Genomic DNA, 72,089 nt, shown 5'->3' on the forward strand with positions numbered 1-72,089 from the left:
AATGATGCAACAAAGTTTGACATATCAACCGACAATGAAATCAAATTTTAATCCAAGATAATCACAATTATATCCAACCCAACAACAAGGCAATATCGATCAAACTTTTTATGATGAAACAAGTCTCCAAATACAAAAACTAGAGGAGAAACTAGCTCAAGAAAATGAGATTTTGGAACAAAGAGTGAAAAACATTGAGAAGAATAGATCACAAATGTCCAAAATATTTCGAAAGTTTCCAGGTTGAAATCCAAAGATTGAGCCAATTGATGTAAGATCTCTTCTTGAACGATCAGACATACCAGCTCTCCTCTCCCAAATAGAGATGATGAAACAATTTCAAGAAAAGAGACAACATCAATTTCAACATTATGTGCCTCCACAACAAGAACAAGAAAGTGTTTACTATCAATTAGATTTTCAACCATCACAACCAATGGTTCAACAGTTCCAACATATACAACCAACACAACCAATGGGCCAATTTCAACAATATGTCCAACCAACTATACAATGTCCACAAATAGTTCAACCAATGGTGGAATATCAATGTCAACAACCACAACCAAACATTCAAAAACAAAGGTTGCAGCACACACCAACCTAAGTTCCAAACATGTCAGAACAATTGAACCAAGTCCAATATCGAAACATGACATCAGACCATGACCAAATTCTTGCCAAACAAGTTCAAATTCTAGATACAACTATGTCAAAACCTCAAAAGAAAGGTGGCTTTATTGCAATGATCTTAAGGAAATTACCAAGTGAGTTCTTTGAGGAAGATCAAAATAATACACTTATGTCTAGCAATGCCTCATCTCCCTGCAAACAAATAGACTCTCCAGTGGCATCTATCCCTACACCTCTAGAAGTTTCACAAGAACCTTCCATATTGTCCTCATCAAATAATACACCCAAGGATGCAATTATCCAAGGGCTATCCATAATTGATTGCCAAGATAATCCAATTCATGATGCACATCCTTGTCATGTTTTAGAAATACAAGACCCAATGCCACCATGCACTTTATTGCCATTACCTGTTTTAGAGGACCCCATTCAAAGTCCCTCTTCCTCATGTTCAAGCATTGATTCCTTGCCAAAATCTATCACAAATCTTCAAAGTGCATTTCCTTCATGCCAAAACATTGATTCATTGTCAGAATCCTCCATGCATATCCAAAGTCCAACCTATCAAGAGGATAATTTAGAGCATAAAGAAATGTGTGTTAAAATAGATCAAGATCAAGATCCTGAAACCTTATCATCCCATCCAATTGTTGACCAGGACCCCATGTTCCCAGACACTCACGATGATTTCCCTATTCTTGTCCATCCTATCCAAAGTCCTATTGACTCTCCATTCCCCGAGCAAGATCAAGATATCCCAGTTCATCCAATCCCAAATGATCCCCTTCCATTTCATGAAAAAAATGTCCTTTAAAATCCCATTGACATTCCACTTCCTAAGAAAGATCAAGATATCCCTTCCATCCTTTCTGATGATCCCATTAAATGTCCAGAGCAAAGCACCTTTAAAGAGGATTCCAATGATCTTCCTCCTTGTCAAGATCAAATTATTCCTTCAGATCCTCCACAAGATCCACTTGTTCCTCCATCTCCTTGTCCTAATGCTCCATATACACTCCAAGATCACATTTCTTTTGATGATCCCATTATTTTTCCCATTCCATCTCTTGAAGAGCCTGTCATTGAACCATGTCCACTACATGATCCTAATCACCCTCATGATTCTAACATGTCAGTGCAAGATGTTCATGAACCCTCAACATGCATAATGGGTTCTTCCACTTTGGTGCAATCCGATCCACTTCAAGATCTCATTATTTCTCTCCTATCATATCCACCTCATAATGGACTCGCGTCTTCTTCCCAAAGAAAAGAGTATCCTACAAGTCAAGATATTCATAAAGGCAAAGGAGTAGACCTTCATGAGAAAGAACCCCTCCATATCAAAGAAAATGTTAAGGCTCATGTCTACACAACTCACTCTCAAGACGTTGGTATCCCTCCATCAAAATCAAAACATACACCTTCCCCATCATACTTTCCATCCATCTTAGGTCCTTATATCCCTTTTTCCTCTATGCAAGGTCAGCAAAGGCACACATCCTTGAGTAAATTTCATCAATCCAAAAGAATTCCACTTCATTCCTAGCCATCCATGCATTCCTTTCCCCCTCCAAGCAATTTGGATGCCAAGCATAAAAGTCATAAGTCTAGAAATCCACATGTATTCAAGGATCAACATGTCCAATATAATCGACATGTCAAAACAAAGAACAATTTGATCTATAAAGAAAAAGAAATATCCAAAAGGCCACAAAGGCCCATTGAGCAACATAAAGCAAAGTCAAAATATATATGGGTTCCTAAATCCCTTGTGCAAGCAATGCACTCCAAGGAACCACAAAAGCATGAAAAATAAAAAACCATGTGGATCCCTAAGCGGCTCCTTGAAGCACAAAAGCCTAAAGAAAAATCCAACTTGGCATCCAAAATTGCTGTTCCTCCATCACCTCCTTCCATTTTGGGCCCTTATGTCCCAAAATCCATAGCCTTTCCTTCGTCAAAATCTCAATATCCAAAATACATTTTTCCTCCATCAATCCATCACCCCTCAAGGTGTGTGCCAATGTTGATCTTGCCAACATTTTTGTCCACTGAAGCCCAATTCTTCCAACACCCTATCCATTATCCAATGCATATTTTCCATCCTTCGATCCCTTTGATCCAATCCTTTACATAAATCATTGCCTTAATTTCATCTCTTTTTCCATGTCCTTATCCTACCAACGTCTTTGAGCATACTTTTAAAGGTCATGGTCCATTTTTTTTCAAGGCTACTATCCAAAAAAAAAGACGCTTGAGTCCTTCTTCCATCCCCTATCATGTGTCCATCTTCTATTGAAAAAGTCAAAATACAAAAAAAAGTGAAAAAAAATAAGTAAAGCAAAAATAATTCATCCACTGGTGAAAACCTGGCAAACAGGCGCCTTGGGCAAGTACCGTGATGAAAACCTGGCAAACAAGCATCATGCGTAATTTATGATCTTCTTGCACACCACACTTGGGGGCAGGTTTCCTCCTTCATATCCTATTGCCCTTCATTATCCTATCATACCATGTCATACTCCTTCATGTCCTATTACTCCTCCATTACCCTATTGTCCCTCATGTCCATTTCTTCTTTCCACCTTTGATCTTGACAAGGCTAAGGATCATCATGAGCATCATGCATCTTGTTTGCAGCTTTTAGTCCATTATAGCTTTTGGTCATTTATCCATTTTCTTATTATAACCTTTCATCCATATTCCCTAGCTTATTGCAACTTTCTGCCACTATCCCTTAGCCAATCCCGACCTTCAGTCCATGCCCCTTATCCATTCTTGGTCTTGCTTATCTTATCACTATCCATACACTCTTTCTATCCCTTGATCTTGATCTGACATAAGGATGTGAAATGCAAAACATATTTTTCAAAAACCTCTTGACATGTCCCTCATGCCATGTCACTGCTTTACATTGTCATATCCAGTCTCTTGTCCCATCACGCAATAGCCCTTGAAAATTGCATCCGTATTGTCTCCATGATAACAGGCCTTTGTCTTCCCTCTATCCACCATCATTTCAGCAAGCCTATTTATTCACCTGTCATATTCCTTGCCTTGCTAGACATTGGGGGCAAAATCATAAAAAAATGAAAAATGTCCTGAAATAATCCCTAAAAAGTCAAATAAAGTCCTGAAAAAATGAACACAAAAAAAAACATTATAAAACTTGAAAAACAAAACAAAAACAATATCCCCTTTATGCATCAAAAGATTGTTGAGCATACCTCCAATGACATGCAATCACACATTGTGCTTTAACTCAAATCACGCGTTAACAGATGAACATTTTTGATCAAATTAGACATTCAAACTGATCGACATTGTCATATCAATCAATCAACATCAAAATCATTTATCCTTGTTACTACTATCATGGGTCTTATACAGGGTGTGGTATACTCGAAACTAGACTGTGTCCTATCTTAAACGAGGTACCACATGTCTTGAAACTAGACAACATGATCATCCTATCAACACTTTCAACTTTTGACAATGAAGATCAAGATGTTTGTTTGACTTGTTTGAATTTGTGCATCTTATCTTTTTATTGATTTATCTTCGATCATGTTCCTATGTTGCTCAATGATGTCACTGAGTGATTTACAGTGACCGGGATGGTTCATGGTCCCTTTTATTTCTTTTTGTTGTGATTGTTGTTTGTTTGTGATGTGTTTGTCTTTTGCAAAAAGGGTTGCATTTCAGCTCTGGCCTTCAATGCCATGATGCTACGCATCCATTTTGCTACATTAAAATAAAGGTTCTCATCTACAAAGTGCATTACTGAAAGCAAGTTTTTCTTCGTCTCTAACTGTCCTCTATCTCATTTCTTCTTACTAACACTTCTTCTGTCCGTTCGGATAGTCAGTCTGGTCTAGTGCTCCGATCTCCACACACATATGCTGCATCCTGCATTCATTGGTTAGTACATTTGCATTACATCAAGTATCGTATCAAGCATTTTATCCATTTCATATTATAAATGCATCAAAAATACATAAAAATATATCCATACATGTTCATAAATAGTGCATAAGTCATCCATACATGAAAATAACATAAGTCATAACATATTGCATCCCATCATATCGATGCATATCATATCACATATCACAATAATATCAGAGTACAAAATTGGACTGTCTGTCCTAAGTATGGCCTGCAGGCTGACTACATAATGTCAAACTACATAATATATCCCAAGTCCCGCTAGGATATCTCTGTCCGTGCTCCTGAGTCTATGTCGTAGCATGAAACAGTCTGGTTGGTTCTCCCGCGTGATCAATGGATACTGTCGACTCTGCATCACAATTGGGGCACATTTTGTCAGTATTAGGGTTTGTTCCTACGGGCTGCATTTCCTTGTTTCATGACCAATTCAGGGTGTTCTTTATTTATTTTGCCCTATCCTACCCTTATCCCCCCTTTTCGGATCATTTGCATGCTATTTTGAACCAAAATTGAGTTACTAATGCACAACTGGGCTTGTGTACTAACTCCTGCGTCTGTGTCACATAAACTGCACCTGTGTACCTTTACACAAGCACAGGATTCACCCTACACAAGCGTAGCAGTCAGTTTCTGCATTCCCTGTGGGCCCTGCAATGTCCCGCAAGCGATCAAAATTCATGAAATTGAAAATATGGGTTTTCGAGATACATACCGCTGCTCCTGCATCATCCGATCATTTGTAAGTACGTACACATTCTCTGAGGTGATCCACCATTGGAATGTTCGCCATCTCTCTACAAGTGTCCTTGTCTAGAGCAACAAATCCTCCTCTTTGGCTAGTGCAAATGAGCATTTTTCACTCTCTTGGTCTCATTTATAGATCTTTGTCAGTGCATAGATGGACGTGCACCCTCTCCATCTTATGATTAGTCACGGTCTTTTACACCTTAAATTGCTTGTCCTTTGTGCATCCGATCTCCGATTGTCAGTCCATTCGATCCTATCATTTTTATCAATCAATTGGCCTCTCTTCTACATGTTTCCAGCCAATTCCTCGAGGGGGCATGCATATGTCATTGTCAGTTGTCTCGGGCATTTTCATTATCATTCTTTGAAACAACGCTTAAAATCGCATTGTCTCAAAGAGGGGCAAAATGTAGACACTTAAAAATGGTCAACGCTTGCGGAATCATACTTTAACATTTGCGCATTGCCTCATTTTAGGTTTTTGCATCGCATTAACATTTCTTCCATGTTGCGCACTTGGTTTTTATCATTTGTGAGTTTCGAGTCATTCTTCTACATTCTTCAATCGTCTCGCTTTCGAATTCGGTCTGGTCGACAATAACTTTTAGTCATGGTTTTGATTGATCTTATCCTGTCGCATCAATGTGCGTACTCATTTGTCATCATTTTGGACATCGTCAATCCTAATTAGGGTTTTGTCCTCTTTTCAATTTTGTCTTCTTGTGATTGATTTTGTCATCGATCGTGGTCATTTTTTAGTCTTGTCATTTTGCAATTTATTTTGTCCTCGATCCTTATCCTCTTGTCAATTTTGTCATCTTGCGATCAATTTATCATCAATCGTCATTGTCTTCTCAATCATGTCAATTTGGATCAATTAGTCATTGTTCCTCGTCAATTGGGGCATTTGTCAATCAAATCATTTATCAATTCAAAATCATGATCAAATCAAATCGACATTAATTATCTTTTGTCAAGACCTAATTGTCATCCTTGCATTTCTAATTCATCTTCTAAGGTTTTATGATTTATTCATTTGACCTAATTTGTCATTTCTTCCTCTAGGTTAAATAATTTATTTATTTATCCTAAGTCTTCTTGTTACAATTAAATATTCATTTAATTGGCTAATATATTCCTCTTTTTGGTGAATTAATTAATAAATGACAAATTATTAATTAATTTACCTAATTTTCTAATTTTCCATCATTTCTAATTTTCTAATTTTCTAATTTTCATCATTTCTAATTCCTAATTTCCACCTATTTTCTAATTTGTCAAATTTAATTTCCACCTAATTAAATTGTCTCTAGTTCTCCCTATTTTTGTGCTTCGGTGGAAGCATGAATTTCTCATGCGTCATACTCTTGGCATAGCAAGATGTCATAAGGTTCTAGTTCTCTAACCTTTGCATTGGCAATATGTCATAATTCATGACATAGAAGGTGTCATAACCTTCTTCTTTTCACTCAATTGTGCCATTTTTGAAATCAATTGCTTCTAATATCCATTTCATGCTAATTTGATCTTTTCTCCAATTTGTCTATAAATTGGATGATTTTTCTTCAATCAAGGGTAATCACTTTGTCGAAGTAATCAGATTATCAAATTTCTAATCACTTTGTCAAATCAATCACACTTCGAGTACTCCTACGCCACTATCTACTTGCTTTCATCTCATGTGTATGCATTTGAAGGTGAGATCCACAAACAAAGGCTATTTGGAGAAGAAAGAAGGACAATGGAGCCGCATGAAGGAAGCATTCAGATCTACATTTGGTTTGCTTTGTTTTCAATATTGAATGTTTTGCTTTCATGTCTTTATTGAGTGTGTGTAGGATTGATCATTGCATTTGAGCTTTTGTGATTGAGCTAGATTAGTATTTTGATTTGCGTGTGATGATTTCCAGATTCCTAGCTACAGAGACATTTGCACCAATAGCTAGAATTTAAGTTGTTAGAATATTTATTGCCTATATAGCATACAAGAACTATAAGGTCTATCAAATGGATGTTAAATATGCATTTTTCAATGGTGAATTTGAGGAAGAAGTGTACATTGAGCAACCTGATGGATTTTGACTGACAGATGACAAAGATATGGTTTGCAGGTTAAGGAAAGCATTATATGGATTGAAAAAAGCTCCTAGAGCTTGGTATGCAAGGTTGGATAAATATCTTTTGAAGCTTGGTTTTGCCAAAGGTAGTGCTAAAAATAATTTATATTACAAGATCACTAATGATGATATTTAGATTATTGAAGTATTTGTTGATGATATCATTTTTGGAGGTGAAGATAAATTGTGCATGGAATTCTCTAATAATATGAAGAATGAATTTGAAATGTCTATGACTGGCGAGATGAGATTTTTCTTAGGTTTGCAGATTACTCAAATTGACAAAGGCATTTTTATTTGTCAAACTAAGTATCTAAGGGAATTGTTGAAGAAGTTTGGTATGCATAATTCCAAACCGGTAAGTACTCCTATGGTGACAAGTGAGAAATTATCTATCAAAGACACATCTGCATTGGTAAATTCAACAAGGTATAAGTCTATGATTGGTGGCTTGTTATATCTAACTCAAACTAGACTAGATATTATGAATGCAGTAAGTATTGTTTCAAGATATCAAAGTAATCCTAAAGAAAATCATGAATGTGCACTAAAGAGGATATTCTAATATTTGCAAGGAACAATAGAATATGGCTTATGGTATTCTAGAGATGATAACTTCACTTTATGTGCATATACAAATGTAGATTGGGTAGGAGATACTGATGATAGGAAGAGCACTTCTAGTGGATCTTTCTTTCTTGGAAAGAAATTGGTTTCATGGATTAGAAAAAAATAGTCATGCATTTCTTTATTTACTGCAGAAGCTAAATATGTTGTAGCAACAACTAATTGCACTCAAGTCTTGTGGATGAAGCAAATGTTGAAGAATACCAAGGTAAATTGCAGTGAACTGGTAGTTATCTATTGTGATAACTCTGCAGCTATTGAGATATCTAAGAATCTGGTATTTCACTCTAAGACTAAGCACATTTCAATAAAATATAACTTTCTAAAGGAAAAGGTAGAAGAAAAGGAAGTCAAATTGGTTTATGTGAACACTAAAGAGTAGATTGTAGATATATTCACTAAACTGCTATCTAAGGAATCATTTGAATATTTGAGAGACAGGTTAGGGGTATGTACCCCTCCAAAAGAAACATAATTGATGGAGCAGAGCATCAGTCTGGTATGCATCATCAGTGTTATCCTTTTCTTTGGATTGATGTAGTGGTGCTACTACTCAGGGGGAGTAGTCAACTTTGAGATTCACATGATTTTGATATCTATGTCATATCTTTGGCATTGATGTCAAAGGGGGAGAGTTATATGTGAAAAATAATGTCTTAATATGACATATGGGAGAGAGATTTAGATTGGATTGCACTCCTTAGGGGGAGTTGGTGGGATTTTTCAGTTTTTAATTGTTATATCTTCTATGAGAAATTTTTGGCATTTCTTGGGATTTACATGTTTTCTATTTCACATCTAGTGTTGCCATCAATGCCAAAGGGGTAGATTGTTGGAAATATGAAGGAAATTATTATGTGTTGCATTGATGTTTTGTCATTGATGTCAACACTAGCTGTTATGATTGGTTACCGACAGACAAATTTTGGTTATCGGTAGAAGAACTAGTGTTATCGACAGAAGGGACTTTCAGTTGGATACTACCAACATGTTTGGATCAATGGAATATGTTTGGTTTGATGTTTTTGGAGTATGTTTTGGTCAGTTGGTATTGACTTGATGATAGGATGCTATCATACACTCTAGTAAGCCTATACTGGTAAAGGTTTAAGGTTTTACTGACAAATACTTTACTGAGAATCTTTGATAGGATGCATAAGTGGTGTTGGTGCAGCTTCTAGATGGAATTTAGGATGTAGAAAGTGATCTTTGTTCATGCCTCGACTGATTGGAGATATCACTTTGGCATGGTGAATCTATTTCGGTCCACTTTATGGACCGGTATCATGTTACGTGTTCCCTACACGTTACTGGGATGATTTATGGATTGGTTAATGTTGTTTTTGTCTAAAGTTGACATGGAATATCAGTGTAATGTGGATGTATGTAATGATCTTATTGTAATATCTTTTAGGTGGCTGACCTAATTGGTTTATACTTTAGGGTTTGTATAAATTGATGTAAGATCTCATTCTAGATCATGGTCGTGGTCATGGAATGAAATATCATATGCGAAGGAGATTTGGTCGATCATAGGTGATCGAATTGGGTTTATGTAAGAGGTCAAAGACCTCTGGTATTGAGCTTAATCGGGACTATATTCAGGCATGGTAGATTATATCATTAGCAGTTCATTCTTCTGGATTATTGTCCAATTATATTGAGGTGGTTATAGTCTCTTTGTAGTCAGTAAGACTCCTTTGTAATGAGAAGTACACTCTAGGAAATGTTCCTTCCTGCATGTGTAGGCCCCTTATTGTATCACATACTTTCTACAAAAGTATTATCTGAATATGGGTAGGCTTCCCACCATGGTTATTCCCTTTACCTAGTGTTCCATGTAAAAATTATGATGTTATGTGGTATGGTTGCATTGTTAATTCTTTGTTTCATTCATAAGTTTTATTACTTACCGGTATCTATTTTTGATATTCTGGTATTCAATGTTTATATGCTATGGTTAAAGGTTATAAAGTGGTTTGATTAATATAATCTATTGACAACTGATTCAACCCCCCCTCTTAGTTGTCCACCGGTTATTCTAACACTGCCAACATGGCTATCTTTGCTGAACAAATGATCAACTAGAGAGGTGAGTTGGATCTTCCTCATGAGGCTCGTGCCATCCTCATTTATGATAGAGTGCATGGAAAAGATGGAGTGATAAGTGATGATTACAACGTACTTATCAATAAAATTTACCATAATGAGTTGGAAAGAGCGGCACTCGAAGGTTGAGCTAGCATTTAATGTAGACAGGACTTCGCACGCTTTCTGGGTGCCCATTTCTATTTCGAGAGTTTCTGTGCTATGCACTTTGGTGTTTGTTTTTTCCCTATTATGCACTATGAAGGGATGAAGAAATTCTGTTGTTGACGCTATGGGAGGCAACAAGAAAATGATTGAGTCTCTTCCCTATGATGAATGGAAGAAGAAGCTAAAAGCATGGGCTATTTTGGAGACTACTAAGATGATAGGGTATATGGAAAGAATCCTAGGTAAAAACTCTACCATTACCAGATTATTCAAAAAACATTGGAAGAAGGGCAAAATAACCATAGGTGGAAGAAAGGTGGAAATTGATGAAGGGATGATTGCTAAAGTCACTGGGTTGCCAATGGAGGGCAGCAATTTCTACAGGGACAGAAAGCTCACTGAGGTAGTTATCAAGCAATTCTCAAAGGAAGAATTTGAGAAAGCCAAATTTGTGAAATCCAACAAGACCTACTACTCGCCGAAGGTGATTAAAAAGGTATGGAGATGGGTTCTGTTTGCTATGATGCCATATGTCACTCTTGATGTTAGATATTCTCATGTTTATGGATATCATTTTGTGCTTTTGAATCACTTATGACATAAAGATTTGGTGTCTATTCCCTTCTACCTGTTTAGCTCCTTAAATAGAAGCATAAAGGATTTTAGGGATAACCCGGATAGCAACCCTCCCATGCATGAAGGGTTAATGTTTCTCTTATACAACCATGTCAAGGCCTCCTTTGTGCAACATTCTATCATTGAGATTTCAAAATTGGAAGTTGAGTCTGAAAACTTAGATTATAGTGAAGATGAGGGGTGTCATATAGAGTTGGAAGACTATTTCAATAGGGTACCCTCGCTAAAGGTATTGGTAAGGTGAAGGATAAATATATGGCATATGGGTTGGACAAAAAGACAGCTAGAAAAGGGATTAAAATAAATAGGAGTAAGGTACAAGAGGAGGACAATTGGTTTGAAGAGGATGATAAGGATGATGAGGGGATGGAGACTGAAAGTGAATATGCTACCCCTCCACCCAAGAAGAAAACTAAGTGGAGTCCTTTCATTACTGGTATGAGCCCAGAGAAGGAGAACGATACCTCTAAGATCCACTCTGCTCCTCAGGACCCTAATGAACTGACTTGTGATGTTGAGAAAGAAGGGAAGATGGTGATGGAAAGTGAGACTCTACCTTCCAATGACAAAGCTTACTGCTGCTAATGTGGAGACCTTGGAAAATATTGTTGTATTTCCATAGTTCAACAAAGGTAGCAATGATTCTCCTATGACCATGCTTCACCACACAAAATGGGATGATGGAGTTTTACAAGGTTATTGAATAGTTATATTTGGAGATGGATAGATTGAATACCAAATAGGAAGAATCTTCTAGGAAAGTGGATACTTTAGAAGCTATTGGGATAGGTAATCTCAGTTCCCTGCCTAATTACCTGAATGAATTAACAAAATCCATCAGCAATGCAAAGGCTATCACTGGAGCATATGGCTCTCAATTCAAGGTTGTGGAAGCTAGGTTCAATGATTTGGAGAAGTCGATTCTCAGCCATGAGAATACCTTGAAGAAAATTGGAGAACAAAGCCAAAAAATTACGAAAGCCTCTATTGATAGCTTCAGGGTAATGATTAGCAAACTGGAACAAATCCAACAGGAAAAGAACACAATAGATATTACTGAGGATAAGGTTCCAACCCTTGAGGGTGGGGCTATTGGACATGGGAAAAGAACCCGAGCAAGTACAAGGAAGATGGCTCAACAAGCCAAGAGGTTGGAGGATCTGAAGAGTGATGGTGCCTCTATGGTCCAACCAGAGCAAGAAGCTATGGAGCTTCTCAAAATCATTTCTTAGGTCATTTTCTTTTTTTTGGGTTGTCCCTTAGGTGGTTTTGTGTTGTCACTCTGTTTCATTTGGTGCTCTTGCTAGAATTTTGTCTTTGCCAATTGTTTCCCTTTTGTGTTTTGTTCTATCTAGACGGGCTTTCAATGTTTTATCTATTTTACAAATTTTTGTAAAAGGTTTCGGGAGCTCTTCAAAACCTACTTTTCAAATTTATTGAGAAATATATACTTATAAAAAATAGTAAAAAAAAAATTACTAAATAAAGTGTGGTGCCTAGTGTAAAGTTTCAATTTCAACATTTTATCAACAACTAAAATATAGTGTTTACTTTATAAAAAACTATGTTCAAATAATATTTTATTTATTTTTTAAATTACAAACATAAAATACTAAAAATAATATACATTTTATTAGGTTACATTATTTAAAAATTCAAAACATATATTTCACTTTCTATTGATCCAATTTAAAATGTTTAATCAAAATTGGTCATTTCCTTTATAAAAGTGTGACACAACTTTGTACTTTTACTCATCTATATTTTTGATTTGATCTTATTTTGGGTGCCAACTACATATAATCAATGACAACCATATAACTATCATCATTTATATTTTTAGTTAATTTAGATGAAAATCATATAAAATTAGATAGAAACTTAAATTAATAAAAAAATATTTTTTTGAATTGTACAATATTGTTATTTTCTATCTTATAAAATCAATTGTAAAATATGTTTATGTAACCATTCAATCATTTAATGATCATGCATTTCTCTTTTTATTTCTTTTAATTTCAAAAAGATTAAAATTATTAGTGCAACTTTGAAATTTTTTATATTTTTTACAGGATTTTTTGAAGAAGGGTTGTTACAAAATTACATTACAATAGTCATTAGAATAATAAAATTAAATAAAAAATATTAAAGACACCATTACAAATATATATAAACTAATATATAAAAAAAAAAAAAGACAAGAGAATGCCCACGTTCAAACCAATCTTAATTTACTAAGCAAAAATTGATGTCCATCATAGAATATTAGGATTGACTACTAAAACAATATATTTTTGTCCAAGATTTTGCAAGTTTACAAACAATTGATGGTTAAAACATTTAGAAAAGATTGAAAATGATAGATTATATTTTTAAAAAATTATGATTATCTAATTTTATCGACATTCCAAAGACTTTAAAAAATAATCTCTTTATATTTCATACATACCAACAATAATTCAAAAATTATGATTTTAACAAAGTTTAATACATCTCCACAATGTTAAGACTTTTTCAGGATCTGGATTGTGAAGAAATGAGCTCTATTTATAGGTAAAATGGAGCAATGGAGGGTTGAGATTGAACAATCTCAACAAGGGTCAGGATTGAAGGGCTTAAGATCCATGTGAGGACTTTCAATCCAATCCCAGGATGACAAATGTCAACAAGAGATGGGTTGAGAGGAGAGGGAATAAGCATTAAATGCTTGACATGACTTAAGGGTTAACTTGGGAGGTAAGGTTAATGTTAAGTTGAAAGAATAAATCCATTATCCAATAAATAATGTCTCTATCCAATGGAAAACTCTTGTGCAAGAGTTAGTGAGGATAACCATGGTGAAAGCAATAAATGCTTGAAGAGACCCATGGGTTAAATGAGGGTTGAGTTAGAGGTAAAGTCTCTAACCATGGGAGCAAGTGGATTTAACCATAAATGGTTATGTAAGAGCCATTAATGGTCATGTAAGAGCCATTAGTGGTTTGGAAGACTTTAAAGGTTAGCTTGTTGAACACATAAAGCTTTAAATGCTTTTCAAAGACTTTGGAGTCTTTGAGAAGTGACTCCAAGTTGTTTAGGAATGTGACAATATTTAGGGGATGGATTAGGCTAATTAGGAATGATTAGAAAGTGGTTAGAAGGGTCTAGAAGGGGATTTAGGATTGCAAGTGGATTTGGTGGGTAAGGGAAAATAGGATTAAAATTAAAATAAAATTAATTTATTTCAACTTGTAGTTGCAGCTTGCATTTGTAGGAGAATGCAAGGGGAAAGGGGAAAGGGGAAAGGGGAAAGGGATTTAATGATTTAAATAAATGTTTTATTTATTTATTTAAAAGAGGAAAGGGGATTTAATTAAATAAATAGAATTTATTCATTTAATTGATTGTGAATTTGTTTTAATGAATTAATTAAAATAAATTAAATAATTTATTTAATTAATAGGAGAATGATTGAAGATGAATTAATTAAATGTTAATTTAATTAACTCTTGGCTAGTGGATTTATTAATCAAATAAATAGTAAATATTCATTTAATTAGATGGACAGATTTATGTGACTACAATTATAAATGTGGTAAGAGAGATTACACTTATGTCACATATGGACAAGTAATATCCAAGATAAAAAGAGGGAATTGTATCTAATCTAGTAGTATCTCAAGATTTTTAGAATCAAAAACCTTGTTAGAACAATAGTCTCGCCTATAATCCTAGGTAGGAACAAATAGTACCAATCAATATGATTTGATATGAAACTTTATTTAAAAAAAATAAATTTTGTAGATATTAGTTATCTTAATGAATTTAAACACTTTAAACTTTTAAAAATATAGACATTATAAATTTGTATGTGTGATTTTGCTAAAAGATATTAAATTAATAAAAATATAACTTTCTTAAATTATAGTTTTCTTATTTTCTACTTTAAAATAGTAATTGTAAAATATATTATATCTAACCATTAATCAACACAGTTATTGATGTGGTTTTGAAAATTCTCAATTAATAATCATGCACTTGTATTTTATTTCTTACATTTAAAACGATTAGAACTATTAATGTGGATTTGAAAATTCTAGTTTGCTCTAAACTATATTTGAAAAGGTTGTTAAAAATCTAAATCAATAATTTCAAAAGAAAGAATTGTTAAAAATTGAATTGTTGTTAGAAATTTATATCAATAATAGGAAAATTTTCAAAAAAAACTATAAAAAATCTAAATCAATTATTATCAATTCTTTTATAATTTAATCTTCATTTCATTCTCAAATCTAACTTATGTCAATTTATAATTACAATTATAATGTTTTTAAAAAATATAAAATAAAATAAACATTATCATAAATATACAAAATTCACAAGTCAATGTGAAAACATGAAAATATAAAAACGAGAACATTGACAAAATTGCATGTACTATAGTTGTGATTATCTTAATTTTCCACACGGATTTGAAAGTTGGATACAAACAAAACTTTGAAAATAATTAAGAAAATGATTAAGAAAGGGGCCTACAATTCATGTTCATGCACTAATCTTACCCCAATCTCCGTGTAATTTCTCCAAACAAAAATGTCAAAATTAGAGCAGTTTCCTCGGAGAAGAAGAGGCGTGACTGCAAAGACTTTGACAATTATCATTTGAATACAACACTTCCACCACATCTTCCACACGCTCGAGACTTTGAAAATTATAATTGCACGTCTTCCACGCGTTCAAGAATAAAAATTGTATGAAGCCAAACTTACGGTTCTTATAAATACTCATATAATTTCACCCATTTCCATGCAATGCAAGTAACCATTAATATTCATACCCTCTCTCAACATGGGTAAACCAATGTTTTGGGTGGTCCTCTTCCTAGCCATGCTCGCCTCTCCTTGCTCCTGCTCCTCCTCCTTTTGGGGAGGATGCCCTCCTCATGAATTATCTACCCTCAACCTCTTCAAACAACACCTGCTCGATCCATATCATCACTTGGAATCATGGAAGGGGTTATACTGCCGCTCTTGGAAGGGAATCACCTGCCACAGCCTCACTGGTCACGTGACTCGTGTGGATCTTAGAAACTTTGGTAATCCCTCGTCAGTAGTAGTGAGGAATTCAAGCAGCCAAATATTCCTTGCTTTATTCCAACTATAGCATTTGGAGTACCTCGACCTCACTAGGATTGACTTGTCCCCTCTTTCCATCCCTTCACACCTTTCGAGCCTCAGCACATTGACACATTTGAGCTTGAGAGGTTGTGGGCTTACTGGCCGAATACCAAGTGAGATTGGGAATATGTCTCGCTTGACATTTCTAGACATCTCCTACAATTATGATTTGGAGACAAGGCAGTCGAGCTCGTGGATACGAAATTTGCGAGGGTTGGAGCACCTTCGACTAGCAGAAGTGAATCTGACAAGAGATGTGGTAGAGAGTGTTGTTTCTCTTCCCAATCTTACATCACTTGTCATGTCTGATATGCCAGGTACACCTCTCTCTCCTCTTGGAAACCTCACCTCACTCTCCCATCTTGAGCTTTTTGGTACTTACTTCACTCAGCAGTCATTTCCCATTTGGATTTCTAACCTTACATCTTTGGTTTCCCTCTACCTCACTAAGTACAATATCTCCAGTTCCATGCCTTCTGCTGTTTTAAGCCTTCCACACTTGAGGAACCTTGAGTTGTTTGGAAACCCTAGTCTCAAAGTCAACCTCTCTTCCATTGTGCAACATGCTTCCCAGCTCAGTAGCCTTTCTATTGTACATTCAGACGTGGGAAGAATGATTCCAAATTCTACTGGAAATATGTCCTCATTAACTACCTCAGCTCTTTATGATAACAATATTCAAGGTAGACTTCTAGATTCTATGGGGAATATGTCCTTGCTGACCACCTTAGCTCTTTCTGATAACAATATTGAAGGCAGTCTTCCAGATTCTATGGGAAATATGTTCTCATTGACCAGCTTGGATCTTTCTTATAACGCTATTCAAGGCAATCTTCCAAATTTTATTGGAAATCTCTCACAACTTGAATATTTGCGTCTTTCCAGAAATTCACTAAGAGGCAACATTCCATTGAGCTCTTTAGGTGGGCTACCAAAGCTTTCATATCTTTCTATTGGTTCAAACCAATTAAATGGAAGCTTACCATCTACTTTTGGTAATCTCTCATCTTTGATCAAGCTTGATGTTTCAAATAATTCTTTAAGTGGCACATTCTTACTCTCTCAATTAGAAAATTTCACAAAGATTCGTGACTTGAGTCTTTCTGATAATTTCTTGAGAGTGAAAGTTGAAGACTTTTGGATCCCAAAATTTCAACTTCAAGCTTTGTATTTGAGTTCTTGTAATATGGATGGTGATTTCCCATCTTTCCTATCCACTCAATACAACATAGATGAGCTTGACTTATCCAACAATTCTCTTGGTGGAAATATTCCAGATTGGTTGTGGGGCCTTACATAATTCTACACTCTCAATCTCTCATTCAATCAATTTGAAGGAAAGCTTTTGTTATCAAAGTTCAGTAAGTTGAGTGTTCTTGATGTTGACTTGCATAGAAACAAGTTACAAGGAAATGTTTTAGTTCCTCATCCTGATGTAGAATTCTTGGACATGTCTGAGAATCAATTTGATGGTATCCTTTCAGAAAACATTGATGAATATGGCCAAAGTCAGCTCAATTATTTGTCACTTGCAAATAATAATATAAGTGGTGTCTTTCCACATTCTATTTGTGAAGGAAATCACTTGGAGGTTCTAGATGTGTCAAATAACAAGCTCACAGGTAATATTTTTGCAAGTTTTGGGAATTGCTCAACAACACTCAAAGTGTTAAATCTAGAAAATAATAATCTGGAAGGTAAGATTAGGAGAATGGTTTGTCTTCACAAATTGAAATTAGGAGGTAACAAGCTACAAGGGACAATTCCATCATCACTTCGAAATTGTACTTCTTTGGAGATTCTAGATTTGGGATATAATAACATGGAGGGAACCATCCCAAATTGGATTGAGAATTTAATTGGTCTTCGAATTTTGGTGTTGAGATCTAATAAATTCAAAGGTGGAATACCCTTAGAGTTGACAAAATTAGAAAATCTTCAAGTCTTGATTTTGTCAAATAACAATCTATCTAGAGCTATTCCAAGTAGCTTAAGAAACTTGAGAGCAATGGCAAATCAAACACAAAGTGCAAAAGTCCTTGAGTTCTTAAACTCAAGCTCAATGCCTTATTTAGATAAAATTGAAATAAACAACAAAGGGCTATTTCTAGAATATGTGAAATCTTTGGCATTGGTCCGATGTCTTGATCTCTCAAACAACAACTTCTCAGGTGATATTCCTCAAGAAATTGGATTCCTCATTGGTCTAAGGATTCTCAATTTGACAATGAATCATCTCCATGGAAAAATTCCTACTTCTTTTGGAAATCTTGTGCAGTTGGAGTCACTTGATCTTTCAGATAACAATCTTATTGGAAATATCCCTAATGAACTACAATCTCTCACATTTTTAAGTTACTTGAACATATCTTGTAATAATTTTTCAGGTAGAATACCACAAGGAGCTCAATGGTTAACATTTGATGAGAGATCATTTTCAAACAATGCAAACCTTTGTGGACTTCAGATCAAAATAAATTGTTCACCTTCTCCTCCTTCAAATCAAATTTATGATGAAGATGTGAGTGAGCATGAGTGGGAGGAACATGTGTGGTGGGAGGTGGGAATTGGATTGAGCTTTGGATTTGGGTTTTCAATTGTTATTGGAGTATTATGTTTCAACAAAAAATCTAGAAAAAGATGTTTCAAAGTTATGGATGACATTATTGTCATTCTTGATCAATCTACTCAAAAAAATATCTTTTAATAATTATTTTAATACCCCTCTCTCTTCCACTTCCCCTTCTCTTTTACCTAAAATATTTCCTCTATGAAGGTTGTGTAGTGGATGTATGTGTACTTTCTTCTTTTGTTATTTTTTGTGGAAAACATTAATTTAAATATTAGATTAAGTAGTGTCTCAATCTATAAGATGACGTAAAATTAATATTGAAACTAAATTCAATTGTTTATTAGTTCCTATCAAGGTGGGATACTATTGCTTCCATCAATCTAATTTTTTAGTTAGTTCAACCAATCAGAGCAAAGAATTAAAATTTTTGAACAAAAAATTCATAGTGCAACTCTTATTTTTATTTTAAATAATTTGTTTCTCATATTTTTCTTTTATCTTATTAGTTAGAGTAAGTGAAAAATTCAAATTTTCTCAGAAAAAATAAAAAATTTAATGCATTTAATTCATTAATGATATGATTAATATGTATTTGAGTAATAGTTATTTATGAATATGCAAATATGATATTGTTTTTGTTTTACATATTAATTCAAATTTATTTTAAAATAACATTTATCGTATTTTTACTTTGTCATTTATTTTTATTAAAATTTATTCTTAATTAAAGTGTATTTTTTACTAAATTTTAATTAAAAGTTTTATTTTTTAAATTTTATTTAAATGTCATTCTTAGTTTAAAAGTAAAAGAAAACAAAGATAAATGTAAATAAGTATAATGAATTTAATATTAAAATAGATAGGTTAAAAATTCATAAATAGGGGAAAAATATATTAGTTGATATTTACATTTTGAGGCATGTGAAGAATTAGTTTGCAACTCAATAAGTGATTATTTGTTGAGGAAAATAAGCCAAGTTGATCTTTCCTCCTTTATTGAGAAGTTGTGATAATGCAAATCTTTGTTCAAAAGCATGAGTTTTTAGAGACTCTTTGTCAAACTCAATTCCACAACTGCATGAATAATTCTGGAATTGGCGTAGGAATGTGCGATGTTTCAACAAAAGTTTGCAGTTTATGTGGAGAAACATCCTTTTCCTTAAGATATTATTTTGACTTGGCTCTTTCCTCTTTAAATCTATTTTTTGACAAAGATTATTCTTCTTTAAGTGTCGAGGAGTGGTCATATGAGTGATCAAAGTTTCAGTTTTAACTAGGTTGAATTGAGAATAATATACCTTGTTTTGACACCCAAGCTTACTAAGTCAAATAGAGGGTTTAATATTCCCCTATTGATATGACTAATTGCGTCAAATGATGTAATGAAGTTCCTTGATGGAGGATGATTTGTCCTGATATTGGAAACTAGATTGATTTGACTAACTTGGATAACTAGCTAAGTATTTGATGTTGATATTGGTTGAAGTTGTGAAACTTAGATCACTAGTTGGTATCCTCTGATTTTGTTTAAAGAAACCCTATCTATGACAATTGAATCTGAGAGAAGACCTAACATGGTATCCAAAGATGGTTTCAATTTTATGAAAAAGTTGATAATCTACTCTTTGTCTGAGACAATTTTTGTTAAGGATGCGCTAAAACAAATGGAGTACACACTAAAATAATTATCAAATGTGCTACTCTGATCTTCTCATGTGCTAATTTGTTTGGAAAATGCGCTACTTGGTATTTTCTGACTATTGATATTTTTAATTTTTTTTTTAGAACTACTTGCTATTGGATGCACTAAATGTGCTAATGTTTACTTCCTAAGCTCTATTAAATGATTAACATGTACTACAATGTTGTTTCAAAGTGATGTGCTAAGATACTTTGAGTTTGAAATATTTTGACACTTGACTTGTGTTTTTGTAAAAAAAATATTTTCTCAGTGGATGATCTTCTGAATATTATTTGAAAACATAGTAGCAAGTAATAAGACAATTTGTCTAGTCTAAATAATAAGTGTACGTTCAATAGGATATTTTCAAATCCTTGTTTGTTTCCACTAGTTTGAACAAGAAAAAAACATCAAGTCAACTCTCTAATCTCAAGGATCATCAATAATACCATAGCTCACACTTGATACTCCTTCAGCTCAAATATCCCTATCAAACCCTAAGGTGCGCCTATGTTTTTTTCCTTTTAATAGAAGTTGAAGAAAAGAGAATTGGTTCTCAATTGGATCATTTTCTTGGGAGATGTATGGTGAGTGTCTTCGGTGTGGATTCTTCCCCACCCTTGCACTATGATATTAGAAATGTTTGGATAACTGACTTGGTGAGACTTCTACTCTTAAAGATCTTAATAAGGCTTTTGTTTGGTCTTCAATGATAAACTCCCTCGGGTTGCTTCCCAACCTTTAGAACAAATGATTTATGTATCTCAAGGATAATAGGGGAAGTATCAGAGCCAAGTTGCAAACACTGGGATCTTTGGTTTCGTGTGTGCCCTTAGTTGGCGTGAGGTGTATCGACCTTATGTTGTATGCTTGTCCTCCTTTTTGTATGTGTGTGATTGAGCAGACCTTAACGTGTGTATAATGGGTGTGTTTACACCTTGTTTTCACCTTCTTGATGTTGGTGTCTTTGAGTGATTATATGTGCTTTGTTTTCTTATTGATGTCTTGGTCTACGATTACTCTTATTCGGAAAGAGAGTCGTATGTACCTTCCTTATTGATTGTTGCACTCTTTAGAATAATCCATTTGGGCTGGTTAGTGCTCTCTTGAATCTGAAAGTACAAAGTGTGCTTGTTTAAGATTATGATCTAGCTTAGTGTTGTCCACTTGAAGGACTAGTGTGGTAGATATGGAATGCTTATTATGTAGCAAATTGAATGATTATCATCCTTCCTCTCTCTCTCTAGAAATTAAAAAGATTGTTATATATGTAATTATCTTCTATGTGAAATCTCTTATTGCAAGAGAAAGGTTGTGACTTATTGAACCCTTTTGTGAGCCTTATGACACTTCTGGGTTTTAGATAATAAAGGGGCTATGGGTTTGAACATTCATATTGGTTATTGGGAGAAAACTATATATTTACATTTAAGAATTCTCCATGTGTATTGTAGGAGTAACATAATTTAATTCTATCTTAAGTAATGTGCATTAATATGCGAATAGTTGTTATGTGAAACAACTTTGTTTGTAAAAGAAGTATAAAAAGGGAACATGTTATACTAGCTTCGAGAGTGTATTAATGTGTTCCATGAAATATTGTTTTATGTGTATCATTAAACCAATTTGATTGAGGACCTATTTTACAATGCTCCATTGAACTACTTTTGGATATATGTAATTGCCTTATTATGTGTAGAAAGTGTGAATGAAAAGCTTATTTGATGTGTATGCATTAATATGTATTATTTGGTTGATAGCTCCTCATTTACCTTCTAATTGCATTTTGGTTTTCAATGATAGGATGCAGATTATGATATGTTTTTGTATTGAATTAAGTGTAGTGAGTGTTCGCAAGAGGTCTTGTATTATCGAAAGATTGTCTATCTTGATTTCTTGTTTGGAAAACTAGAACATCCTGTTGCAACCATAATAATTGGAAATGTAAGGTTAGGTTGATTGATACTCTTCTAAAACGGTAGTGAAATGATAACCGTACCATTAAAATGATAGACTTATAGTGAGAAATTTTAGCATGTAGTGTGATTTTGTTGATCTTGTGTCTATGTAGGAAATAGTTTGGTTATCAAACTCTTTTTCCCTTCTCCTTGCCTGCATTATAAGATTTTTAGAAATGCTACTTAGAATGCATTGATACTCTTCTAAAACGGTAGTGAAATGATAACCATACCATTAAAATGATAGACTTATAGTGATTTTGTTGATCTTATGTCTATGTAGGAAATAGTTTGGTTATCAAACTCTTTTTCCCTTCTCCTTGCCTGCATTATAAGATTTTTAGAAATTTTAGCATGTAGTGTGATTTTGTTGATCTTGTGTCTATGTAGGAAATAGTTTGGTTATCAAACTCTTTTTCCCTTCTCCTTGTCTGCATTATAAGATTTTTAGAAATGCTACTTAGAACGCATATGAAATTGTATGTTTGCATTTGGGTTTCTTATGGAAAAATGAAAGTTGTAAGCTTCAGAAATAAATTTGCTTAGTTAGTAATGTATTTTAAATGTATTTTTTTTTAAAAACTATTTTCCATCATTTTCACTATTTGGAAAACGGGTAGGCATTTCTAAGGAGCACGGGTACCCATTTTTTTCACCACAGCTGACCCCCTAGACCATTTTTACCTCCTTCCAGGTATTTAATTTAATTTTTTATATTCTATTTTATTTATTTATATTGTTTTTCATAAAAAAAAATGTTAATGTATTGTTATTTTTTAATTTTTATGTTTTAAAGTTTGAAAATTGTCTTTTATTTTATTTTATTTCATGTTTAAAATAGTTTTTAGTTTTCAAATATTGCAAAAAACATGAATAGCAAAAATCGTAGGAAAAAAACAAAAAGCATGAATAGTAATTAAACCATAGGAAAAAAACAAAAAACAAAAATGTAAATGGACAATAAACATTAGACACAAAAAACAGACAATAAACCCTAAACAGAAAAACAAACACTAAACCCTAAATAGAAAAAATGAACACTAAACCCTAAATAGAAAAAAATGAACACTAAACCCTAAACAGAAAAAAATGAACAAGTCCCAGGAGAAATTTGACTATCTTGGTTGATTACTTGGTCAATACAACATTGGATTAAGATTCAATAGTGGCAATATACCATGATTCCTAGCTCAAGAAAACATTTAGAGTAACATGTATGTTATCAACCACCTTAAGCATTCGTAATGGTGGCTATATTTAGTGTTAGAAATTTTAACGTTTTCATGTCCTAAGCAATTGAGTTGGACACCATGGATTAATGTTCCTTAACTATTATTGAGGTTTGATAAGGATTCTATTAAGGAGAATTATAAGTTTTAAATAAATGGTTTTAATTTCATTAGATTAGTGTTCATTTTGTAGAATGCTAATTTAATGGATTAACTTAATAAAGGTGGTGCTATAACATTTGAAGGAGTGTTATTGGTGCTTATGGTATTAAATGGTGCTTAGTGATCAGTGTTTTTCCTAGCAGTGTTGTATCAAATGTAACATATATTTAGTTTTTAATTAGAGCTTTTAGAGTTAAATTTAGTTTTTTTTTGTTATAGGAGAGTGTATTTTTCCATTGGATTGGATGATAAGTATAATAAACATAAAGAAAGGAAAGGATCAAAAACCTTGTAATAATTTATTTTACAAAAGGTTTAACCAAATCTTTATTTACAAATCAAAATAAACTCTAGGATTCATGAAAGTTGAACTAGAAGAGACAAGTAAGGAGGTAGGTAACATCACCAAATTTTTTATCTAAGAGGGGTTTTTCTTCAACCAAATTATGTTCATTATTAATGTAGGCTTATGAAAATGGATCTTAAGACTCCTTTTAATTATGGACATGAAAATTGTTAAGGGAGAATCAAGGTAGGGTTGTCTAAGAAATGTTTGTTGATTTCTCAAAAGAATTGGACTTAATGACCTACTTGCCTCAAATGGAAAGCAAGAAAGTATAAATAGAAGGTGTACATCAAGAGTTTGAGGTATTGCAATCTTATTGTAGCAATATTAGTAAAGTGTTGGTTGGTTTGCAAAATGTACATGAAAATAGTAGAGTGTGTGTTGGAAGTGAATGTATTATATTATGTGAAAGCATTAATTGAAATAGTAAAATAAGAACTAACAAGAAGGGAGAGTTGAGGGTGGTGTCTATATAGGGTAGATGAGTTGTGTATTTTTTTTCCATTTGTATCTTATAGGAAATTGTCCATATCTTTTCTTTTATAAAGAAACATGTTTTTTATTAGTACGTATTTTACATATTTTGTTTACAACACATAGATATATAGCAATCTTGTGAGTCATGATCCTTAATTTATATGGTAAGATAAAATATCTTATTCTAATATATGACAAATTTTCTTGGATAGGTTTCATTATAAACCCCACTATATTACTTAAAACTTTACACTTCTATATAAATTTATTTTGCCAAGTATATATTAAATTAAAAAACTGATTATATATTTATATGTGTATGTATCATTTTACATTTAGAATGAATTGATTCTAAATTTTTTATGATAATTGCTTGTATTTCAAATTACCAAATGTTTATTCTAATTGATATAATTGATGTACATAATTAAAATATATTTTGAAAATTATTTAATATGTAAATAAAAGTTGATCTTAAGTAAATAAACTATTTAATATGATATAATAAATTTCCTCTTAAGTATCACCATCGAAGGGTATGTGATATTCATCTACAAAGGGAATGAAACAATCTACAATAGGATCCTCTAGGAATGGAGAGATATGTGAGTCTTTATGGATCTCCTAAAGTCTATTCCAAAGTGTGTGGGGGAAATCAATATCCAATGCAATACACATAGAATCATGATCTTGATACTAGATCAAATCACTCCTACATGGTCAATGATGTTACACCAAGATTATATAATTTCTAGTGTTTCTAGTTTAGGTATGACTCCATACATAAAAGGAAAATGATTACACCACCTAAAACTTATCAAGATACCATTTTACAAAAGACTCATAGTTATCCCTTTCTAATTTTACCACAAAAGGATGAATAGAGAAACCTATGATACCTCCTCAAATAAAAAATTAAAAGATCAATAAAATCAATACATATAAAACATATGAAACAAATTCATCTCATGTAAGACGGTCATTTTCAAGTGCCAAGATGTCCAAGTAAATGACTAGAATGTGAAATCACAAAAATTAAAACATAAAATACGAGGGAATATTCTAGAAAATAATTGTGTGATCTATGAAGATTTATGGACCACCTTCTCAATGCCACATGAAGCATGAAAAAATATGCTCTCTATCAAAAGTTACGAGGCTTTAAATTTACATAGCTTGATTTAAGTTAAGAGGACAATAAATCACACTAGTGGCAGATTTAATAAAAATAAGAATCAAATATAGATCAATACAGTTTTTTTTTTTTGTTTCAACTCCTCCAAGAGTAGAGAACCTACTATTTATTCAAGCTTCAACTTATTGTAGTACTACTAGTTGCGATCACTAAATCATCCAATGATTCTAGAAAAGAACACAACAAAGTAGTACATGTATTGAAAAGAACACAACAAAGTAGTACATGTAAATGATTATTTTTATGACTTTGATGGAACTTATCCTAATTCATCTTTAGATGTTAAAATGTTTGTTTGAGTTGCATGGGCATTATGATGTTTTATTTTGTAGAATTTTTCTTATACTTTGATTTAAGTGGATACTATTTCTTAAATGATGCTTATTATTACCCACCTATTAATAATATTATAGATCTATGTGAGTTTCCTTTTTTTATATTTAAGTTGCTAAATTGTATTTAATTATAAGTTTTTTTGGAAGGTGAAATGTAAATTAAATAGTTTGTAATTGTAAAATTTCATGTTTGTAATTGTATTTGTAAATTTTCATGTTTATAATTGTAATTATAAATTTTCATTTTTGTATATATATGTAGATTATTTTCACATGATGGATGAGTTTGAGATAGATGAGCTATTAGGTCTAGTACCACCTCCACCTCCACCTGATCAGTTGAGATAGACAATTAGGATGAATATTGATGCTTTGATTAGAGGGTAAGTGCACAAAGATGGTGGTCAGAAAAGTGGACACACCAAAAAAAAAACTTGAAAAACACCAAAACGTGCATGGGGTATTTCAAATTTAAAGAACCCCGTACGCGTTTAGGCTTGTTTTGCCGATCCTAACCAAAGCTAAACCATGTGTGCTATTTAAAATATACTAACCACGTACGCGGTTTAAAGAGTACTAACCACGTACGTGGTTCTGTCTGTCAATAAAATACAATTCACTTAGCATTCCATTAAGGTTTTCAGTAGGATATATACATAAAATATAACATTTAAGTATAAGTGACATTTCTCTTTGTCTTTTATTGAAATGTCACTTATACTTTAAGTTATATTTTATGTATATATTGTTAGGATATTTGAGAGTGGTTCCAGATCTCTAAGAGTTATAATGCAAATTCTAGTTTTTTGAGTATTCTTATAAATTTCAGACTTAGTCAAATTTCAGTAATTAGCATGCTCATATCAGTATTATGTCTCTCATCTCTTCCCTACATTCCCCCTCTCTTCCTTAACCCCTACCTTTTTGTGTCTTATGTATCTCCCTCTCTACTTTCTTCCCTCTCTCGGGTATCTCTCTGTCTCTTTCTCATCTCCCTCACCCTCTTTCTCTCTTTCATATATGCCTCTCTTTCTCTCCCTCTCTCAAATATCTCTATCTCTCACTCTCTCCCCCTCTCTTAAGTGTCTCTCTCTCTCTCATTCTCTCCCTCTCCCTCCCCCTCCCTTTCTCTTCCTTTGTCAAGTATTTCTTTCCCTCTAACTCTCTTTCTCTCTCCCCCTCTCACTCCATTTCTCTTTCTCTCAAGTCTCTCTCCTTCTCTCTATCACATCTCTGGCTATCAACCTTTATCTCTCTCTCTCTCCTCTTCTATCAAGTCTCTCTCTCTCTCTCTCTCTCTCTCTCTCTCTCTCTCTCTCTCTCTCTCTCTTAAGTCTCTCCCTATTTTCCTCTATCTCTCTATATCACACTTCTCCTCTGACAAGTGTATCTCTTTCCCACTCTCTCTCTACCTCCCCACCTCCCTTTCTATTTTTCACTTAAGTCTCTCTCTCTCTCTCTCTCTCTCTCTCTCTCTCTCTCTCTCTCTCTCTCTCTCTCTCTCTCTCTCTCTCTCTCTCTCCCATTTTTTATCTCTGAAGTCTCTCCCTCTCATCCTCGTTCTCTCTATCTCACTCTCTCCTTCTCTTAGGTGTCTCTCTCTCATTCTCTCCCTCTCCCCTCTCCCTCCCTCTCTCCCTTTCTCATTACCTCTCTTTCTCACTCTCTCCCTCTCTTCACACCTCTCTCTCTAGTCTCTTGTAATATCATTCCACCCCTTCCTCCCTCTCACTCAGACTCTCTCTATCTATCATCCTCTCTTTTTCTCTCTCTCACCTTTCCTCCCTTCACCTCTTAGGTCTCTCTTTCTCTCCCAATCCCTCTATCCACCTCTTATATCTCTCTATACCTCCCCCCCTCTCTCTCTCTGAGTCCCCTTCTATTTGTCACTCTCTATCTCTATCTCTCCCTCTATTTCCCTCTCTCTCTCTCTCTCATTTATCTCTTGTCTCTCCCTCTCAATCTCTATCTCTCTTTCTCACTCTCCTCCTCTCTTAGGTGTATCTCTCTCCCGTTGCCTCCCTCTCCTCACCCTCTCTCCCTCTCTAGGGTCAAAAGGTATTCTTAGGGGTCATGTGGTATCCTAGGGATCCATGCATGTGTCCTAATGGGTCATAGGAAACCATATGACTCCTTAGGACACCATATGACCCATAATGATGCATAAGAGGTCATATGGAGTCCTAAGAGGTCACAAGACACCATATGACCCCTTAGCACACCATACGACCCATAATGACACCAAATGGTATCCTAAGGGGTCATAAAACACTATATGACCTCTTAAGACACCATACGATCGATAACAACACCATATGGAGTCCTAAGGGGTAAAATAGTGTCCTAAGGGGTTGTAGGAGACCATATGATCCCTAATGAAACAATATGGTGTCCTAAGTGGTCATAAGGTGTCCTAGGAGTCATACGACACCATAAGACACATAACAATACCATATGATGTCCAAAGGGTCATTGGACACCATATGACCCTTAGAACACACCATATGACCCTTAGAATGCAATACGACCCCTAACAACATCTAAGGGGTCATAGGACACTATATGATCCCTTAGAATATCATAGGACCTATAATGATGCCAAATAGTGTCCTCAGGGGTCATAGAACACCATATGACCCTTTTGGGCACCATATGGTGGTGTTATGGCCCTATGGGTCATATGGTATCCTGAGGGGTTATATGGCATCCTATGACCCCTTAGGACACCATATGATGTCATTATGGGTCGCATGGTGTCTTAATGGTTCTCATATGGTGTCCTAAGGGGTCATATGGTGTCCTAAGTGGTCATAGGAAAACATATGACCTCTTAGGAAATAATATGACCTCTAATGACACCTAAGGGATCATATGGTGTCCTAGGAGGTCGTAGAATACCATATGACCCTTTAGGACACTATACGACCCATAATGACACCATATGGAGTCCTAAGGGATCATATGGTGTCCTAAGGAATCATAGAACACCATATGACCCATAATGACATGTAAGAGGTCATATGGAGTCCTAAGGGATCATAAGACACTATATGACCCCTTAGCACACCATACGACCCATAATGACACCAAATGGTATCCTAAGGGGTCATAAAACACTATATGACCTCTTAGGACACCATATGACCCATAATGACACCATATGGAGTCCTAACGGGTCAAATAGTGTCCTAAGGGGTCGTAGGAGACCATATGACCCCTAATGACACCATATGGTGTCCTAAGTGGTCATAAGGTGTCCTAGGGGTCCTACGACAACATACGACACATAAAGATACCATATGGTGTCCTAATGGGTCATAGGACACCATATGACCCTTATAACACAATATGACCCCTAATAACATCTAAGGGGTCATATGGTATCCTAAGGGGTCATAGGACACTATATGATCCCTTAGCACACCATAGGACCTATAATGACGCTAAATAGTGTCCTAAGGCATCATAAAACACCAAATGACCCTTTAGGACACCATATAGTGTTGTTATGAGTTGTATGGTGTCCTGAGGGGTCATATGGCATCCTATAACCCCTTAGGAGACCATATGGTGTCGTTATGGGTCGTATGGTGTGTTAAGGGGTCATATGGTGTCCTAAGGGGTCATAGGACACCATATGACCTCTTAAGAAACAATATGACCTCTAATGACATGTAAGGGATCATATGTTATCCTAAGGGGTCATAGAATACCATATGACCCTTTAGGACACCATATGACCCATAACAACAGGATATGGAGTCCTAAGGGGTCATATGGTGTCCTAAGGGATCATAGAACACTATATGACCTCTTAGTACACCATATGACCCATAAATATTATCCAACCAATACATCCACATGATCCAAAGAAACCAATACTTTCATTTTCTTCAAACATTCTACTTTATATCCTATTTTCTTTTAAAAAAAAAAAAACCGACCACCTTGTCAATCTTCTTATCACCTTATATATATGCAAACAAAAAGAAGATATATTGGAGAGAGAGAGAGAGAGAGAGAGAGAGAGAGGCACCTTGTACATGCTTGAGAGGGGGAGAGAGGGAGACAATACACATACATACACACATATGTGTTTATATATTTTTAATATATATTATATATTATTATATACACATATAAATATTATATATTATTATATACATATATATAAATATTATATATTATATATTTTTTATATTATATATAAATTATATATTATATGTATATACACATATTATATATATACTATATAGCATATTATACACACTCCCAAAATTTAAACAAACTTAGCCCATGCGCGCTATTTATTGTAAAAATAGCATGTACGTGCTTTTTATAGTTAAGATAGAACGTACGCGCTTCTTACACCATAAGTACCTCGTATGCGCTTTTTATACCATAGGTACCCCATACGTGCTTTTGTCTGTTTAGGCTTGGAAATAGGCCTGGATGACAAAGCTACGGTTTGGAAGTTTGATTTCCCTCCATTTCCCTCCTTTTGGCATGTTTTATTTTATCAACTTGGTTTTTTGACTTTGTCATCATCAGGTTTACACATCATCAAGTGGGTATTTCTAAAATTTTCACCATATTTTCACCCATCTTTTGAGCTTTCTAACCATATAATTTTCTGAAAAAATCAGGGTCTGTTTTTTGTGCGCAAAGGATTTGACCCCCTTAATCTTATCCAATTTTGAAAAAAATTAGTAGTTTGGAAACTAGATTTAGAGTACTACAATATTTGTTATTTGATTATCTTCATATCTTGAGTGGATGACATTCAAATTTTGCCTCCAAGTTCAGGTTCACCTGATTTCAGAAAAAAAGTGTCCACCTATATCCCCCTTTTTTACCACCATCTTTGTGCACTTACCCTAGAGATATTCATACTATTAGGTGTGAGCCTCATCCACCTCCTCAGTTGTTACGCCTTGCAGATAGTATGCAAGGCATTGTACAGTCTATGCAGGCATTAGATAGCGAGCTAGATAGCTATCATAGTTGGCATGAGGGATTGTGTGCATTTTACGTTGATGGACTCACATATAAACAAGTTAATGAATTAAAAATAAAAAAAATGGATTTGAAAAAATATTTTGTGAACCCTAAGATGGGTGAAGAGATAGATCCAAAGAAGCCACGGATCTCTATTCGATGGTGTAGGCAACCGAGAATTGCTAGCCACTTTCGGGAGCGATGGTAGATGGTCTTTGACCATCCACCACACTCCAATCATGAGGTCCTGATGTATTTTTTGAAGAAATTATGGGCCAAATTTGAATTGGGCAAAAATCCCAATTACTTTGATATTAGATCATTTCAGGGGGTTGGAATAAGACATGCTCTAGGATAGGCCAGGAGCAAAATTGAGCGACATGGTTAGAAACTATGTGCACGATGATCCATTAGTTCCTCTTCCATCACCAGTTGTTCTAGCACCTTCCCATCATCGAGAAGTGGATTCTGCTCTAGGTTCATTGAGTGCCTTGTCAGGCAATTTGGTACAGCTGTTGTGGGAGGTGAGGGCTGCCCCCAACTTAGCACATGTTTGCACGAGCTATGGGGATGTATGTAGGGGTCCACATAGTGAGGCTTCCTCTGAAGGAGATGGTGATTTTGATGATGTTGATGCTGCCCATTGTGGTTATGATGATGCCGACGAGGCTGCACATGCTAATGTTGTCTCTTCATATGTTGATCTCCTGTGGGCAGACGATGATCAGCCTACAGAGGTACAAATTTATTTGTATAATTTACAGTGCAATATTAAATTCCTTATATATACACATATGAACCATAACATGAGTCATTTTTTTTCTGAATAGAGGATGGCTCATACCACATCATTGAGGAATCAATAGCATGTTACCTCAATACCTAGAGATGTTGGTACCCCATTTATGGTATGCACTTTCATCTAGATACATTATATTGATGTGTACATTTAAAATAAACAATAATTTTTTTAATGTAATGATGTATATGATATGTTTTTTCAATTTTGCAGGGTGCTTCGTGTAGCACTGAGGTGGGTAGTTCTTCATGTGACCTGTGGACCACTGAGGCTTAGCCTAATATACCACTAGTATGTTTTTCATCCATTAATTTAAAGTGTTTACATTCTTACTAATTTATGTACAACTTTGATTCATGTTCATTATTTTTTGCAATTGTAGGCTTCTAGATTGTTTGATGGCGCATCACATGTATGCCTTTGACCATCTTTTACTTTGCCTACATCACATGTATGCTTTTCTGTGATAATCTTGTAGTCTATATATATATAATTTGTAATTTATGTATATATACAAGTTTGATTCATGTTTTATATATGTTGTTCAGGTCAATACCACTACCAGTATTGGTATGGCTATGGGATTGAGCCAGATGCAACCATCGACATTATCATTTGAGGGGATGATTAGAAAAATAATTTCTAATTTGTTTATACTATGTACCTGGCTTTAATAGGGATTATCAAAATTGATGTACAATGTTTTTTTTTGCAGGACTTGACTACGACCACTTTTCTTGTTCATGATAGTGGACCTCCACATACCAGTGAGGGCATTGTAGAGCACAGTCGTATGGTAGTTTATTTTAAATTTTTTAGTATTTAATTACTTTATAAGTGAATTATGCAAGTAACTTCTTCTCATATTAAATCTTCTTCTCATGTAAAATATTTTAATAATGTATAAGAGGGTGCAGTCACTGATACTACACAGGAGGGTGGAGACACTGATATTGCACAGACACAAGATGGTGCATCTTAGGACCACGTGCAGCAGGATGATTCATCTCAGCCACCTTCACATGGACTGAAGAGGACTGCAGATGAGATGCATGCGAGTTCTTAGATTGTATATTTTAGATCATGTTGAATGTTATTGTATTGTGGACTTTTTATGATGACACTTGTTATGTTATCCTGGGACTTGTTATTATGTGATTATATATAGGACTTGTTGTTATGTGATTATATATAGGATTTTATTATGTCATTTCCTTGCTATTATGATATCAGGTTGTGTTATGTGATTTGGCGCACTCTAGTGATTATATATGTGATACATTGTTTTGTTATTATGTTGTTTATGAAACCAAAATTGTATCAAATGTAGACAAATACAATGTTAGAGGGACAAAGAAAAATAATTATCATGATTAAATATTTAAAAGAGTTTACACAAGTAACAAAAACTTACATACATATAAATTTGATATGAAAATTATAAAAGGATTGTTAATTATAAATGAATCTCATAGAGGAATCCAATAGATTGATGGAACTAAGGCTAACCAAATTATTAAGAAGGTTTGAAGAACATTATTCAATGATTTGAAATAAGTAAAGGAAGCCCTGCTATATGGAATAATTACATTGAAATAAGTAAAGGAAGCTACATAGTATTGACTTTCCTCTTAAGTTGACCACACTACTTTACTAGTGTATTGATGGTTTATTAGTGCGGATAGTAGTGGTTTACTAGTTGACTTTCCTCTTAAGTTAACTTACAATTAATCTATGAAGAGATTACGATAAAATAAATATATCATAAAAAATTAGAATTCAATTGTAACACAATTACAATGTGCACAAAATAACATTAAGAAGATGATAAGTAATACAATGTTGTTTATGAAACCAAAATTATATCAAATGTAGACAAATACAATGTTAAAGGGACAAAGAAAAACAATTATCATGATTAAATATAAAAGATTTCACACAAGTAACACAAACTTACATGCATATAAAATTGATTCAACCTAATGTACCATCTGCATCCTCTCTCTTCTGCAATGCATCTATGATTGCCTCATGCTCTTCTACTGAAAGTGTCCACAATACCTTATTAGCAGGTCTACCTTTGTATCTTTCTAATTTGATGTTTGTTGCCACCACCAAATGAGAATAGTGTATAATCTTCTTTTTTGATTGGTAGTCTTCATAAGCTGGTAAACCATTCCTTCTTGTTAAGTATTTGCATAGCCATGTACCAACTACCACAACAAACCCAACTAGATACTGAAAACCATCATCATCTACTTGATCACCTATCAATTTTTTCTTAGGCTCTACACATCTAGCTAGCCAATACTCAACCTGCTCATCATTATCCTTAGGTGCAACAACAACATACACATGTCCTAGAAAACAAATTTAAGTACATGTAGAAATAAAACTTGTTAGAATTTATAATTCAAATATGAAATCATAAATTATATGACAATACATAAAAATATATAATTTAAAGTTATAAACAATAAATTGAATTAAATTACCAGGTTGTATGAGGTCTGAAACACGTTCATAATCTTTTGATGCAAATGCATGATCGGGGTCTTCATTTCTTCTAACATCTTCATATTGTGTCTTAGTAGGTGTTAAGGATTTGTGTTGCCATTCTTCAACCCATTCCGTATTCTCACATTCTTCCCATTCACCTACAACACAAAATTGACAAAAACATGCAAGCTCTCTAGTCCATATAGTCCAAGTGTTAGAATTATAACTCTTAAATGAATGCCATCTAGCTGATCCATTGATTGTATCACAATCATATCTTGGAAGGATATTCTCCTCTTTAACTAGCCAGAAGAAACATCTAATTGTAGATTTTTGACTTGATCCTGTGGATAAATTTGCACTACACCAATCCATAATTGCACTTTCATTTTTAAATTTAGCCTTTTCCTCGAATTTGAGTTGCTCTCTGCAAAGGGCTCTCTTAACACATGCACCGACACTGTCATGTTCTCCTTTCCCGTGTCCAGCCTCAAAAAAACTCCACATGTGTTCGATATTAGTTTTCCTATGAATCCTACTCAACCAATAAAACATTCTAGCATTCTTGAATTGCCTTATGCAATTATCAGACCATATTAGATGTTGTGTCATCTGAATTTCTTTCTCCCTTAAATTCTCAAAAAAGGACTTGAAGCAAAACTAGACAAACTCAGATGAGTGTAATTTATTATCACTCATATAGAAATGGTACTCTTTCAAAATTTTGCGATCCTCTTCTATACTATCTGATGCATGCCTATAGACAATATGGACAAAAATCGATACTTGCATTGAATTGTAGTATTGTGATTGGACCTCATCTTGCGGTGCAAGCGTGTAGTTCTCTGCAAAGTCAACAATCGAAAGTATACTACCAACAGGAAATGTATCCTTACATATTCGAAACTGACCATCATGCCATCTAGCATTTTGAGTGTGTTTAACATATTTAGGTATGATGTTACTCTTGAATTCATTCATAAATGCATGAACACTAACGTTTTCAGTGATTAGATCACATCACTTTCCAACCTTTCCATCCTTCAGTGGATACTCAATAGTTTTAAATCTTTTAACATCAACTAATTGTTGTCCAAAATCATTTGAAAGATTTTCATGCAAACATTCATCCAACAATGCAAGATTTCCACATATATCACATACACCAGAAACACATGCATTGAAAATAAAATTTTGTTCATTTAGTGGGTTGCAAAACAAACTTGAAATACACTCCTTTATAGTTTCAGGTGGTATATTTATACCACATTCTTGGAACATTCCATTACTATGCATGGTAACAAGTATATATCGAAATACATCATAATGGTAGCGAAATTGAACATGAGTTTTGCAACAACATGTGACTCTTTCCTTGTTAAATTGAACATACCAAGGTTTACACTTTTCAAAAGACCTTTGACAAATGCTAATAGTCAACACCTTATCATCCAAATTTTTTTTATACAATTCAGTTTGAGTCATGTCCAATAGGTGTTTTGGATGTGGATCATGAATTTTTGACCCAACTCTTAATTTAAGAACATCTCTAACATTAGGTGATACTCTCGTATTATCGTGCCAAAATTTTTTGATCAAATTTTTGACTCCACCAGTAAGTTTCATATCAAACCTTGGTAGTCTACCACTAAAAGTCCACAATTTGTTTGCTGGATCAATTTCAAAATTAACTCTTCTTTTTATAGCTCTTGACAAAGTTTTGTGATGAATATTAAGATATCCACTTATGTTACTCATCATTCTTTTATTAGAAGTTGTTTGGCTTACTAAAGTTGTTATTGCTCATCATGCCACATTTTTATTTTTAGAACAACTTTTCTTTCCAGTTGTATCAAAGGCGCTAGCAACAATCAATACAACTTGTTTTAAAGACCCATCCTTCTTCTTGGGTTTGACATAAAAGCCTAACCTCTTCATCACTTTTCACATTTTAGTGATTTTAATTAGTTGTACCATTAATTGACATTGAAACCCAAATTTCTTATTATAAAAAAGATGTCTAAACAATCTATTTGCATGTGTCCTAATATGTCTCCATGAAACCAAGCCAGGAAGGTTGTCTAGTACATCACTTTTAATTTCAAAATTTTCAAGAAGATGCTTATCATTCAAACATGTTTCATTTTCAATTGGTGTTTCCATGTCTACATACACATTATTGGTTTTAGTTGCAAGTGGATTTTCAATTTCATTTGGAGTTTCAAATTCGGTTTCAATTTCAGTTTCAAGTTGAGATCTAGTTTCATTTGGGGTTTCAATTTGGTTTTTAATTTCAGTTTCAACTTGAGTTCTAATTTCATTTGGGGTTTGATTTTCAATTATAATTTCATTTAATAAGTAACTTGCTTCTACTAAATCGCCAATTTATTCATGAGTAAAAACATAGGGCTGTGAAGACATACATGTATCCAATAATGGATTAGAAAATGCACCTAAATTAAATGGTTCTATTGTGTTTCCTTCATCAGCATTTATGGTCTCATTGATGTTCTCCTCTTCTAAAATGATTGTGGAACTTGAAGCTCCTTCTCTCATTCTTGATCTTCCCTCTCATTGACGCATTGCCTCCTTCTCCCTATTTGTTGCAATCTCCTCAGTTGTCAAAACCTTCCTTTGCCTCTTCTTGTGCTGATTTGATCCCATGGCTACACCAAAATTTGAATTCAAATCGATTTCCTTAGAAAATCGACAATAAGACAAACAAAGAGAATGATTAATCAAAACATTCTCTTTGTAGATCATACCTGTCAGGAAATGATTGAAAAATCATTTAATCATTGAGATTTGTGCTTGTGGGCCAGATTATGGCCCAATGGATCTTTTCAAAAATGGGCGCCCATTATTTAATGCAACGGGTGCCCGTTTCACTTTCAACGGTACAAAGCGAAACGGGTGCCCGTTTGTTAAAATTAGGGATGGGAAACAACCCTTAGCTTTGTTTTTTACTTTGGGATAGGCTTGGTGGGACAAAGCCTATGCTTGGACCTCCAAAAAAATGATAGGTAAATTGACATTAGATTTCTACCTTGGCCTAATTTTTTGAGGGTCTTTCTTATTGAATTTTTTAATGAAACGAAAACCCATTAGAGTTTTCAACGTTCTAATTTCAGAAATGTAAATTTCATAGTGATAAGATTACTTTTACTATTTTTTTATTACTTATTAATCAAAAGTGGAACCTAAACCTAAAATACCAAGGTTCACTAAAACTTTAATAACTTTTTTGTTTTTAGGATTTTAAAAAATAAATTATATGACATCAATCTACATACAATTCTTTTGAATATTAAAAAAAAATTGAAAAATATGAAAGTTTCATCAAATTATGGTGGTCGTACACTCGATGTTTTGAAAATATACTTTATTGTCAGTTAAAAATTAATAAAAAAAAAAATTCAATAAAAATAAAAGCAAAAATATTCTCATCAATATTTGGTGTCTTAGGTATCATTTCCCAGAAGGATTTGCAAAAATTCATTTATTTGCATCAAAAAAGGGTGGTCGTACATGTGTGGTATGGTCCTGAAACAAGCATTTTGAAATACTAGTTTTTAAACATGCCTACTAAAAAGGGATTTATAGCATGTGGCTATTAAAATAAATTTCATATTTGAAAAGTAGACTCTGAGCACTACATTTTCTATTACTGAAATTTTTTCAAATTCAATCTCTAAGTGCATCAAATTTTGACATCAATCGATAGAAAATTTAAAAAACAAAGAAAACATTTCCACTTTTTGCCCAAAAGCGGGACTCAATTTCTTGTAGCCACCTTGTAATTAGAGAAAGATATAGGAATGATGTTATTTCCTTATGTAATTTTGAATTGTTAAGAATTTAAGTACTTGTATCTAGGGTAAACTTGATTCAGTTATTCATGTGAGAAGCATTATTTAAACCCTCCTTAAGTAGATGATAGCATACTTAAAAGTACTCCCTGTAAATGTGAATAAACCAGTACTGGTGTATTCATGTGTATTGTAAGAAACGAGTGCTTATTATATGTGCCCATGGGTTGGTGAAGTAATCAACCATGGAGGATATGTTGCTTATGAGTATGGGAAACCATACTGTGTATGTGATGTTGCTTATTTGTTTCCCTATTAAGTACCAAACCTTGGGTTGTTGGTAATTCAGTATGTTAAGGGGTAGTATTTGAAGTCACCATTCCTTGAATAGTATGGACCGACATACTAGTAATGTCGGCATGAAGCGACTTTAGCTTCTCTATTTCGAGGAATGGTATAGTTATACAATAAAACTGTATAAAAGGTGTACTCAATACTTTCCCTTTTGATGAATCTATTTATATGTTTATGTGTGACAACCTTTTCCTCTCTTTTATTTGAGCATATTGATGGTAGTTATTGAGCATAGTGGTGGTGTATTTTGGAGGATCCTTTGCCTTGTCTTTATGAAAGGTAGGTTTATCCACCTAGTCTATCAGTTAGTAGGTGTTGGTGGACATGTGGGTGGACCTTAGCCATGTATACCTCTGGCTTACAGAGAGTATACTGATAGATACGTTGCTATGCAGGATGTGACTTGCGTGTGCCTTTTACTGCGAGGTACACTACCATGCAGGATACGTCCATTGTGTGTCTTCTTCGCTTGGAGTATTGCCATGTCACGTGACGATGTGATGCGGGGTGATGCCGAGGTGCACACTGCCATGACGTGTGGATGTGTGACTAGGCTGCACCACATGATGATCTACTGCAGCATTTTTATGATTGTTCCTTCCTTCCTCGTTGGTGGCTAGATGCTAGTCACATAGTGATGTTATGTGCAGTTGTGATATTCTTATTTATTTCTTTGTGGACCAACAATTTATTCTACTTTTAATTTGAAGGTTTAGCCACGGTCTTGTGATCTTTTGCTTACTTGATTTGGTGTTGCAAATTCTGGATTATTTTCTTGCCTTACTGTTGGAATTGATGATTTATTATCTTTATTCATCTATACTTTGGTGGCTAAACTGGTTTATCCTTATTATTTTTGTATGTTGGTCTTGTGTTGAAATATGAAATTCCTCTCCAAGGACGTATGAGATGGTCTTAGTAGAGTGTGTATGAGGAAGTAGATGTAGGGAACCTTGAGGATGGGGGTATGTGAGGCTGTGATGCAGCTAGGATCCACTACCTACCTATGTGTGGTGACTATCTCTTGGAGGCTAACCACCTTACTCAACAAGGGATGTTCACGAAGGTCTTGTATGGAAGGTAGTACCGCTATGGTGTTCCCTAGCACCATCGAGCCTTGAGTGAGATATTGGATATTTATGATCATTTTATTTTTATGAGATCAAGCTCAGAGAGGTTGATCGTGCATGTTATCTTTGACCGAGCATTAGACATGATCACATGTGGCCTTTTGAGTTGTGCATTCTAGTTATGTGGATGGTTATTATGTGTAATCATGGAGTAGATTGTGCTAACTTGTCACTATGTTATGGGACATAGTCATTGGAAAGGTTCTTATATGCTTGGAAAATGTAAACAATTGAGTTATTTACATTGCTCTTATTTCTTGAAAGTTAACTTGGTTGTAGAAATTGAATATTTGAAGCTAGTTCTATGCGATAAAGTTTTATGAAAAAGATTTATTGGTAAAGGAAATTGATCATGATGGCATGTTTTATTGTCATATTTGGTAGATGAGTATGGTGATTGTTGTTTACCTCTTTGCAATGCTTTAATTTGGTGTAATGAAAGGGATAAAATTCTTGTTTCTCTTCTATGATGGTGGATAGTTCCTAGAATATTTTAAGAAATTTATGGATTTAGATATATCTTGCCAATGGATAATGGCATTCGTAAAGGATTTAGCAATAATGTTTCTTTTATTTATGGAAAGATTCCTGTGTGCAATTTGATATTTGTTGAATGAGTTTCAGGGCTAACGCGTGCGACAGGTTCTTTGTCTAGCCATACGACTTCTAGGAGTAAGTTGGAACCTAGGGGGGAGAATGTAGTACCCCTGCCCTAATCAATTTCTAATCTCGGTTTGACCTTCGTTAGTTTATCATGTTATAAAGTTATAGTCAGATGTTTTGGATTTTGTGCATACCTGTTAATGTGGTTTTCGCACCAATTCGTATGCAAGTTTATTAGTTATCCTATTTCATGTTATTAATCTCAGGCTAACACTTTCATTAAGTATATATGTGTATGCATGTATGACTCTTGGTTGCAAGAGATTTTGGGTACAATACCGCATGGGTGTGAGGTTCGTCTCTGCCTGGATTTGCAGGTTTGAGTGTACCTCTTTGCACTAGTACATTCGGAGCTGATTTCCGATGGCTGTTTGTCAGATTTTCGATGAATTTTTGTCGAAGCGTCGACAAAATCCACCATCAAAAACTTGGCGTTGGATTGGTCAATGATGCTATGCCCATAAAAAATTCGACAATCCAATGAACTCTGTTGACAGTCAAAGAAGTCGTCGGTCGGAAGCTTGGTATTCGTCGTAATTCTGACGATGATCATTTTTATTAAAAAAAAATAATTATCATCGATAGAAGCCATCTCTCTTTGTTTCATTTGATCGGATGGATAGCGTGGTTTCATGAGATCAAGTTGAACATGTTTTAACCTTCGCAAAGTGGCAAAAGGGTTTGGCGGGTCCCAAAGATAAGCAGTCTTCTTTGGTTAAAGAATGATCAGGTTGGAAAAAGATCAATGGCTTCTTGTTGTTTCATGGCCGGGAGATGCACGAGCTATACCTTCAACAAAATAGTGAAATCCCAGTTGGCGATGACATGGTGGTGACAAGGCACTCAGTTGGCGGTATGCAGTGGATCCGGGCAAGGTTGTCATAAAAAGAGTAAACAACGAGCAAGTTCTTGAGATCTAACAGCTCGCATGAATTCGCGAAGATAATATGCTAGCAAGTTAGTCATTGTGAAGTAGCGAAAAGGTCGATGGGCCCAAGGGACAAGCATGGCATGAAGTTAAAAGCAAATCAGGTCTGTTTTGATCTAACGATTCTCATGGTTTTGTGGCTGTAAGCCAAATGAAGAATAATGTTTGCGAAGTCATGAAAGACAGGTGGAAATCATATGGAGGAGTGATGTGGCATAACAGCTACCGCTTTTTGTAGAGCTTGATAGTAATGTGTCGAGTGACACGTGGTTTAAAAAAGTGGTTGAGGGCCCCACTAAGAGTGGTAGTAAATGTGGTAACCCCAGTTGGCAATGACATGGCAGTGACAAGGCACTTAGTTGGCGGTATGCAGTGGGTCCAGGCAAGGTTGTCACAAAAAGAGTAAACAATGAGCAAGTTCTTGAGATCTAACGGCTCGCATGAATTCGTGAAGATAAGATGCTAGCAAGTTAGTCATTGCGAAGTAGCAAAAAGGCCGATGGGCCCAAGGGACAGGCATGGCATGAAGTTAAAAGCAAATCAAGTCTATTTTGATCTAATGGTTCTCGTGGTTTCATGGCTGCAAGCCAAACGAAGAATAATGTTCGCGAGGTTGTGAAAGACAGGTGGAAATCACATGGAGGAGTGACGTGGCATAACAGCTGTCATTTTTTGTAGAGCTTGATAGTAATGTGTCGAGTGACACGTGGTTTAAAAAAGTGGTTGAGGGCCCACCTAGGTGTAACCAGCAGTTATGTGGTAATAGTAAAAGGGAACATGTGGTGGATTAAGGGTAGAACCAAAAGGAGTTTCTAGGGCTAATGGCCGACTGCCATGTGGCATTTATTAACTAAAGAACAAGTGGGGTAAGTAATTTCCAGATAAAGGGCCCACTTAAAAGGCATTCATCTCAAGATTGATCCAACACTTCTAATTGTTTCGTGACCTGAAGATGCCCACAACTTAACCTCAGCAAAATGGCGAAAACCATTAGCCATCAAGATGAGGTGCAGTTAGTTAAAGGGATTGACGTGGTTGGAGTTAAAGGCCAAGTGATTTGAGTTTGATCTAATGCTTGGCACGGCCTCGCGAAGGAAAAGTGCACGACTATTAAACTCTACGAAGTGGCGAAAAGGAGGTAGGGCCCGACACTAAAGCAAAGAGATTAAATAGAGATAAAGGCAATGTAAGTTCTCGAGATCCAACGGCCAGTGTTGTTTTGCGAAAGAAAAGAGCACGGGTTTTATGTTCTGTGAAGTAGTGAAAGAGTGAAACAGAGGAAAGACTTAGAGAAATTATGACCTGTTGGAGCCAGTTTTGAATTCGATTTGGCGAATTTAATTCTGAAAAGAAAGCCAAAGCATGTGGAGTTAATTTCTAAAAACTTAAATGCCAACTTGCCCTTTTGAGTCCGCATCAACTTGATTGCTAAGTATTGTTTCATCGAAGTTTGTTGCAGAGCGATTTTATTCAGGCGAATAATCAAGTTTCTTGTGTTGTTCTTGATAACTCTTAGTTTGTTCCCAAATATTGCTATGTGAATTACTTCATTAGAGGTCTGTGCTAGCTTCTAGTGATATAATTGTTTGACTAGAATGGCACCCAGAAGAGAATTTATAGGGAAACTGAATTACCAGGACCAAAATATCTATGATGATTTTTTAGAGCAATTAACCATGTCCACCAATGATGGGGCTAAGGCCAAAGAGCTAGTACCTAAGAACCCTCATCTAAAAATTGGAGATGGCCTTTATGATAAGGGTAATTGGTTGAGGGACCCTGAAATAGGATTATCAGGCTTAGGACTCTTCAAAGTCAGTTTTGGGCAGAGGAATTCCCTAGCTCCTTTGAATGGCATATGGGAGCAGGATGTAGGAAAGCTTGTGGTCCCACGTGTTTTTATGGATGTAGATCTGTTAGCCCTGATTGCACAGAATTACGACTCCATGGCAAGATGCATCAGGAACATAAAGGGATCAGTCTTGATTGAGATAAATGAAGATGAATTCAGGAAAGTGTTTAAACTCAGTGAGTCCTCCAATTTGTTAGAACCTATTGACTTTGAGTCATTAGCCCAGGTTTACAACACACAAAGGGATCATCTTAGAAGTGGCCCATTGAAAGAATTCTTTAGAAAGATAGGAGGGTTAACAATTGTAGGCCCCAGCACAATGGAACCATTCTCTCTCAACCTATTCACTGTGAGAGTTAAGGGTATGTATTGGGCATTATGCCAGATTTTTGGAGAGGATGCTAAAAAGAATATGCCAACCCATTATATGTTAATGATTGCACAAATTCTAAACCCCTCCCTAGCAATAACATTTGATTATGCCTCATACCTTGCTAATGCAATTCATAAAGGGCTAGTAGGAATAAAAAATGGTAAGGTGGATAGGCCATTTGGATGGTACTCCATGTTAATGCATATGTTTCTGTTCAAAGGGGCTGATTATTTTGGAAAGGAGATGGACCTGATTAAGGTCAAGGATAAAGAGGAGATGCCAGTGCAATTGTGGAGTACTGTTCTATCTTGGGATAGAGAAGATGCAAGTTATTTAAAGTTTGATAGATGCTTTGCATGTAGAATTAGGATTTTTCTATGCAGAGAAAACCCTAGAATTCCTAAGGCTCTCTTGGAGTTTCTCAGACCAAAGGAGTTTGCAGAGGATATCAAGATTGTTCACAATTGGGGAGACATATATTTGTACCTTGTGTCTACTATTTTTAGAGTGTTTGGATTTAGAGGCACCCCCTTTTACTACCCTATCAGGTCCCATTGAAGATAGGGATTGCAGAAGTCCTGAGACAAATTAGGGGAGTACAAGAAGCAGAGCTAACCAATAGAGGTAAAGGGACTATTTTCCCAACTATTACCATGGCTCACCATTTTGTGATCACTAAGGGTGGATGTAGATTTTTTTAAGAATTCTTTAAGCCATATAGGCTATCTACTACAGTGTCAAGATGTGTAGACCTCAAGGATTTTTTCAATGGCATGTTAAAAAAAAGAGCAGTGTGCAGAGGTAGGCCACATCAATTTCAGTTCCCAGAAGATCTGATTAGAAATGAATTCAGCTTAGATGAGCAAGAACTGAGGAAGGAGAAGTGGGTGGCATATAACAAAGCCCTTGATTTTAAATCCATCAATTTGACACTGGCTATGACCCCCTTTCTAGCTTCAATCCATTTGAGGAGAAAATAAAATTCCTAATTCTTTATTTTGAAGATCTCATGCAGACCTTAAAGAAAAGAGGGAGGCCATAATGCAAAATGAGCTTGATAAGGCTAATATTGTATTGGCTAATCCTGCCTTTGCTAGAGATATCCCATGTGGTGACTATGTAATGCACAAAAGGTCAAAGTACACTCTGATAATGCCAGTGACAGGTGAGCCTTCCACTTCAAAAGGGAAGAGGAAACTTGAAGATGTCATTGACATCCAGGATTCCCCTAAGAAGTAGAGAGTGGAAAAGGAAATTGAAACTGATGAGCCTCAATATTCTCCATCTCAGTCTCCTATCCACATTGGAGATGAACAAGCTATGGCTGAACAATTATTGTAGTTAGGGAGTCTCGATGAGATTGCCTATACCTATGAGGAGACCCAAGAGGGGATGCCTGAAGAGCCACCTAATACTGAAATGGATTTGACTGATGGTGATGTAAAGGGCCAAGAAATGGACCTTACTATTAAGCAAGCTAGTGAAGAATTCCTAGCTGATAGTAATTTTGTCACATCAGGAGGTTTTATACAGTTTCTATGGAAGCAAAATATTGATCAATTCAAGACTAGATGTGAACAGAGGAAAAGTGAATAGCCTCTTAAAAATACAACTCAAGTAGAAGAAGAGGTTAAGCAAGAAATGATGGAGGAGTTCAAAGCAATCACCCCTGAGAAAGGAAGAGAAATGGTAGCAAAGGTTGGTGTGTTGATTCTCCTTGAATGGGATATAGCTAATGCCTTAGTGCTTGATGCAGTGAGGAAAGAAACAAAGCCTATGGAAGGAGTGACATTCAACAAAGATAATGTTGCTCTTGTCATGTGGTCTTTAAAGAAGGATGAAAACAAAAGAAGGAAGGATGCATCAGATTCCAGCCTCCTAGGAGGCATGATAGTTAAAAGAGTCCAAGACACAGGGGTAGTGGAAGCTGCAAGCACAGTCTTAGAGACTGCAAAATTCAATGTTACTATGGTAGAGAAAGAGGCACAAGAAAAGGCTAATCTCCAATTGAAGTTGGAGACTATTTTAAAAGCTTTCAATGATGCTAAAGAAGGAATAGCCAACAAAGATAGCATAATTGCTAGACTCCAGAGTCAACTGGTAGGTCAATATCATCTCGGTGAATCTTCTACACTCATGATAGCCTCCTCTCCAGCAAGACCCCCTCCTACTAGTCCCATCATTGAATATCCCCCTTCTCCTATGCCTTCTAGTTCCCAATTACCTGAAAATGTCCAACATGAGTTCAAAAAATTGAAACAAGCTCAAACATTGTATGCAAACAAATATGAGAAGAAGGTGAAAGCCACCATCTTGAAGTTTTCTGACTCAGTCAAAACCTCCAATGTATACATAAATATGAAGAGGATTCTTGAGATTTTGATCAAATTGAGAGAAGAAGAAGCCACTTTGGAACCAATCCTGAATAAGTGGGTGCCTAGAGGTAAAGAGTTAGAGCTCATGTCTTCTTCCCATGCAGATGCAGAAGAGAATGACAATCTAAGGTGCACATGTGAGTTTATAAAAGAGATGAGTATTCTTTCAGTGGAAGGAGAAGGTATAAAAATAAAAGCCCAACTTTATAGGAAAGAATATTCGAATCATAAATTTGAAATCTTTCCAGGAGGTTTCATTGGTCCTGTCCAGCTAAAGGAAGAGAAGACTTGGTTAAAGGAGGTGGACCACAAATTATCCCTAAGGATCAATCAGATTATTAGTACTGATGACACATCCTTATTTGTCCAAAAAATTGAGGAAATTGAAAAAGTGAAATCTCATTATGGTTTCATAGAAATAGAGATTGGGCATGTACGAGTCACTTTGAAGCGACTAGAAGATATGAAACAAAAGATTGCTAGTTTTAGTTGGCCTAGTGATGATGTGTATCGGGAGTGGAAAGATAAGTATATGGGGTAGAAAGAAGATGCTCGGGAGTAGTTACAGGAGGTTGCAATAGAACAACAAGTAGAGGAAGCCGCAAATGTTGAAAAGGACTTATAACCGCTTCTTGAAATGACCAGTTGTTTGTAACAAACTTTCTTTTGAAGGGTCCAAAGCTTGTATGCATCCATATTATTATAAATGGATACCAAGACTCCTAAAAAAATGATCGCAAGTAATTGTAAGAAAACACTGCAGAAATTTATCTGAGCTTTTTTCTAGTCTTATGGAGAATACTTTGAGTTTTGTAATATTTTCTCAAAATTAATATCAATATACAGACTAGAAATAGTGTATATACATAAATGTGCATAGCGGTCATAGGGAAACTCATGTCAAATGTGCAACTCAATACAATAAATAATCTTAGTTTGTAGCCCTATAGCATCATAATGCAGTCCTTGACCAAGTATGCATACAAAAAACATCTAGTTCTATTAAGGCACAAGCATCAAAGTCAGAGGTTATGACAACTAGTGAAAAACATAAAGAACAAAAAGTTTAGTCTCAAGAATTAGGAGTTGTAATAAAAAAACTTACAAGGATGAGGCATATTCATAACTTGTGCAGTCCCACCTTGGATATCAACACTAGAAGCAACTCATATTGTTTGTGTACAAACAAGACAATATGGGAGTTCATTATACCCAGCAACTCATGCTGTTGTTGTTTGTGTTGGCTCTATTGGACCCTGTAATTAAGATTCAATATACATTATTCAATAAGATTAACTGTGCAACATAATGAAATATTGAAAAGTGTGTTACCTTGTTGAGCTTCACTTGGTTTCAAGAATAGTTTAATATTCTCTACTTAATAGGGCCAACCACGTAAAGGTGGAAGCTCATTTGGCCCCTCCCCCCCCCCCCCCAACATCACTCTAAATTCCCTGTTAACATCTTATAACATTCATTCATTAATTCTTTCTACCATTAATAAAATATAGCATTCATTCATTAATATCACATAACGTTCATTAACACATAACATTGATTAACATTAATTAACATGCAACATTCATCAATATTAATTAACACATACCATCCATAACCATTAATTAGCACATAATTACATTCACTAACACATAAAAATTAGTCATTATCAAATAAGTTAGATTTCAATCATTTCTCTCTTTGTTTTTTCTTTGAAACTATGAAAAGACTAAGTGGAACATTGGTGTCTTCATCATTTCCCCCCTCTACAGATGTTCCACCAACTGCTCGTGATCTTAATGTTTTCCTAGTCCTATATTGAGGACAAGGACATTGAAGCAAAGGGGGGTCCTCTGCAATAACAAAGAAATGGGTTAAATTCAAAAAAAAAAAAAAATTATTGTTACAAGTATTTCATTAATTTAGAGAACATAATTGTTGTGCTCTTTACCTGATGGGGCCACATCATTTTGTGTAGCCTCAACCTCAACATGCTGAACACCACAATCCTCTTTACCTGAGTGGGGAACATCATGTTCTTGAGGTTGTGTACCCAGATCATGCTCTACTTGCTCACCACCGACTACATGCTCTAAAATATTAACAAGAAAGGTTACATTAATTACTACTCTAATTACAAATTAAGATGTTTAATTGTATTAATAGCTAAATAAATAAATTTGAATAGCAAATGAATACCTCCACTACTGGGATGCACATTCAGACCTTCATGTGCAGGTGGTGTTTCACAATTAGCAGGTTGCATTCCAATGACATGCACATTGTTATCATTGCTTGCTTATTTAAAACAAATACAGTCACTTTATGTTGGAACTCAACATCAATCAGATTATTGGTAAAGTATTCAATTTGAAACAACTTCAATTTAGCATATTTACCTGTGTGATGGATGCACTTGAATGTTGTGTATGCCCACTCAATTCTCATACCTGATCAGCCACGAATGAATAGCCTTGCTGGTAGGCAATTCTCTTATCATCTTCTATGGGCACTCTATTGAATTTAGAGCCCTGCATTTTTGCTTGGTACCGTGAATTTTGCTTGCATTGTTTGATAAAAAAAAAATGTTTGCAATTTATTAATATTTTGAGACAATATGGGAGTTTACATGAGATACTTACAATTCGTGTAGAAAGTTTCATGTAACCACCAAAGCCGAGTTTGTGTTGCCTGTGCTTTTCTTGCCTTACCTTGGTTGCCTTTGACATGTCACTCAGTCTATAAAAAGTTTGAAATATGTTAGATTATATAAATATAAAGAGTAATCAATTAGTACATAATTACATTCTTAATAGTATCCCATACCTTCTTTTGGTGTCTACTGGTGTATTTCCTTTTTTCCTTTCAATTCTCTCCTTGGTATCCAAAATCAAGTCCTTCCACTTGCTCTCTGGAATCATGGGGGGATGCTTGTACTTTAGGTTCCCTGCCAAATGGGTCCTATATTGGTCCCTCACATACTTTAGATATGTGCTAGCTTTTTCAAGGAGCTTGGTTTTGTCAAAGGTGTCATTTCCAAACCACTCAACCATTTGGTTTGTCAATTCATCTTTTAACCTTTTTTCTTGGTCATTCCACCTTTTAAAGCAAAAACAAACCTGTTAGATTCAGAAATGAACTGAAGCTAAATTTATTACACTTCAAGAAATGGATCAAAGGAAAACTATTCTAACAATGATATGAAATCAAAAGTGGATAAGGGTTAGTTCACATATGATGTACGACCTTTTACGTATGGTGGGCCCAAATATCTGCAATGCAATGTCACTAAGATGTTTATAGAAAATATCATTGCCTGCAAAAAATTAATGGGATCAATATTAGTCCAAATTGAGTGATCATAAAGTAAATTACAATTAGAGTATATATAATAATAATTTTAAAGTACCTGGAACCTTTTGTATCTTTAAGGGAAGCATTTCTTCGTCACTCACCATGAATGTGGCCTACAATGTTCCCATACTAGCAATATGAGAAGATCCAGGAAACGATGCTATGTTATCAGCAGTAGTCACCTATGACACATCCTCATGTGCATCTCCTCCTGCAAAAAATGAATCCACTATGAAATGGCATTAGAATTCAAGAAAAAACGCTTGAAGGGAAATAAACACATGACAGAAGATAGAGCAAAAGAGGGATCTACCAACAGTGGGCAGGCCAATATGACATGCACTAGAGGATGTCTGCATGCTACATGTTGCTGACATTGTAGTCGGTAATACAGGTGAGGATGACCTCTGATGAGGCGGTGTCAGCAATTGCATAGTAACATTGGCAACACCTAAAGAATAATACATTTAATATATGAAAAGTGCAAGAATTGTAAACAAGGATGAACCTTTATTTTGAAAATTGAAAGTATCAAGTATGATGTGTTTTGGGTACTTAGAGTGATAAGCCAAGCAAGTGATAATACAAGAAAATCGTCATCACCTAATCCTCCAACACCCTGATCGTAGGAACAACTTTCATGAGGGCGGATAAATTGTTGTAAAAACAATACGTACATATTTTAGTTAATGACATAAAAAGAGAATAAAATATAAACCATTATTGAACTTTTGTTATAATTAAAGCTTTCATTACTTCTTACTTGCAAATTTTCTGTTGTCTTATACAATATTTCCACCCTCTGTCGTATCTCATCACTGGTAGGATGTATGGCTGCCAAAGCAACAATCTCTTTTCTAATTTTTATAAGAGGCATTTTAAAGAATTTCACAAGGTCTGTGGGATCTTCAGGGTCATCATTGCTTAACCCTAATGATTCCACATCCATAGAAAGGTGCTCAGGTACTGCAACTCCCTTTCCCTTTCCCCAAACATTCATCTGTGTCAAGAATATCATTAACAATTACAAAATTCTTATAAATCACTAAAAAAAAGAACATAATAATGTAACAGTTTGTTTCTACCTAATTTGTACAATTACAATAAGGTTTACCTGCTTGATAGAAGTGTCACAAGGTACATCTCTATCTGTGATATGTGATGGATCCATGTCGGCCTGTAACAAAGAAAAAATATAAAAAATGTTAGCAAAATTACATCATACACAACATGAACAACATGAACTTTGTAGACAAAAAGAGTATTAAATAATAAAAAGATGTTTTCATCAAAATCATTGTAAATTTTGTAATTCCTTACCTTTACTTTATGTAGACTATGCAGGATCCTCAACTAAATGGTCACATAAATAGTCACATAGCTAATAAACAATCCAATTTCCATAAATAAACACAGTTTAAAAATGGTCACATAAATAGTCACACCCCCTATCTCCATCTCCATATTAAAAGGTGCATCATGAATTAATTATTTAATGGCATTAGAATTCAAAATAGAATGAATTAATTATGTAAAAAAAATTCTATCAAGAATTCAATATTCAATAGATAATATACTAATCACATTCCTCATACATTTCATTCGTCATCATCATGAACATCAAGGTCATCATCGCCATCATCATCATCATCATCATCATCATCATCATCATCATCATCATCAACGTCTTCACCATCATTATCACCATCATCACCATTGTCATCATCATCATCATCATCATCATCATCATCATCATCATCATCATCATCATCATCATCTTCTTCTTCTTCTTCTTCCTCTTCTTCTTCTTCTTCTTCGTCATTGTGAAACTGTCGATCATGATCATCATCCACTTCATCTTCTACTTCCTCGGTATCTTCTTCTTCAGTATCTTATTCTTCCATCACATTATACTTTATCGGCCTTCCTCTTGGATCATGTCTAACAATAAATGACCAACCGGGTTTATGTGGAACCTCTGAGTAAAATACTTGCTCACATTGGCTTGGAAGAACATAGGGCTCATCCCCAACTGGTTCAAATGACCTTGTATTTAGCATTATAAAACCATTATCATGTTCAATAATAGTTCTATCAGGATCATTTTTATTCAATCGTAGCCTGTACCATTTGACAACGAACAAAACTAATTTGAAGGAATTAAAGTCACACTCAAGTATATCATCCAAAATGCCATAGTATCGATTTTGAGACTGTTGAGGATGAATGTCATTTCTCGATGAAATATTTTTCACCTCAAAGACTGCAGTGATGCTAGAATCACAAGTTTTCTTCGTGTCATCCAACTTTTTTATGCGAAATTTATGACCATTGCAACACATAGCGTTATGGTGTTTGCCCTGCGATATGTCAAACATGCAAAATTTATTGCATTGTGAGTTGATAAACATATGGGTGATTAATAAATTTATATGTACCTATTTATCCCTTAAACCATATGTTAAATCAATTTCCCTTTGCGTAACATTGGAATCTCCATTGCGATGTGCTTCTTTAACCAATGAAGCCACACCTTCCCATGTTAACATGCATCCAGAATGTTGACAACGTTCAATCCATACCGTCATCCAATCAAGATTGTTTGCAATATACAAATGTAGTGCATCCCACTCTCGACCAACTGTACAAAAAATAAATAGATGTCTTACAATAGATTTATTTTGAATATTAAGAATTAATTAACTACAATAACATCTTATAATTACCTCTCACTTTCCTCAATCTACCTTTCCCTGTCAAGTACTCCCCTTCAAATTTGTTAATAGTGTTGGGATCCCAAATGTGATCCACGTGGATCTTTGCTACAAACTTAGGAAGATATTCAGAAATGTACACCATATATCCCTCCACCATAGAACCCTCAGGATGTGCTATTTGTCGAACCAAAGCCTTAAAAAATTTCAAGTGCCTCTCAACCGTCCACATTGACCTAGTGTGTATAGGTCCACACAATTCAATCTCCTGAACTTGGTGTATGAGATAGTGTTCTTGTGCATTGAAAAAAGCTAGAGGTAGACACTTTTGCATTTCACACATTAAATGAGGAATTTTTCTCTTCCCATATTTTATATCGTCTTTATGGATTTCTTTACATGACAACCACCTACAAGGTATTCAAGACACAAAAAAATATATTACATAAGAAGTAAAACAAATCGCAAATATAATATCTATACAACAAACTAAACAAATATCACTACTTACCTCATGTATTTTCCAAGATCATATATGACTTGCTTGACATTATTGTCGAAGTCATCTGGGAGAGATAGAGGTAGAACGTACTGCAATAATTATAAAATTATCTTTTCATTTTTTTGTAACATAATGAAAAGTACATGTACGCTCAGTACTTAAATACATACTAAAAACACAAGAACATGAATTACCTTAATGAAGGTATGCCAATCATGCATTTTCATCCCTTGCCCAAATTCACTTTTCTTTGATATGAGATTGTTTATGTTCGCAGCAAATCCTGTGGGAAATCGAATTTTTCTTATGACTTCTTTTATAGCATTGCTTTGCTGGTCCATTAATAACCAAGGAAGCTCACTTATATTAATCTAGTCTCCATGGCTATTTGATTGAATGACATTTATCATTGCATGATTGGAATCCTGAATGTCACTACATATTTTGACAATTTTTTCTTTGTCACGCCTTCCATCCAATATTTTCCATAATGTCTCTATTATATTCTTTCCAATATGCATACTATCAAACAAATGAACAATTTGTAACTGCTCGTAGTAGGGAAACCTACTAAATTGTTAGGGATAACTTTTTATTCCCTTAGGAAGGTGGTCATTTATGCCTTCATGATCTTCATGATCATCAATCACATCATCAGTAAACGAAACAAAATAGAAAAGATGTTTTATGACAAACCAATAGATGGAATGGCATTACCTTGACGATTAATTCTATTATATTCCAACTTCCACAGGTGAGGTGTCATTCTTTGTGGCTTTGATGTATTCTCTTCTTTCCCATTGAAATGATGTTTTTCAATATTTTGATACTTATGATTTTTGTGGAGAAAGTTCCTATACTCATCAAACACCTACTTTCCTAAACTTTTTGAATGACGAGATTTCATCTTTGGACCACAAACAGGACATGCAAATTTTCCCTTTGTTTGAAGACCTACAGGATAATGTATAATTGGATTAAATATGATAATTTTTGAATTATAATGTTCATTCACAACTTAAACACTATAACATACCACAAAAATGTGTTAGCCCCGAGGCATCGTGTATTGTCCATAGAAGCATCACATGGAATTGAAATTGTCTTTGTCCTATTGGTCTAGAGACGTCATACATAGTGACACCATTCCATAACTCCAACAACTCATCGATAAGAGGCTTGATATATACATTCATATCTTTAACTTGGTACTTACCTAATCGAATGAACAAAAACATTACATAATTATTATGACCATTTTACTGCAATATTTATAATTAAATTTAGACAACTATATTTAAATGATAAAATACCTGGAACAATCATTTCCAACATTATGTGCTCCCTCTTTATTGACATCCATGGAAGAATGTTATTATTGATAACAAAAATAGGCCACACTAAGTAAACAGATCTCATCTCTCCAAATGGATTGACACCATCTGCTGCCAATGAAAGTCTGAGATTACGAGGTTCTTCTTTAAAGTGTGGCCACTTTTCCTCTATGTCCATAAATGTTGAACCATCCGTAGGCATTCAAATAATGTCTATAGCTAGGAAATCGGAAATCATCACAAGCAATATCAATATACTAATCTAGCTCAATCACAAAGCTCAAATGTAATGATCAATCCTAAACACACTCAATAAAGACATGAAATCAAAACATTCAAAACTAAGAACTAAGCAAACCAAATGTAGATCTGAATGCTTCCTTCATGTGGCTCCATTGTCCTTCTTTCTTCTCCAAATAGCCTTTGTTTGTAGATCTCACCTTCAAGTGCATACACATGAGATGAAAGCAAGTAGACAAGATAGTGGCACAAGAGTACTCGAAGCATGATTGATTTGACAAAGTGATTTGAAAAAGTGATTATTCAACAAAGTGATTATTTCGATAATGTGATTAGATTGGGATTGAAAAAATTCATCCAATTTATAGAGAAATTGGAGAAAAAGATCAAATTAGCATGATTCAATTCAAATGGAAATTGCAAATCAAAAATGTCAATTATGACAAATTATGCACTTGCTATGCAAAATTGATTGATTGATGATTTATGACAATTTATGACAAATTTCTATGTCAAAATTGATTGATTGTCAATTATGACAAATTATGACAAATTGAAATGTCATTCCCATGAAATTAGGAGAAAAATAGGAGGGAATTGAAATTAGATGAAATAGAAATTAGGAAATTAGAAAAAGAGGAATATTAGGAATTAAGAAATTGATGAAAATTAGGAAATTAGGAATTAGGAGAAATTAGGTAAATTAATTAATAATTTGTCATTTATTAATTAATTCACAAAAAGAGGAATAATTAGACAATTAAATGAACATTTAATTGTGACACGAAGACCTAGGATAAATAAATAATTTATTAATCCTAGAGGAAGAAATGACAAACAAGGTTAAATGATTAAATCATGAAACCCTAGAAGATGAATGAGCAATGCGAGGATGACAATTAGGTCTTGATTGAAGATAATTAATGTCGATTCAATTTGATCATGATTTTGACTTGGTAAAAGACCAATGCTAACGAATGATTTGATTGATAAATGTGCCAATTGATGAGGAACAATGACTAATTGATCCAACTTGACATAATTGAGAAGGCGACGATCGATGATAAATCGATCTCAAAATGACAAAGTTGACAAGAGGACAAGGATCGTTGACAAAATAGATTGCAAGATGACAAGATTGAAAATGACCACGATCGATGACAAATTGATTGCAAAATGATAATATTGAAAATGACAACAATTGATGACAAATTGGTCGCAAAATGATAAGATTGAAAAGAGGACGATGATCGATGACAAATCGATCACAAAATGACAAGATTGATAAGAGGACAAAACCCTAATTAGGATTGACGATGTCCAAAATGATGACAAATGAATACGCACATTGATGCGACAGGATAAAATTGACCAAAATCATGATTGAAGATTGTTGTTGACAAGACCAAATTCAAAAGCGAGACAAATGAATAATGTAGAAGAATGACTCAATGCTTGTAAATGATAAAAACCAAGTGCAAATCATAGGAGAAATGTTAATGCAACACAAAAACCTAAAATGAGGCAATGCGCAAATGTTAAAGTATGACTCCACAAGCGTTGACCATTTTTAGGTGTCTACATTTTGCCCCTCTTTGAGACAATGCGAGTTTAAGCGTTGTTTCAAATAACAATACTGAAAATGCCCCAGACAACTGACAATGACATATGCATGCGCCCTCGAGGAATTGGCCAGAAAAATGCAGAAAAGAGGCCAATTGATCGATAAAAATGATAGGAGCGAACGGATTGACAATCGGAGATCGGATGCATGAAGGACAAGCAAATGATGGTGCAAAAGACCATGACCAACATAAGATGGAGAGGGTTCATGTCCATCTATGCACTTACAAAGATCTATAAATGAGACCAAGAGAGTGAAAATTGCTCATTTGGACTAGCCAAAGAGGAGAATTTGTTGCTCTAGAAAAGGACACTTGCAGAGAGATGGCGAGCATTCCAATGGCGGATCACCTTGGAGAATGTTTATGCACCTACAAATGATCGGACGATGTGGGAGCAGCGGTATGTATCTCAAAAACCCATATTTTCAATTTCATGAATTTATCTTGCTTGCGGGACATTGCGGGGCCCACAGGGGATGCAGAAACTAACTTCTGCACTTGTGTAGGGTGAATATTGTGCTTGTGTGAGGTCTTCTACTCTTGTGTGAGGGTACACAAGTGCAGGTTGCATGACACAGGCACAGGAGTCTTGACACAGGCGCAGTTGTGCTTTGGCAACTTAATTTTGGTAAAAAATGGCATGCAAATGATCCGAAAAAGGGGGATAAGAATAGGATAGGTCAAAATAGATAAAGAACACTCTGGTTTGGCCAATGAAACAAGGAAATGTAGCCCATAGGAGAAAACCCTAATACTGACAAAATATGCCCCAATTTTGATGCAGAGTCGACAATATCCATTGATCACATAGGAGAACTGACCAGACTACTTCATGCTACGACATAGACTCAGGAGCACGGACAGGGATACATTAGCAGGACTTGGGATATATTATATCACATTCATGCCCAAGATTAGGGCAAACACAGGATTGCTTACCGCATTGACAGAGCAATGGCATTCAGAGACTTCCTCCTTCCATCTCGCGACTGGAGAGGCGACTGTGACACTAGAGGATGTATGGCGCATCCTCCGCATTCTGATTCATGGGGAGATGGTAGAGTATGACCCAGTGATAGGGAGAGATGCTTTGTGTAGACTATTTGAGTGCGACACAGATGATTTGGATATCGTCGAGAGGGAGATCGGCTGGGAGAGCATGGCATCAGAGTATGATCGGCGATATGTGGTGATAGTAGTGGTGATAGCATGCCTACTAGCAGGAGACAGACGAGGACATGGATTCCCTATTGGATGGGGAAGAGTGTTAGAGTGGATGGTGATAGAGGGGACAGTGTATGCATGGGGACCATGTGTACTAGCTATGTTGTATTTTCAGTTGCATCAGATAGCATATCAGGGAGTTCAGACATTGAGCTGTGGAGTCACATTGTTACAGGTATGGGCATTTGAGCACATAGCTATATGTTGACCGATTACAGAGAGACAGGTAGTACCACACTGACCATATGTGTATTGCTATGGGGGAGCACTGAGACAGGGTCCTTTTGGATACATATTGTATTGGCGACACGAGCTAGACAGATTGAGAGAGTTCACATGGAGGCCATATCTTGATTGCCCTGGATGGTCAGATGATCGTGATGAGCTACCATATTGTAGATAGGAGAGATACCTAATTGGGTGACTAGTGAATTGCCAGAGAGTGATTGAGATGTACCTGCCAAAGAGAGTCAGACGATAGTTTGGAGAGAGGCAGGATGTACCTCGAAGGATGGCACACTTTGCCTGATCTCACAGAGAGATGAGTCAGTGGGGGAGAATGATTCAACCACACATAGCATATGCTGACTTCACACAGCTATAGTAGAGATAGTGGGATTGGAGATCAGATGTGGTGGACGCCAGGATGACAGAGGAGTATGAGCGATGGTTTACACAACAACGGCCAGTGCCATTGACGGATCCGGACATTCCAATACCTAGGAGACAGGAGGACTTCCCACTCACTGGAGAGGAGGAGAGAGATGATGAGGATGAGGAGGATGAGAGCAGAGATGAGGATGAGAGGGAGGACGATGATGAAGATGAGGATAGGGATGATGAGGATGAGCCAGACTTAGTTGATCAGGAGATATTGCAGGATATACCCATAGAGCCGGAGACAGCTAGCATAGAGGAGATAGAGATGTGTAGGGCTACCATAGCGAGTCAGCATGATCATATTACGATATTAGAGAGATAGAATGCCATCTTGAGGATAGAGCACGAGCAGTTCAGAGCAGAGATAGCCAGACTCACAGTGGCTCAAGATGCAGCAATAGCTCAGATATAGCGAGAAGAACAGAGAGTCACTGAGTACATTGGGTCGATTAGGGAGGCCAGTGCACATGAGATGGCACAGATGCTGGTAGAGACCAGAGAGGAGATACACCATTGGAGGACACTATATGAGAGTGCAGTTCCACTAGAGCAGAGAGTAGCTTCATATCAAGCACGATCGAGGATAGAGAGTAGGGCATGCTCTCGGAGGTCATTGAGCAGCATGGGGGTGAGTGGACCTATGAGACCACCATAGCCAGGACTAGGGACAGGAGGGACATCATCCATGAGACATGGTAGGGATGAGGAGGACAGAGGGAGCACCCAGTGATAGAGGCACATGCTCCTTAGGACAGACAGATGTAGTTTGACCTTTATGTGGTCAACCTGTGGGCCATACTTAGGACAGACAGTCCAATTTTGTACTCCGATATTATTGTGATATGTGATATGATATGCATCGATATGATGGGATGCAATGTGTTATGACTTATGATTATTTTCTATGTATGGATGACTTATGCACTATTTATGAACATGTATGGGTATATTTTTATGTATTTTTGATGCATTTATAATATGAAATGGATAAATTGCTTGATGTAATGCGTGATGTGATGTTTGAGATAATGCAAATGTACTAATCAATGAATGCAGGATGCAGCATATGTGTGTGGAGATCAGAGCACTAGACCAAACTGACTATCCAAATTGACGGAAGAAATGTTAGTAAGAAGAAATGAGATAGAGGACGGTTAGAGATGAAGAAAAACTTGCTTTCAGTAATGCACTTTGTAGGTGAGAACCTTTATTTTTATGTAGCAAAATGGATGCGTAGCATCATGGCATTGAAGGCTAGAGCTGAAATGCAACCCTTTTTGCAAAAGATAGACACATCGCAGACAAACAACAATCACAACAAAAAAGAAAGGGACCATGAACCATCCCGGTCACTCTAAATCACTTAGTGACATCATCGAGCAACATAGGAACATGATCAAAGCCAAAGATAAATCAAAAAAGATAAGATGCACAAATTCAAACAAATCAAACAAACATCTTGATCTTCATTGTCAAAAGTTGAAAGTGCTGATAGGACGATCATGCTGTCTGGTTTCAGGACATGTGGTACCCCGTCTAAGATAGGACACAGTCTTGTTTTGAGTATACCACACCCTGTATAAGACCCATGATAGTAGTAACAAGGACAAATGATTTTGAAGGTGATATTCGATTGATATGACAATTTTGATCAGTTTGGATGTCTGGTTTGATTGAAAAAGTTCATCTGTGAATGCATGATTCTATTAAAGCACAGTGTGTGATTGTGTGTCGTTGGAGGGATGCTTAGTGATCTGTCGATGCATAGAGGGGATATTTTTTTTGTTTTGCTCATTTTTTCAAGACTGTATTTGATGTTTAGGGGTTTTTTTAGGACATTATTTGATTTTTATGGATTTTTTCAGGACATTTTTCAATTTTTTTGGATTATTTCAAGACATTTTTCAATTTTTTTGAATTATTTCAGGACATTTTTCAATTTTTTTTGAATTATTTCCAGACATTTTTCAATTTTGTTGAATTATTGCAGGACATTTTTCAATTTTTTTGAAGTATTTCTGGACATTTTAAATTTAAAAGTTCCAGTGATTGATCATGACAAGGGGAACACACCCAATGCGCATCTGAAAGACATATACATATTAACTGGGACCAAAACATATGTACAAGAAACTAGAGTATGCAAGACAATGATGTTGACCAATCAAGGGCCTGGAATAGAACATCGGGTTAGGACAAAGATAGGCATGATAAACTGGCCGAGAAAAAGCATAGCTAGAGGTCATGACAGATGACAAAGCAATGATATCATTACTCATGGTGCCTGATTGCTAGGTTTTCACCATGGTACTTGCCCAAAGTGCCTGTTTGCCAGGTTTTCACTAGAGGGTGAATCATTTTTCTGTACTCTTTTGCCCTTTTTTTCTTCTTTGTTTTTCAATTTTTTTTTGTATTTTTTTCTTTTTTGATTTTTTTGTATTTTTTTCTTTTTTTTGATTTTTTTTGTATTTTTTTCCAGGATCATGCTTGAAGAAATGCTGATAGAAAATTATGTCCAGTACTTGTGAAGGTGCATGCTATTTATAGGATCGGACAAAGGTTCACCTTCTGGAGTAGCAAGCTGATATGCCCCCGAGCCATAGGCTGCAGTCACTATGAAAGGCCCAACCGAATTAGGTTCAAACTTGCCCTTGATGACGTCAGTAGACTGTGCATTCTTGGGGTTTGCCTTTAAAACCAGATCTCCCACTTTGAAGTGTCACCCTTTGACTTTCTTATTATAAGAGCAACGGAGATGGTTTTGATATGCTTGCAAATGTGTCAGGGCTGTCTGATGTTTCTCATCTAACATCTCAAGTTGATGCAATCAAGAGACTCTGTGTGTCTCATCATCAATCAGATTTTGCAAGGAAACACACAAGGAAGGAATCTCCACCTCCAAGGGTAAAATGGCTTCTGCACCATACACCAAGGAATAAGTTGTTGCGCCAGTAGGTGTGCAGATAGAAGTGCGATAGGCCCATAGTGCTGGATTCAACTATACATGCCAATCTTGACCAGCGTCATTAACAACCCTTTTTAGGATCTTGATAATGGTTTTATTTGATGCTTCAGCTTGACCATTATCCTGTGGATAGTATGGACTGGAGAAACAGTGTTGAATATGAAACTTTTCACAAAGTTCCTTGACATCTTTATTTTTGAAGGGATGACCATTATCTGTGACTATGGCAAGGGGAACCCCATATCTGCATATGATATAATTCAGCAAGAATTTTGAAATTTGCACACCAATGATATAGGTCATGGGGATGGCCTCGATCCATTTTGTAAAATACTCTGTGGCTGTAATGATGAACTTGTGTCCATTTGCAGATGTCGAATGAATCTTGCCAATAAGATCCAATCCCCATTGAGAAAAGGGCCACGGAGATATGACAGAATGAAGCTCTTGGGCTGGTGCATGAATATAATTCCCATGGATCTGGCACTTGTAGCACTTCTTAACAAAATTGTGAACATCTTTTTCCAGAGTAGGCCAATAATACCCAGCGCAAATCAACTTTTTGGCTAAGCTAAGACCATTGAAATGGCCCCCACATATACCATCGTGAACCTCATGTAAAGCCATTTGTGCCTTGTTAGAATCCAAACACCTGAGGAGAGTATGGTCAAAGGAAAAATGGTAAAGGGTGTGGGCAATGATGACATATTTGGCCGTCTGTCAGATGAAGGCTCGGCATTGGTTAATGGAAAGGTTAGGTGGTAAGGTTTGGGATTTCAAATATTGATATACATCATTGTACCACGGGGAGTTAGGGCCAACAAGAATGCACATCACATCTGCTGTCGGAATGTCAAAAGAAGGGACAAGAAATTGTTCAACCAAAAATTCACACTTGTCCATATTATGCAGCATATTCAACATGGAAGCAATCGTAGCCATCGCATCTGCTGACTTGTTTTGCATTCTTGGAACTTGACTGAAATGGATAGCCATGAATTTTGTCTTGAAGAAATCTACCATATGCTTATAGGGAATAATCTTCTCATCTTTTGTTTCGTAGTCATCATTCACTTGTCGGATGACTAACTAAGAATCTCCATAGACTTTTAAATGTGTGATGTTCCAATGGACCGCTACTCGAAGTCCTGTGACTAGTGCTTCATATTCTGAAATGTTATTGGGGCAATGGAAATTTATTCTATAGGACTTGGGAATAGCATCACCTTGAGGGGTGACAAACAATATGCCTACTCTGGATCCAAACTTGGTATGGGACCCATCAAAGTATAACTTCCATTCATTAGAAGATGTAAGAGCAAAGACCGATTCATCTGGAAAATCTGTCAACATGGGATGATCATCATAAATAGGAGCCTCTGCAAGTTGATCAGCTATGACTTGTCCTTTTATTGCCTTTCGCTCCATGTACTCAATATCAAATTCACTAAAGATCATAACCCACTTGGCTAGGCGACCCGTCAAAGCTGCTCTACTAAGCAAATATTTCAAGGGATCAATTTTTGCAACCAACAATGTTTGGTGATTTAGCATATAGTGTCGGAGTTTTTGTGTTGCAAATACCACTGCTAAGCATGCCCGTTCAATAGTTGAATAATTCAGCTCATAGCCTACGAGTGTCTGGCTAATATAATAAATAGCTCGCTCTTTGTTGTTCTCATCTTGTTGGGCCAAGAGAACTCCTAGTGCCGTTTCAGTTGCAGATATATACAATATAAATGGCTTTCCTTCTATAGAAGGCATTAGGATAGGCGGCAATAGCAACTAATCCTTGAGAGCTTGAAAGGCTGATTGACATTGCTCGGTCCATTTAAAAGCGACTCCTTTATGCAATAGATGCTAGAATGGATGACATTTGTCTGCCAACTGAGCTATAAAGTGGTAGATTGATTGGAGCTTTCCTTGTAGACTTCTTAATTGTTGGAGATTGGAAGGAGGAGGCATATCCATTATTGCTTTAACCTTGGCCGAGTTGACTTCGATGCCTCGGTGAGAAACAATGTATCCTAGTAATTTGCTAGCCATGACACCAAAGACACACTTTTTTGGATTGAGTCTGAGCTTGTAGGTTGCCATTCGGTCAAAGATTGGGCCCAAGATGGCTAAATGACCATCTCTTGTGATAGATTTGCATAACAAGTCATCAACATAGTCCTCCATCAAAGTATGCATGAAATCATGAAAAATTATTGTCATCACTCTTTGATATGTTGCGCCTGCATTTTTAAGGCCAAAGGGCATCACATTCCAGCAATAGGTACCCCAAGCACAGGTGAATGCCATCTTATGTTGATCTTCAGGAGCAATGCGAATTTGGTTATAGCCAGAGAAACCATCCATCAATGAGAGCATCTCATATCCAGCAGTCATGTCAACTATGATGTCTATGTTTGGCAGTGGAAAATAATCTTTAGGGCATGCTTTATTGAGATCCCTAAAATCTGTACAGATTCTGATGCCCCCAGTTACTTTGCTAACTGGTACCAAATTCAAAATCCAGTCTGCATAATCAATGGGTCTGATAAAGCCCACATCCAGTAATTTTTTCAGTTCCACCTTGACCAAAAGAGCCACTTGGGGATGCATCTTTCTAAGTTTCTGCTTGACGGGCTCGGCATCCGCTTTCAATGGCAAGTGATGAAGGACTAATTCTGGATCGAGGCCAGGCATATCTGCATAGGACCATGCAAAGCTGATCTTCTTCTCAAGAAAGAAATTGACAAAATCTATCTTTTCCTGTTTTGATAGAGAAGCAGCAAAATGAATGACCTTAGGGTTGTCAGGTGTACCCAAATTGATTTCCGTGGTCATTTCCACAAGCAATGTTGATTTGTCCTGACTTGATAGGGGTATGTCCACTCTTCCACCTTTGGGCGCCTCAGAGAGGTTTTCACCCGCAAGTACATATTTTATTTTTACTTTTGTATGATCAGAGAGTGCCTTACGGTTTTCACTCAAAGACCTATTCTTTTGATTTTTTTCTTTTTCTTTTCTTTTTTCATTTTGATGACTGGAAGATGGAGTTGAATCCCCAAAATATGCTGTGGAATTCAAATCAATAGCAAATCCTGCCTTATGATCACCTTGTGGTATGCCTTCCCGTAGTCCAAGGAATTTTGCAATTGCTTCGTCATTTTGAAAACAATCCAATGTGAGTGGTTCTTGTTGGTCATATTGGATAAGCTGGGGATAAACGAGGGGCATGTCATCATCGATTTTTAGGAGAGAGAGGGCTGAGATGGTAAAGATGTAAACATCCGTGGTATCACTCTCAGAACTGCTTGTATCTGATTCAAAGCTTGGGTCCCAGAATGACTCTATCCAAGCATTAGGACATGTTTTAGGAAGGGGAGTTATTTCATGTTTTTCTTCCATAGGCAAATTATCAAGGTCGAGGAAAATATTGTCAAGGGCATAGGAGCTAGAAGAAAAAGAACTCCACTCCCATTCATTGGAATTAGTTTCGGGTTGGGTATCCTTAGGTGTTATTTCATCATTAGAGTTATGCCCTTTTCCACATGTGGTCACTTTGGTAGATGAGGATCCAATTCGCAATGGCACAAAACCTAACACTAAAGTTGGAGGCTGCATCTTGGGTATAATAGGTTCTAGCCTTCCCTTCTTGTCCGGGCCTAAGCCACTGCAACCATCATATCCTTTCTTCTGCAGCATAGTAAATCCTTTGCCATACCATTCCACTAGCAACTTGACAGGTGGGGTCTCAGTTGGATCCTTATAAAGCCAGTCTATGACATCATCATCTAAAGTTTCTTTGTCAAGTTCACCCCATCTTGTAAATGTAGTGGGAGGCTGATATTGAATGACTACTTTAGGTTCCTTTTGCAACAAATGTGGTTTGCCATATGATTTTGGAGATATTGGTAAATTCCCGATGAGGAATGTTTGATCCATTGAATATTCCCCACATCCTTGGTCCTGTATCTTCAATTTTCCTTTGACAACATCTAACAATTCATTAGGATCCACATAGCTATGTGAGTGGGCCTCTCTATTGACTAGGACTTGCTGCTGTGGAGAATCCTTTAGGGTAGCACAAAATTGAAATGGATTAGGATCTCCTGGAATTGTTATCTTAGCTCCATTGTAAGGATATTTTAAACATTGATGATAGGTGGATGGAACTGCTTTCATTGCATGGATCCATGGATGACCAAGAATCATATTGTAAGGGAGATCAAGGTCTAAGACCTGCAAGAAAGTGTTTTCTGTCACTGGACTGACTCTGATAGGTAAGGTAATTATCCCTTTAGATGGGCGCTCAGCATCATCATATGCTTTGATTGTTATTCTTCTGGAAGCATCAATGTCATTTTCTATATAACCAAGACCAATGACAACTCTCAAGGTACAAATATTAAGACCCACTCCACCATCTATCAAGACTCATCGGATTTTACAATTATGGACAAAGACTTCAAGGTGTAAAGGATCATTATGAGGAAGCTTATCAGGTGAGATATCATTATCAGAAAATGCGACATTTTGGGAAATAGCTAGATGTCCAATTCGGGCTTGAAACTAGTCAACATCAATGTTTGTCGGGATAGTGGACTCAATTAAAGATTTGTCTAGGACTGCACGATGCATGGGGGACATTTTCAACAACTCAAGGATTGATATTTGTGCAGGTGTCTTTCCTAGATGATCCAAGAGATTATACTGACTTGCAGGAGTTGGTTTGGGAGGAGCTGCAAGAGCTCCTTTCAGAACTATTTTGGATTGACGAGTGGTGACTGCGCAAGAAGGATCTTGTTCCTTTATTCATATGGTGGCAACATACTCATTTGATGCTCGAAAATAATTGATGACATTGTTATAACTAGTGTTTGCATAATTTGTTGTTTGGGTAGAGTTTGAAGAAGATGCTTTACCCTTGTCATGATCAAGCAAAGAAGTTTTGAAAATTGTATGATCAGTGTTAGAGGTCGCATTGGGTGGATCTACCTCAATGACTCCTTTTTCTAACAAGTCTTGAATCATATGTTTCAATTGAAAACATGACGCAGTTTTATGTCCTTTTGATCGATGGTATTCACAATATGCATTATCATTCCACCAATGCGGTTTTACCACTGGTTCTGCCTTGATATCTGGTAGCTTGATAAATTTTGCTTGTATTAATTGTTTCATTACTGATTCAATAGGCTCTCCCAAGGGCGTAAACTATCGAGGATGTCCATCTCTTGATTGGAAAGGTTTGCGTTGCTGGTTTTGTTGCTGTCCTTGTTGTTGATTATATTGTTGAGTGTATTGTTGAGCATGCTATTGGTATTGCGGCTATTGAGTAACATTGCTCATTGGTGTTTGATTTTGTTCCATAGTTGACATATTAGGAACAATCAATTTCTTGATTGTGAACGGGGGTTGATTTGCATTCACCGCTCTTGCATCAACAACACCATCATTAGTGACATTCTTGTTTTTATACCAAAATCTGTTTCTGTCCCCTGAATTATTTGTGTTGTCACTGTCTTTATTGAGCTTAATAATTCCTTTAGCTACAAGAGCAGTTTCAATATTCATCCCTTTCTTAATGAGTTTCTCAATAGTACTGGGACTTTTCAGTTTGAGTTCATACATCATTTCTGGGACCAAATTTTGGATAAACAGATTCACTTGTTGTTCTTCAGGTATATCTAGGGAAGAACGACTATACAAGTTTCGCCATCGTTGCAAGAAAGTCACTAATGGTTCGCCTTGCTTTTGCTTGGTGTTGCATAAATCTGACATGGTCATGTCACTTTCGATGTTGAACACAAAATGAGATATAAACTTTTGAGCTAGTTTCGACCAAGTCTTTATGTTTCCTAGCAGATGCGAATACCAATCCATGGCTTGTCCCATGAGACTTTGTGCAAATAAGTGCATTAAATATGTTTCCTCATAACTCACTTCAGTACATGCCGTGAAAAATGCTCGAATGTGATCTTTTGGATTGCCATTCCCTTTATATTTCTCAAAATTAGGTGCCTCAAAATGCTTAGGGAATGGAGGCATGTATAAGCTCTTGTCAAATGGATTAGGACATAAATATTGATCCATATATAGCTTCTTTGTTCCTTTGGTTTCCAATGCATCAACTTGTCGTTGCAACTTCTCAAGTTGTTGCGCAATCGTATCAGATTTTGGAGGTCCGTCATTAATCCCAGTGGGTATTCTTTGTCGATACATCGTATTTTCGATCAGTTGTTGATACTTTGAAATTGCCGTCTTTGGTGTCTCCGGCATATAATGTTCTTGGTACATCTCTTGTTGTTGTGGTTGTGCCATGCCTTGATATTGACCTTGTTGCTGTGCTTCTTGTAGCCTAGGTTGATATTGCAATTGAGGGTGTTGTTGATATTGCACAGGCGCCAATTGCAGTTGTGAAGTATGATAACTTGTTTGTCTTGGCACATATTGAGGCACATGTTGTTGTTGATGCTAACGAATTAGAATTTTCTGACCTTGTGCCAATTGTTGTCGTCACGGTGTAAATCCCATCATTTGCAAAAAACTTTGTTTGGGTGGTTTTTATTGTTTCTCCTTAAGATGGGGTATGGCACTTGCATTAACTTGTTGTGTTGTTTGTTCAATCCATTGTGGTGGTTGCAAGTTTGCATTAACTTGTAATGAGGCAGAAGGCACTGCAATTTGTTGTCGAATGCGATATTGTTGTTGTTGTGCATTGTTTGTTTGCACATTCGATTGCACCATTTGCGTAATACTCAATTGTTGCAACATTTGTTGTTGGTGCAAACCACTATCCATAGCTCTTTGTGTTGCCATTATCAAAGGATCTGTCACCATAGTGTTTGGCAAATATATTGAGCTTAACGGGGCATAAGAACTTTGTTGCATTGTGCAATTGTTTTGAACATTGGTGATATCAGGCATTCCAGTCATGAAGCTTTCTTGCATCTTAGACTTTGATCCAATTTTATGCATGTGAGGAACCACTTCTTGTTGAGGAACCATTGTCAATATTTTTGTGATCTTCATTTGATCTTGTGTTACAAGTGTTGTGTTGAATAACGGATTATTTATTGTTTCAAATGGTGACTTTTGAGGAATAGTCACTGTCAATGCCTTTGAAACACGTTTACTCATCAAGGTAGGTTGAACTTCTTGTTGCACATTTTCTTCATTTGGATGCGAAGAGAAACTTAACAGCTCACTGCCTTGTTGCATTTGCACATTAATTTGCTCATTTGAGGAAGCCACATTACTCATCATGTTGAGATATTTTTGTGGGAACATCTTAAAGACCTTGTTCAAGAATTCATCCATCTTTTTTGTCAACTTTGGATCTTGAAGGAACATGTCAACATCATCAAAAGAATCAAAATCTGATGAAGAGTCTGGTTGGACATTTGGATTTGTTTCTTGTTGAATGCCTTGGTTTGAACCAAATCCTTGTGAAAGAGTTTGTTCCTCATGTAATGTTTGAGTTTGAATGTCATGTTGCAGGTTTGGTTGATTCCAATTGAAAGGTGCATTTCCTTTTGGTGTTGGTGGAACACTCCCATGTCCTGGTTTCATGGGTACAAAAATTGGTTCATATAATGGAGGTGGTCCTAGTTGAACCATTCCATATGGTGGTAATGATGTGTTTGATGAACCTTCAACTTGCACTGTTTGACTAGTTTGAAACTGTGAATTTGCTATGTTGTCAATGGGTTGATACGTTGGTTCACCCATCTTCTTAGATTTTGACCTTGTTTCAACAGGCATGTCACTATGCAAATGCAATATTTTTGGAATTTTTCAAGGATAATATATGATATGTAACTAAATGCAAACTAAATAAATGGAAATGCAATCTATGGCAAGAATTGCAATCTATGTTTTTGGTTGTTTTTGAATATTTTGACAAACTTTTGAATGCAAATCTAAAAGAGAGACCCTTAGGAAATTGGAATGATGTCTAGACCTCAAAGGACAAAAGGACCAAGTGACAAAAGGACAAATTGACAATGTCTCACCTATATGCTTGGATACTAAGCTAGGTTTGACAAAAATGATATTGATGACAAAAGGACAAAAGTTTGATAAGGTCTAGACTTCCTAACAATGACTTAGGGTTTATCAAAGATTTGGATTACTCAAGTATGACAAAACCTAGCTTTGACACTATATGCAAAGGGACAATTACTATGCAAATGACCCTAATATGATATGATAATGACCTAATCTTAATGAAGAGACCTAGGGTATACAAATGCAAATGTATGACAATGGTATTACTTTAATACGAGAGTTCATATGCAAATGGATGACCCTTATTGATATGCAAAGGAGTATGAATTAGATGAAACTTAACCTTGATATTTGACAATGAACTTGCCAAATGCAAACCTAGGATGATCCTAAACCTAAGTGACATGAATGTTGATACAAGATTTTGCAACAATGTTTGAAAATGTGTTTTGAACTTTGTTGGATGAAATGTTCTTGTGTTTAACCTTGTTTTGAATCAATTTGTCTTGCTTTGAAATGAGATGCAATTCAACTATTGACAAGCAAAGAAGATAAGATATTATAACTTAGACTCAAGACAATCATGCTCATTCACACATTTCTTATGGTAGGCAAGGACATTAGGTACTTGAGAGGTAGACTCATTATGGGATTCAAGGAGAATACATAGATGCTTGACCCCACAGGCTCCCCTCCACAACACTCACTTCTCAGGGCAGCCAAGCATCAGTCCCCATGGAAATATCCCCATGGCGAACTTAGTATCTCTTCCAAGTATTCGAACGTGTCCTTCTCAAGCAACTAGAAGGGTTTTTGGCCTCTAAAAACAAGGTGTTTAGTAAGGATTTCTGTTAAGTGTTACTCCTTGATGTCACACAAGCGTGATTGAGACATTAAGCCCACCAAGATACCAAACAAATGTAGTTGCGCAAGCACAATTTAGACCATGAGGTCCTACTTAGATGTTGATATGAGAAAGAGTTCAAGGGTCATCACTTCCCAAGTAACTACAATTCCCACGTAACCCTTCCTTCAAAGCTTTCGCTCATCAGGTATTTGTTTATAGTGAGTTAGAATGCCAAGGTATTCTAGCCGTACTCACTTTGGGTCATTCCCTTCTCACGATTATCACTTGCTTACAAAAGCAAATGGTCGGGAAGGCAGGCCCTCTAAAGGTGACACACAATCAAAAACATGAGCATGGTATTGAAGATCTGGATTTCTGATCACCCTAAGAAGGATGAGAGCATACTCTCCTACTCCAATGTCAAACTCAACAATCAAAGAAAACATACATTTATTCCATCCTATTTAGAAATCATACTAGGTGGCTAAATATTAATTGCAAACACAAAGTTTAGTTGTATGTCCAAGGCAACCTGCAAAAACCCAAGTCAGAAGTTTGATATGTTTAGTCTTGAACTATAGAACCTACATAAAACATGTTAGGAGTTTCATTTGTTGTCTTTGCCATGTGTAATGCCAAGGTGCTGCACAGAGAGTCAGTACTAAAAACCAAAAAAGAAGAAACAGAATGCAAAACAAACAATTTTCAAGTAAAACACTGTTTTTTTTTACCTCTGTTTCTGGACTTTACACAGGTGCATAATGCATCACACAGGCACAGAATGCATGACACAGGTGCAGAATGTCCTTGACATAGGTGCAGGTTGTCTCACACAGGCGCAGATTGTCTCACACAGGTGCAGAAGTCCCCAGAAATCCCTGCATTACCCTGTCTCTTGGGTTTTTGACCTGCAAATCAACTCAAAAGCACTCCAAAGCATGATTAGATGGTTAGTTCACATCGGGTTCACCAATTAATGTAGCTAGGAAATCAAAAATCATCACAAGCAATATCAATATACTAATCTAGCTCAATCACAAAGCTCAAATGTAATGATCAATCCTAAACACACTCAATAAAGACATGAAATCAAAACATTCAAAACTAAGAACTAAGCAAACCAAATGTAGATCTGAATGCTTCCTTCATGTGGCTCCATTGTCCTTCTTTCTTCTCCAAATAGCCTTTGTTTGTAGATCTCACCTTCAAGTGCATACACATGAGATGAAAGCAAGTAGACAAGATAGTGGCACAAGAGTACTCGAAGCGTGATTGATTTGACAAAGTGATTTGAAAAAGTGATTATTCAACAAAGTGATTATTTCGATAATGTGATTAGATTGGGATTGAAGAAATTCATCCAATTTATAGAGAAATTGGAGAAAAAGATCAAATTAGCATGATTCAATTCAAATGGAAGTTGCAAATCAAAAATGTCAATTATGACAAATTATGACAAATTATGCACTTGCTATGCAAAATTGATTGATTGATGATTTATGACAATTTATGACAAATTTCTATGTCAAAATTGATTGATTGTCAATTATGACAAATTATGACAAATTGAAATGTCATTCCCATGAAATTAGGAGAAAAATAGGAGGGAATTGAAATTAGATGAAATAGAAATTAGGAAATTAGAAAAAGAGGAATATTAGGAATTAAGAAATTGATGAAAATTAGGAAATTAGGAATTAGGAGAAATTAGGTAAATTAATTAATAATTTGTCATTTATTAATTAATTCACAAAAAGAGGAATAATTAGCCAATTAAATGAACATTTAATTGTGACACGAAGACCTAGGATAAATAAATAATTTATTAATCCTCACGGAAGAAATGACAAACAAGGTTAAATGATTAAATCATGAAACTCTAGAAGATGAATTAGCAATGCGAGGATGACAATTAGGTCTTGATTGAAGATAATTAATGTCGATTTGATTTGATCATGATTCTGACTTGATAAAAGACCAATGCTGACGAATGATTTGATTGATAAATGCGCCAATTGATGAGGAACAATGACTAATTGATCCAAATTGACATAATTGAGAAGGCGACGATCGATGATAAATCGATCTCAAAATGACAAAGTCGACAAGAGGACAAGGATCGATGACAAAATAGATTGCAAGATGACAAGATTGAAAATGACCATGATCGATGCCAAATTGATCGCAAAATGATAATATTGAAAACAACAACGATTGATGACAAATTGGTCGCAAAATGATAAGATTGAAAAGAGGATGACGATCGATGACAAATCGATTGCAAAACGACAAGATTGATAAGAGGACAAAACCCTAATTAGGATTGACGATGTCCAAAATGATGACAAATGAATACGCACATTGATGCGACAGGATAAAATTGACCAAAATCATGATTGAAGATTGTTGTCGACCAGACCAAATTCAAAAGTGAGACAAATGAAGAATGTAGAAGAATGACTCGATGCTCGCAAATGATAAAAACCAAGTGTGAATCATAGGAGAAATGGTAATGCGATGCAAAAATCGAAAATGAGGCAATGCACAAATGTTAAAGTATGACTCTGCAAGCATTGACCATTTTTAGGTGTCTACAATGTCATCTCAACTTCTATTGTGTGCATGGTAATCCATAAATTGTGCAAAGCTAGTGCACTTGAATAATCGTTGCATACGTGGAATAATGGGAATATAGCGAAGAACCTTGTGAGGAACCCTTTTTGTTATTTGATATGTTCAATATCTACTGCTATGACATTCAAGGC

General features: G+C 35.6%; 2 protein-coding genes across 2 annotated transcripts; both read left to right on the forward strand.

Moving 5' to 3' along the window:
* Positions 1 to 16,253: 16,253 nt before the first annotated feature.
* On the forward strand, positions 16,254 to 17,426 carry LOC131873988 (receptor-like protein 35). Its single transcript, XM_059217184.1, has one exon. The coding sequence runs from the start codon at positions 16,254 to 16,256 to the stop codon at positions 17,424 to 17,426; it is 1,173 nt and encodes a 390-aa protein (XP_059073167.1).
* A 150-nt stretch (positions 17,427 to 17,576) lies between these two features.
* LOC131873989 (receptor-like protein 34) lies at positions 17,577 to 18,833 on the forward strand. Its single transcript, XM_059217185.1, has one exon. It carries the CDS (start codon positions 17,577 to 17,579, stop codon positions 18,831 to 18,833), a length of 1,257 nt encoding a protein of 418 aa, XP_059073168.1.
* The last annotated feature ends 53,256 nt before the right edge of the window (positions 18,834 to 72,089 follow it).

The sequence above is a fragment of the Cryptomeria japonica genome, chromosome 3 (assembly GCF_030272615.1).
Source record: "Cryptomeria japonica chromosome 3, Sugi_1.0, whole genome shotgun sequence".
Classification (NCBI taxonomy): domain Eukaryota; kingdom Viridiplantae; phylum Streptophyta; class Pinopsida; order Cupressales; family Cupressaceae; genus Cryptomeria; species Cryptomeria japonica.

What these genes read in the sequence shown, in the direction of transcription:
- LOC131873988 (XM_059217184.1), top strand. Translation starts at nt 16,254, where the DNA reads ATGTCTCGCTTGACATTTCTAGACATCTCCTACAATTATGATTTGGAG.
- LOC131873989 (XM_059217185.1), top strand. Translation starts at nt 17,577, where the DNA reads ATGTCTGAGAATCAATTTGATGGTATCCTTTCAGAAAACATTGATGAA.